This window comes from Podarcis melisellensis (genome assembly GCF_964234715.1).
Source record: "Podarcis melisellensis genome assembly, chromosome: 6".
In the NCBI taxonomy this organism is placed as follows: domain Eukaryota; kingdom Metazoa; phylum Chordata; class Lepidosauria; order Squamata; family Lacertidae; genus Podarcis; species Podarcis melisellensis.
The window spans coordinates 87,383,355-87,444,302 of record NC_138538.1 but is presented as its reverse complement, the minus strand read 5'-3'; the positions used below and the strand labels follow the sequence as shown (position 1 = coordinate 87,444,302).

The 60,948-nt window shown below is 45.8% G+C and overlaps 2 protein-coding genes and 1 long non-coding RNA gene across 5 annotated transcripts; 2 read left to right on the top strand and 1 right to left on the bottom strand.

The window, feature by feature from the left end:
- Positions 1-1,968: 1,968 nt before the first annotated feature.
- MGST3 (microsomal glutathione S-transferase 3) lies at positions 1,969-15,209 on the top strand. Of its 3 annotated transcripts, none has more exons than XM_081914962.1 (6): positions 1,969-2,101; positions 5,730-5,853; positions 9,306-9,379; positions 10,793-10,850; positions 12,824-12,896; positions 14,997-15,209. In XM_081914962.1, exons 2-6 carry the CDS (start codon positions 5,737-5,739, stop codon positions 15,104-15,106), a joined length of 432 nt encoding a protein of 143 aa, XP_081771088.1. In that variant the 5' UTR covers positions 1,969-2,101; positions 5,730-5,736; the 3' UTR covers positions 15,107-15,209. The 3 variants fall into 3 exon arrangements, with proteins under 3 accessions (XP_081771088.1, XP_081771086.1, XP_081771087.1); XM_081914960.1 differs by having other exon boundaries at positions 1,981-2,107; XM_081914961.1 differs by having other exon boundaries at positions 2,081-2,104.
- Positions 14,383-14,990, bottom strand: LOC309371905. Its single transcript, XR_014169338.1, has 2 exons — positions 14,509-14,990; positions 14,383-14,478 (listed from the first exon to the last, which is right to left on the bottom strand). It is a non-coding gene; the product is annotated as an uncharacterized lncRNA (long non-coding RNA).
- A 2,712-nt stretch (positions 15,210-17,921) lies between the features above and the next one.
- Positions 17,922-38,665, top strand: TEDC1 (tubulin epsilon and delta complex 1). Its single transcript, XM_081914917.1, has 8 exons — positions 17,922-18,086; positions 21,084-21,162; positions 21,771-21,973; positions 24,744-24,911; positions 25,271-25,369; positions 35,743-35,829; positions 37,571-37,774; positions 38,035-38,665. Exons 1-8 carry the CDS (start codon positions 17,961-17,963, stop codon positions 38,431-38,433), a joined length of 1,365 nt encoding a protein of 454 aa, XP_081771043.1. The 5' UTR covers positions 17,922-17,960; the 3' UTR covers positions 38,434-38,665.
- Positions 38,666-60,948: the final 22,283 nt, after the last annotated feature.

The window sequence follows — 60,948 nt, the reverse complement described above, 5'->3', positions numbered from 1 at the left end:
GAGGAAAAATGGTGGGCGCCAGGACAGCAAGCAGCTCCTGAAGCCAGCCAGAGCCAACTGCGCTACCAGGCTGGCTCTGGGCTGCTGAGGCTGCCGCTGCCACCTTTTCTGGGGACACATTTGCAAATCTGGGGACATTCCGGGGACTGAATTTGTCCGGGAACAAATTTGCAAATCCAGGGACATCTGGCAGCTCACTTTTTGGTATGAGACATTGGGCTGCCCTGAAGTGCAGGATACATAAGGGATGGGAGTGGCGCTGTGGTCTAAAACCACTGGGCCTCTGGGTTTTGCCAATCGGAAGGTTGGCAGTTTGAGTGACAGAGTTCGGAAGAACGCCGGTGGAAGTCCAAAGAAAAGGAAGAATGGATACAAAAACATATGGAATATGCAGAAATGGCAAAACTTACCGGAAGAATAAGAAATCAGGATAACAAACTTTTTATAAAAGAATGGAAATGGTTCCTTGAATATTTACAAAATGTAAACAGATAAGAACATTGGCAGGATTATTGTAATAACCTGCAGTTTCATAACAGTATCTATTTAAAGCAGATGAATGAGCAAATTATGTTAATTTGGATGTGCAAAAGAAGATACAGTCATACCTCATGTTACGTTTGCTTCAGGTTGGGCGTTTTCAGGTTGCGTCCCGTGGCGACCTGGAAGTAACGGAACAGGTTACTTCTGGGTTTTGCCACACGTGCAAAATGACGTCACACGCATGTGCAGAAGCAGCGAATCATGGCCCGCACATGCACAGATGCGGGTTGTGTTCTTTTCAGGTTGCGAACGGGCCTCCGGAACGGATCCTGTTCGCAACCAGAGGTACCACTGTAAATTTAAGGAACTGCAGAAAAAGAGGGAAGGAAGTTGAGTTTTAAATGTCAAAAGGATTGTATAGTTAGCATAGCTGTCAACCTTCCCTTTTTTTTGCAGGAAATTCCTTTATTCCAGCGCCGTTTCCCGCTGCTTCCCGCTGCTATCCCAGATTGTTAGATATCCCATAGACTGTCCCCGGGACAGGTGAGGCTGCTGATCCCTTATTTTTGAGGCTGCTGATCCTTTATTTTCAAAATCTGAAAGTTGACAGCTATGCAAGTTAGTGAACCGAAGATCATGGCCACTGGTCCCATCACCTCCTGGAAAATAGATGGGGAAGAAATGGAGGCAGTGAGAGATTTTACTTTCTTGGGCTTCATGATCACTGCAGATGGTGACAGCAGCCACAAATTTAAAAGACGCCTGCTTCTTGGGAGAAAAGCAATGACAAACGTAGACAGCATCTTAAAAATCAGAGACATCACCTTGTCAACAAAGGTCCGTATAGTAAAAGCTATGGTTTTCCCAGTAGTGATGTATGGAAGTGAGAGCTGGACCATCAAGAAGGCTGATTGCCGAAGAATTTATGCTTTTGAATCATGGTGCTGGAAAAGACTCTTGAGAGTCCCATGGACTGCAAGAAGATCAAATGTATCCATTCTTAAGGAAATCAGCCCTGAGTGCTCACTGGAAGGACAGATCCTGAAGCTGAGGCTCCAATACTTTGGCCAGCTCATGAGAAGAGAAGACTCCCTGGAAAAGACCCTGATGTTGGGAAAGATGGAGGGCACAAGGAGAAGGGGATGACAGAGGATGAGATGGCTGGACAGTGTTCCTGAAGCTACCAGCATGAGTCTGACCAAACTGCGGGAGGCAGTGGAAGACAGAAGTGCCTGGGGTGCTCTGGTCCAGGGGGTCACGAAGAGTCGGACACGACTAAACGACTACAACATAAACCTGGACAGCATAATTTTTTTTTAAAAAAAGGCTAACTAGGCAATGCTTTTTTAAAAAAACATTATTAAATTTTATTTATACTAGGCCTAACTAGACCTAACTAGGCAATGCTAATGTTCACACACAGAGAGAGACAGAGATGTACTCAAACTTTCCTTTCTCCATTGGAGAGGGCGCTCTTGCGCGCTCCGCGTTTCGGAGCAGCCGCGCCCTCGGGTGGATCCGCCCCGACGTGGGCCGGGCTTTCCGGGCAACCCTTCGCTCTTGGCCCGGGGCGGCGCTGCGTTTCTCCGCGTGCACTTGCTGGGCGGCAGCGGCGACGGTGGTGGTAAGTCCGGGTCGACGGGGCAGGCGGGCGGACGGGAGGACGAGGGTCTTCGGAGCCGGGCAGAGCTTCCCGCAGCCGTGCGCCCTGCTCGGCCCTTTCCCCGGCTCTTGGGGCCCGGTGTCCCCTGGCTCAGCTCGGGCTTCGCGGGCCAAATTCCTCCCGCCGGGGCGCTTTTGCCCTTCGCGGGCGGCTCCCTGTCCCGGCGGCGAAGCTGGCGGCTCCCGGATCCCGAGTGCGAATCCTGCCGGCTGCAAGCCGCTGCCATTCGGGCTGAGATTGTGGCGAGGCTTGACAGCGCGTCTGTGGAAACGGCAGGGCTTGTGATCAAATAGCATAGAGATCATAGGGGTGCAAGGGGGTCCTGGGCATCATCTAGTCCAGCCCCCCTGCAATGGCAGGAGTATGCAGCTGTCCCATGCGGGGATCGAACCTGCAACCTTGGCGTTCTCAGCGCCACGCTCTCACCAACTGAGCTCAACATGCCAGAAGATGGGGCTTTTGTCCAGGGCTGGCAGCCTTGCCCGGGGTGGGGGTGGGGGGTGTCCTTCAGCAGGGGGTGTCTTTACTTTCAGCCTTGTGGAATGAGCAAGGGCTGTTAGAGTTGTGCGTTGGCGGCAAGTCGGTTCCCTCTCATAATTTTGCCCCAAGCAACTGGTTTGCGATTTCCTAGTGCTCCGAAACCACATGCTAGGCTTTTCACACAAGCAGTTGACTCAGTGGAGGGGCTTTTTCCCCTTTGTGGCAAGCGGACACCTCTGGAATGAAGTGTGGGCTTGACCTGATATGTTGTTGTTGTTGCTGTTTAGTCGTGTCCACCTCTTCGTGACCCCCTGGACCAGAGCATGTCAGGCACTCCTGTCTTCCACTGCCTCCCGCAGTTTGGTCAAACTCATGCTGCTAGCTTCGAGAACACTGTCCCACCATCTCGTCCTCTGCCGTCCCCTTCTCCTTGTGCCCTCCATCTTTCCCAACATCAGGGTCTTTTCCAGGGAGTCTTCTCTTCTCATGAGGTGGCCAAAGTATTGGAGCCTCAGCTTCAGGATCTGTCCTTCCAGTGAGCACTCAGGGCTGATTTCCTTCAGAATGGATGACCTGATATATCTGGGGCAAATCACGCCGGCTGACACCTGCTCCGGAGGACTGAGCCTTGCAAGGGAGGTGGGCACGGCAGTTGTACAGTTTAACTTGCTGGGGGTGAAAGGACATCAGGTTGCAGATAAGCCGCCCCTGTGTGTTTGGACTTTGCACCTTAACGGCTCTTGGTGTTTCAACTTTACACAAGGTGAACTCCCTCGCTGTTGCTTTTTCTTCCAGACCAGGCCTTCAAGTCCCTGAGCCCTCAACTTTGCCCAGACTTGGCTGCCGCACGAAGTGCAATTTCCTTTGTCACTGAGACATAGTAGAGGAAAAATCCTGCGAAAAGCCAGCCTCTGGCCCAGAGCGCTTTATAGCTGCCTCCTGGCATCCTTTGATCTTTGTCTTCCTCCTTTCCAGTACTTCAAGCTTAGGCGGTTCCTCTGGGTTCATCGCTGGGGTTTTCAGCCTAGGATTTTTGCTATTGTGGGAGGGGGTGTTGCTTGCGAAAAACCTCCCTTGAGTGTATTGATTTCAACATCATAGGCAAGTTTGGCAGATACCCAGAGATCTGGGGTGGTTGGTTAAGACAGAGTGGAGTATCTGGCATGTTTGATGTAGGCATTTGGAGATAGAGAATGCCAGGGGGAAACATGCCAGTAGTTTGAAACAGTGCTTGCACCCTGGCGCATGGATGTGCTGCAAGAGCAGCTCTTCATTCCTTCGATCCTGCAAGGACTTGTTGCAAAGGCATCATCTGTCTGTCTGATCTGAACATGCGCAGACTGACACAATAATCTAGAGTCAGGGGCATTTGGGGGCACTATTAACAGCCACTAAAATCAGACATTGCCCTCATGGGGCTTGTTTATGGAGGAGAGATAAGATTGTTGGCCTCTGGAAAAATAGGGCTGGCTCTCATTTCTGACTCCTCAACAGTAATGTTGATGGCTCTAGCGATAATAGTAGAGAAATAAACATGTTTTTCATGGGGGTCAGAAAAATGGCCGACGGCAGAATCGATAAATCTCAGGAGGGAAGGAGCTCAGTGGCAGAGGCATCACCACAGAAAAGGCCCTGTTGTTACTTGCTGTTTCATTATATTTGCATTGCTTGTTGCGTTGCTTTGGTTATTCTTAAACTATAAGCCACATTTGTCATTTTACAGCTGAAAGAAGGAACTGAAATTACTACAAGAAAAAGGGGATAAAGACATAGGTATAGGCTATTGCCCAAAATGAAGTGAACTGCCTGGGGCTACAACCCTACACAGTGGTACCTCGGGTTACATACGCTTCAGGTTACAGACTCTACTAAGCCAGAAATATTACCTTGGGTTAAGAACTTTGCTTCAGGGTAAGAACAGAAATTGTGCAGCAGTGGCAGCGGGAGGTCCCATTAGCTAAAGTTAAGAACAGGTTTAGCTTCAGGTTAAGAACAGTTTCAGGTTAAGAACAGACCTCCAGAACGAATTAAGTACGTAACCAGAGGTACCACTGTAGTTACTTACTGAGGGAAAATTCCACTGAATTTTGCAGGTCTTACTTCCAAGCAAACATGGAAGTCAAGCAGTATAGGGAGAGCGAAAGAGCAGAATAAGCCCTGGGAGGAACATGCAGCTGATCTGCACCAAAACTTTGTGCATTTTAATTGAGGAGGAAACAGAGAATGTGGGCTGCAATGCAGACTGTGCTCTCCCCTCTCCAGAATATCAGCAAGGCTCGTCCCTTAACCCCACTCCGTCCCTTAACCCCTTTGGTGGTTGCACCAAATGCAAGTAAGACTGCCAGGTGAATGAATGCAACTCACCCCCATTCTGAAATTAAGATTGGAGGTCAGTGAATTCGGGAGGAAGACAGCAGAAATGCAGACTGAGTAGAAGTCAATTAAAGGCACAGATAGTTCTGTTTACAATACAGTGGTACCTCGGGTTAAGAACTTAGAATCATAGAATCATAGAGTTGGAAGAGACCACAAGGGCCATCGAGTCCAACCCCCTGCCAAGCAGGAAACTTACTTCATTCCAGAGGTCCGTTCTTAACCTGAAACTGTTCTTAACCTGAAGCACCACTTTAGCTAATGGGGCCTTCCGCTGCTGCTGCGCCGCCGGAGCACGATTTCTGTTCTCATCCTGAAGCAAAGTTCTTAACCCAAGGTACTATTTCTGGGTTAGCGGAGTCTGTAACTTGAAGTGTCTAACCTGAAGCATATGTAACCCGAAGTACCACTGTACATTTCAGTATGTTCTTCTGACCCCTTACACCCAGTGCCGATACATCAAGGGCTTTTGGCATCTTTTCTCTACCTGGAGTTAGGGTAGCAATGGAACTGGAAGCTGGCTTCTGCTGTGTTGTTGCTCTGCTCCTTTGTATTTCTCACGGATCCCTTTCCCATTGTGCTCAGGGCCAGGAGGCTTCTTGCTGTGACCTGTTGTCTGTCCCTTGCTACCAGAGTGATGGGTGCTTGCCCACTCTGTGTCTCTTGGCGGTGCGGGCGCGATTCTGATTCTTGGGCTTGAACTAACCTTCCCCTTTCCTCCTCTCCTCAGTGCCAAGATGGTGGTTCTCTCGAAGGAATACGGCTATGTGATTCTCACCGGTGCTGCCAGTTTCATCTTGGTAACACACCTTGCCATCAATGTGGGGAAAGCCCGCAAGAAATACAATGTTCAGGTGAGTTGCTGCATCACAACTCTGGGAAGACAAGAGTAAAGACGCAGCTTATCCAATATAATCTGATCATTCTGCTTATTTCCTGTGGGGTCTGTTCTTACTTTTTTCAAAGAACCATGTTTTTTCAGACCTCATGGCCAGTGGCATGGGATTTTTCCCCTTTGCTGGCTTGAAAGTGGGTGGGTTCCCCCCCCCCCTTTCCTTTGGTGCGCTCTTGAGTAAGCCATGTGGAAATGGAACAATGCAGGCAGCTATTGCTACTTTCTGCCAGGTGACATGCTGCCTTGGTGGAACCTCCATAGTCAAAGGCAGGGTACCGCTGAGATGGCTCTTCCCTTCATGTCCTGCTTGCAAACGCCCAAATAGCACTTGGATGGCCGTTGGTGGAAACGGCCTAGATAGACCTTGAATCTGTTCCAGTTCTAGTGTTTGCACACATTATGTAGGCAGGCCTTAAATCCCCTACGGAGAGCCTCAAGGTCCATGAATAGCGACACCCTAGAGGTCCCGGGCCCTAAGGAAGTCAGATTAGCCTCAACCAGAGCCAGGGCCTTTTCAGCTCTGGCTCCAGCCTGGTGAAATGCTCTGTCCCATGAGACCAGGGCCCTGCAGGATCTGATTTCTTCTTTCCACAGGGCCTGTAAGACAGAGTTGTTCTGCCTGGCCTTTGGCTTGGAGCCAATTTGATTCCCTCCCCCTCTTTCTTTTTCTTTTCCTTTCTCCTCCTGTGATGCAGCTACATTTTAATATTGTATTTTAATTTTGTTTTTAAGTTGTATTCATTTGACTTGTTTTTATTATTGGTTGTTAGGCGCCCTGAGCCCAGCCTTGGCTAGGGAGGGCGGGGTATAAATAAAAAAATATTATTATTATTATTATTATTATTAGGTGGCTCGGGGCATCCTTGACAATAGATTTGATCTTCACATCATAGCTCCCAACTCTCTCTGGTTTTTCAATCTGTGAGGACTTGGGCAAGGAATTTGGGAGTTGGCCTTTGCAAACGCCCACAGCTGGCAGCGCTGCACAGATGTTTCTAATCTGAAAGCTGCCGCAGGGGGAACGAGCTGTATCACCGCTCTTGCTAGTGTGATTCTCAGCTGCTAGCATCGCTTGGGGAGAAGATGAGCCGTTTTGCAGGGGTCTCCGAAACAGAGGAGTCTTGTTAGAGACCCTCCGCTCCAATTTGTGCACAGAAAAACCTTCCTCTCCTCTTCCTGGAAGGTTTTGGTGCCGCAGTTAGGAAGGAGGCCAGAGGGTGTGTCTGCTCTGCTCTGCGTTGGTGAGTCATAAGCCCCTCTGAAAACAACTGGAGCCGGGCTTTGTGAATGGTTTCTCGTGGCTCAGGGATGGGTGGGGGACTTCAGCCACAAGACTGGCAAGCCGTGTCCCTACCACTCCTCTTCCTTGACACTCTCACTTCTGTGTTAGTTAACTGCTGCAAAGAGCCTTTGAAATACACTTTGCAGGCAAACATAAAGGGAGAAGAAGCAACTTGGGAGGGGAGGGTTGCTGCTGTTGTGTTTGGGCTCTTATTCCCCCTTGTGGCGAGTGACCTGGCTTGTTTCACCTGCTTTGTTGTTGTTGTTTAGTCGTTTAGTCGTGTCCGACTCTTCGTGACCTCCTGGACCAGAGCACGCCAGGCACTCCTATCTTCCACTACCTCCCGCAGTTTGGTCAGACTCATGTTTGTAGCTTCGAGAACACTGTCCAACCATCTCATCCTCTGTCGTCCCCTTCTCCTTGTGCCCTCCATCTTTCCCAGCATCAGGGTCTTTTCCAGGGAGTCTTCAATTCTCATGAGGTGGCCAAAGTATTGGAGCCTCAGCTTCAGGATCTGTCCTTCCAGTGAGCACTCAGGGCTGATTTCCTTAAGAATGGAGAGGTTTGCTCTTCTTGCAGTCCATGGGACTCTCAAGAGTCTCCTCCAGCACCATAATTCAAAAGCATCAATTCTTCGGCGATCAGCCTTCTTTATGGTCCAGCTCTCACTTCCATATATCACTACTGGGAAAACCATGGCTTTAACTACACGGACCTTTGTTGGTAAGGTGATGTCTCTGCTTTTAATGATCCTGTCTACGTTTGCCATCGCCTTTCTCCCAAGGAGCAGGCATCTTTTAATTTCGTGACTTCTGTCACCATCTGCAGTGATCATGGAGCCCAAGAAAGTAAAATCTCTCACCGCCTCCATTTCTTCCCCTTCTATTTGCCAGGAGGTGATGGGACCAGTGGCCATGATCTTAGTTTTTTTGATGTTGAGCTTCAGACCATATTTTGCGCTCTCCTCTTTCACCCTCATTAAAAGGTTCTTTAATTCCTCCTCACTTTCTGCCATCAAGGTTGTGTCATCTGAGGTTGTTGATATTTCTTCTGACGATCTTAATTCCGGCTTGGGATTCATCCAGCCCAGGCTTTTGCATGATGCATTATGCATATAAGTTAAATAAGCAGGGGGACAATATACAGCCTTGCCGTACTCCTTTCCCAATTTTGAACCAATCAGTTGTTCCATATCCAGTTCTAACTGTAGCTTCTTGTCCAACTCACCTGCTACTGTTTGCTGAAGCCTTTGTTGACTTTTGCTTGAGATGCCATGGCTGCTTCTGGGTCTGGGGAAAAAGAGAGTTTCTTCCTCTGCTGCCATGGTGGGAAGGCTTCTAGCAAAAGGCAAGGGAAAGATGGCAGAAAGCAGCAGGAAAGTCTCGCACAGACACAAAGTTTTAATTCACCTACCTGACATGGTATGTCTATGAATGTGTTTCCGGCAAAGTGCAAAACAGAAGCCCAATCAGTCAGTAGCTACTATAGCTCCATTCTGTGTGTGCCCATTGGGTGTGGGAATAGAGTAACACATTGATCACTAGGTAGCACGTGGAACACTTAAACGGCTCAGGACCGCAATACCTCAAGGACTGCCTCTTTCCATATGAACCTACCCGGACCCTGAGATCATCTTCTGAGGCCCTCCTTCGTGTGCCTCCTCCTTGAGAGGCCCGAAGGGTGGCAACACGAAAACGGGGCCTTCTCTGCAGTGGCTCCCCGTCTGTGGAATGCTCTCCCCAGGGAGGTTCGCCTGACGCCTTCATTATACACCTTTAGGCGCCAGGCAGAAATGTTCCTTTTTCACCAGGCCTTTGGTTGATCTGATTGACATCCTGTGCCCTTTTAAAATGTGGGTTCCTTTTTTGTGGGGGGCTATTGGGTTGTTGTTTTTATTTTTATTATGTATTTTGTGGTTTTATATTTTGATTTTATTCTGTGAACCGCCCTGAGACCCCCAGGTATAGGGCGGTATATAAATTACAACAACAACACTTTTCTTCTCCAACTCCACAGTTGATGAGGTGTGGACATTTACTTTCTTTCTTTCTTTCTTTCTTTCTTTCTTTCTTTCTTTCTTTCTTTCTTTCTCTCTCTCTCCCCCTGCCCCCACTAACCTCCCTCAAAAGTACCCAAACATGTACAGCACAGACCCTGAAAATGGACATCTCTTCAACTGTATCCAGAGGGCACACCAGAACACGTGAGTAGCCCTTGGCACGAGGAGTTTAATTTTGGTTTCTTAAGTGTTTAATGCTTCGACTGGTGCAGCTGCTGCTGTTTTGGGAAACCATTCTCAGTTCAGCAGTCTCTGCCGTGCTGCCTGTAGCAGCCGTCATAAAAAACACTTGAGGGAATCCATATTCTAAACGCCTGTCCAACGCCCTGCGATGCAGGAATCTCAGCAAAAGCATCCCTGAGAGATGGCCATCCAGCCTCTGCTTAAAAACCTCCAAGGACGGAGAATCCAACACCTTCCAAGGGAGTCAAAAGGCCCTTACCACCAGATACTTCTTCCTGGTGTTTAGCTGGAATCTCCTTTCTTGTAACCTGAAGCCCTGGGTTCGAGTCCTGCCCTCCAGAGCAGGAGAAACAAGCCTGTTCCCTCCTCAGTGTGTCAGCCCTTGAGATTGACTTTTGGCTGTCGAGTGTCTTGCTACGGCCAGTGGCTTGTCAGCAAAAGGCTTGTCGGAAGCAGGTTGTTCAGAAGTCTGCGTTGCTGAAGCACAGAGCTCATGCAACAGCCAGGAAGGTGGGTTACGGAATCCCGGGGAAATTTCCAGCTTGTGGAAGCGAAATTTTGCTGACCTTTCCTGCCGAGAGAGAGCATGCGATTCCTGCATCAATATATGTTGGGAGTCCCTGTCTTTGGACCTTTGCACATCAACTGTGTACCTGCCTCGGCCTTCGTTTTCTCCCCTTTATATACCAATCCTTGATATTCTGCTGTGAACCTCCTCTTAACGTATTTTTCGCTCCATAAGACGCACCTAGTTTTTAGAGGAGGAAAACAAGAAAAATAATACTCTGAATGAAACAGTGGGTGTATAATTTTTGTGGTTTATGCTGTGGCAGCCTCCTTTATCGCTAGAGTCCCTTATCTCCCCTCCCGATCACTTGCTGCTCAGCAGATTTATTTCAACACCCCCTTCCCTCTTTCTAAAAAAAGAAGCATGATCTGCTTTTCGCCCCTGGGCATTTCGGCTCCAGGTACCACGCATTCACTCCATAAGACGCACAGTCATTTCCCCTTACTTTTTAGGAGGAAAAAAGTGCGTCTTATGGAGCGAAAAATACAGTAATTCATGTGTGCACATCCCAGAGGTTGAAATGGGGAAGATGCAATAAGGGATATACTGTGCAATAAGGGATACACTCCATGGTGCCCTGACAGAGCTGCAGAGGCCCGACGTTCCCGTAACAGGAAGGAATCATTGCAAGCGTGCAAATTATTCAGGGACAGCTGTGAAATCTGCTGCCTTTTTCCTTGCAGTCTCTTGTTGAGAATGATGGTCCTGGTCTCTGACACCAAGTGGCACGAATGAGGGAGCTCATTCCAGGCCATTTAAAAACAGATACAAAGCCACAACGCACACACCTGTCTCTGTTCTTGCAGGTTAGAAGTGTATTCCTCCTTCTTATTCTTTCTTGGAGTGAGCGGAATCTACTTCCCGGTAAGTACCAAGATGAGAGACTTTGGGGTTTGTTTTCCCCCAGCCTGCTCAGTGGGAGCAAAGCCCGAGAGTGACTGCGAAGCCCAAAGTACTTGATTCCATGCTATAGTTTCTCTGGAGAAGAGCTCAGGAACACCCACACAGCGTGGTGTGGTGGTTAAGAGCAGTGGACTTGTAATCTGGTGAACCGGGTTCGATTCCCCGCTCCTCCACATGCAACTGCCGGGTTACCTTGGGGTAGTCACACTTCTCTCTGAAGATTTTAATGTTTAATAGGTTATTGTATTTTAGTCTTCTATTGGAAGCCACCCAGAGTGGCTGGGGAAACCCAGCCAGATGGGTGGGGTATAAATAATAAATTATTATTATATTATTATCTCTCTGCCTCACTCACCTCACAGAGTGTTTGTTGTGGGGGAGGGAGGAAAAAGGAGATTGTTAGCTGCTTTAAGACTCCTTAGAGCAGTGTTTCCCAACCGGTGTTCCGCGGCACACGAGTGTGCCGTGAGACGTTGCCTCGTGTGCCGCGAGATGCCTGGAGGGAGGCGGGCGAGTCGGGCGGCGAGAGGCGGGGCGGCGGCGGCGAGGAGAGGCTGCGCCTCCTGCTGCTGCCTGGCGCTCCTCCTCGCAGCCGGCAGCGCTGCCTGGGCGCCTCCGCGCGACTCTGCCTCGCTGGGTTTGGTCTCCCAGCAGAGACGGGTCACACGCGCCCCTCCCTCCCTCCCTCAGCCTGCGCGGAGGGAGAGCCAGAGAGAGGCATCGCTCCTGTGCGGCGGGAGAGGGAGCAGCCGGAGCGATGCCCCAAACGAACGCATGGGACCGGAGGGGAAATCCTCTCCGAGGCGGATTGAGCGCAGCTGAGAGAAGCCTTTCGAGGAGCTGCCGTGTCCCCTGGAAACCCCCTTCCCAGCTCTGCCTCAGCCGCCGCCGCCTCAGTTGCCGCCGTCCCTCAGTCCCTCGCTCTGCTGCCTCCTCCCACCCCCAAAGCTTGGAGGTTCCCCAGCAAGGGGGAGGGAAAAAACTTTCACTTTTGTGCGTCCCTCCCGGCGTGACGCTGCGCGCTGACGTCATGGGGCGGGGCTTTAATGGTGGTGTGCCGCGAGATTTTTTTTCAGTAAACAGGTGTGCCGTTGCCCAAAAACGTTTGGGAAACACTGCCTTAGAGTAGTAATAAAGCAGGATATCAAATCCAAACTCTTCTTCTTCAAATCTGGTATGCCTCGAGGGGACAAATTCTACTTTGAATCTCAAAGTAAGAACAAAGGGCAGTCTTTACAAGAGGAAAACATATCTTACTGAATGTCTCCAACAAAATATTAAAATACAGGTATGTACAGTGGTGCCTTGCAAGATGAAAAGAATCCGTTCCGCGAGTCTCTTCGTCTTGCAGTTTTTTCGTCTTGCGAAGCAAGCCCATTAGCGGCTTAGCGCTATTAGCGGCTTAGCAGGCTTAGCGGATCAGCTGATAAGCGGCTTAGCAGCTTAGCTGTTAAGCGGCTTAGCGGATCAGCTGTTAAGCGGCTTAGCGGATCAGTTGTTAAGCGGCTTAGCGGATCAGCTGTTAAGCGGCTTAGCGGATCAGCTGTTTAGCGGCTTGGCGGATCAGCTGATAAGCGGCTTAGCGGCTTGGGGAAAGGGGGGGGAGGGAAAAAAACCCGCAGGAACTCGCAAGACATTTTCGTCTTGCGAAGCAAGCCCATAGGAAATTCGTTTTGTGAAGCACCTCCAAAACGGAAAACCCTTTCGTCTAGCGGGTTTTCCGTCTTGTGAGGCATTCGTCTTGCGGGGCACCACTGTATCAAACATTAAAAGCTTCCCTAAACAGGGCTGCCTTCAGATGTCTTCTAAAAGTCATATAGATGTTAAAACCAAACTGGGGACAAAATGGAAGCTGATGTCCCCTTCCCTATTGCACAGTCATATCAGCACCAATTCTCTTAGTGAGCAGTGACTATTTCTGCTTTTTTCCCCAGCGGGTCGCTACAGGACTCGGTGCATCTTGGATCATCGGAAGACTGCTTTATGCTTATGGCTACTACACAGGAGGTGGGTTTATGGGGCTGGTTAAACGCAATCCATTCGTCGCCTGCACAGCTGCTCCGATTGGGAGGTTTTCCTTGGATTCCCAATTGGATCTGTTGCCAAACTCTTCCATGCAGTGTGCAAGAGCTTGGAAACCAGAGCAAACAGTTGGTAATCAAGAGGAAGGGTTTATCTTATGCTTCTCCCCCCCCCCCCCCATAAGAGTAGAAAATAGTTTAGAATGAAAATAGTGGGATTTTATCCCATTATGCCATGGGTAGGCAAACTAAGGCCCAGGGGCCGGATCCGGCCCAATCGCCTTCCAAATCCAGCCCGCAGACTGTCCGGGAATCAGCGTGTTTTTACGTGAGTAGAATGTGCCCTTTTATTTAAAATGCATCTCTGGGTTATTTGTGGGGCATAGGAATTCGTTCATTTTTTTTCTTTCCAAAATATAGTCTGCCCCCCCCCAAAAGGAGTAGAGAAGCACACTGATAATTTCATTGCTTTTTTTTTTTTTTTTGCAAACCGCTTTGGGGTGGTGGTGGTGGTTGTTTTACAATCAAGCAGAATATAAATTTTGGGAAATAAATAAAATAAATATATTCACATATGGAACACTAGATGATGTACAAAGGGGGTCTCAGGGTTGCACACACACGCATCCCCCCCTCCAAACACACCCCGAAATCTCAAAACTACCGGACTTCTCCCTGCTTAGAATCAGCAAGGCTGCTGGTTTTTGTTATCAAATTTATTTATTTGCAGAATGCTTATAGACCACCATCTCATGCATAACATCAAGGCAGTGTGCAACAATATTTTACAAATACCGTATTTTTTGCTCTATAAGATGCACTTTTTCCCTCCTAAAAAGTAAGGAGAAATGTGTGTGCGTCTTATGGAGCGAATGCAGGCTGCGCAGCTATCCCAGAAGCCAGAACAGCAAGAAGGATTGCTGCTTTCACTGCGCAGCGATCCCTCTTGCTGTTCTGGCTTCTGAGATTCCGAATATTTTTTTCCTTGTTTTCGTCCTCCAAAAACTAGGTGCGTCTTGTGGTCTGGTGCATCTTATAGAGCAAAGAATACGGTACATTGTTGCTCTTGTCATCCATCTGTCTTGAGAGACAGTGGAGTGCACCTTCCAGGGTGAATTCAAACAGCTGGAGAATCACAGTGCCTGCTGTGGCTGCAGAAACTGGTAACTCGTAACTGCTGCCTCCTGCATTGTTTTTCCTGCGTTAGTAGTACCAAAGTGACCTCTCTGGGGTGCAAGCCTAGGCAATGTGCATGGAGGTCCTCTCTGAAAGGTGTGAGAAGGAGCAGTCTAGGAATGCAGAAATAGTAGTTCATGAACGTGTGTTCTGCTGACATTTGGCCGCCAAAGCCTCCTTAACTTTTTGTTTTGAAGTCTGTGTCTTGCCTTTGATAGGATATCTTGAAGGGGACAGTAAAACATTAAAACCTCATGTTTTAGAGCAGGCATAGGCAAACTCGGCCCTCCAGATGCTTTGAGACTACAATTCCCATCATCCCTGACCACTGGTCCTGTTGGCTAGGGATGATGGGAGTTGTAGTCCCAAAACATCTGGCGGGCCAAGTTTGCCTGTGCCTGTTTGCCTGTACAAAGGTTTACCTGTGCGAAGTTTGCCTGTACAAAACAACCACTGAGAAGTTTATCCTAGGTAGATTGCAGTACAGTGGACGCTCAGGTTGCGAATGTGATCCGTGCAGAATGCATGTTCGAACCTGCAGCATTCACAACCTGCGTCTGCGAATGCATGGGTTGCGATTTGGTGCTTCTGCGCATGCGCAAAGCGTGATTTAGCACCTCTGCACATGCTTGACCAGCAAAACCCGGAAGTAATCCGTTCTGGTACTTCTGGGTTTCGGCAGTCCGCAACCTGAAAAAACCCAATCTGAAGCGGCTGTAACCTGAGGTATGACTGTATACTGTGCACGCCAAATGCCCTTTCTCCATCCTGCACGCTTTGAAAGTTTTGGCGCTCTGGCTGGGTAGCTGAAAAGACAGGCTTCTTGCAACAAGTGAAGCTGGGATATCAGCTGCTCACCTTGCTTCTCATACCGAGAGTGAGTCGTGTGAACCTCACCTTTTCCTTACAGATCCCAAGAAACGAAACCGAGGAGTCCTCGGCTCTTTGGCGCTTCTCGGATTGGCAGGGACCACCGTTTACTCTGCTTTGGTGCATCTTGGCTGGGTGTGCGATCACTAGATGACACCTCCTCTATGGCTTCCTGGGAAGCCTTTAAATCTTTCAATAATGCAATTATATTTTAATTATAAAAAAATCAAATAAAAGCCAACATTAACCATAACTGCTCTCTTTCCCTTCGTTCTTGGTATGATCTGTTTATAAGCCTTATTCCTCTCCACACCAGACACTTTCCTGTGGCCAAGAGATCTAGCACTTCACAGGCAGCACATGGTAAAAACTGTGGTTATTTTTTAATTATTATTATTTATTGAATTAATATACCGCCCTATACCCAGAGTTCTCAGGGCGGTTCACAGATAAGATCACAATATATAAATTCAAAATAAAATCAATAACCCAATAACACCCTCCCAAAAAACCGATCCACATTTTAAAAGGGCATAGGATCAGGTCAACCAAAGGCCTGGTTAAAAAGGACTGCTTTTGCCTGGCACCTAAAGGTGTATAATGAAGGCGCCAGGCGAGCTTCCCTAGAGAGAGCATTCCACAGACAGGGAGCCACTGCAGAGCAGGCCCCGTTTTTGTGCTGCCACCCTCCGGACCTCTCGAGGAGGAGGCACACGAGTTTGTGGTGCTTGGCAGAGGGGTGTGGAAGACCTGCCAGGGTGACCATGCCCCGTGGAATTGTATGCTTAAGAACATAAGACAAGCAGATCTAGTCCAGCAATTCTGTTCTCAGAGTTGCCCACCTGATGCCTCTGAAAAGCCCACACGGAGCCCGTGACTGGATCAGCGCTCTCCCGCCAACTGGTTCTCGGACGTACGTTGCCTCGGCCATAGTTTTAGGTACTGCCGTGGCATCTGCCTACCTGAGTTTCCCCATAGCTGCTCTCACACAGCATAATCCAACTTGAAATTTTATGACGAATCTTGTAGAGCGATAAACATGGTTGCTGTTCTTCAGACATGTATCGGTGGACAGCAGACTCTGTCCATGTCTGCCCTGCCAAACCAAAATGCAGGCTGCCACTTGGAAAAGATGGCTCACCCACTGCCAGTTCATTTTTGCCCGCTGCTGGCATGAGACGGGGGGCAGAGGGCAGGAGACTGCTTCCAGTGTCCCTGTGAGGATCCCTTTCCTCCCCAAAGCTGGCCTTTGTCTCCTAAACTGGCCCAAGCTGGTGGTTCCTCTAGACCTGTCCTCCTTGCCATTTGTTTTTGGGGTTGCTGGATCTCCCGCATAGAAGCCACAGCATAGGAGCTAAAAGGGGGTGTCTGGGAGATAAAAGGTGCAGCTGCTTTAACAGGGATGGAGCCAGGTAGTGACAGATGGTTTGGGCGAGGATTGGAGCCTGGTTACATCTTGGAGTTTGCAGCCTGTTAGTTCTGCAGTAGGGAAACAACTAGTGTATTTTTCGCTCGATAAGGCGCACTTTTCCCCTCCTAAAAAGTAAGGAGAACTGTGTGCGCGTCTTATGGAGCAAATGCAGGCTGCGCAGCTTTTGCTGAAGCCAGGAGAGCAAGAGGGATCCGTGCGCACCGATCCCTCTTGCTCTCCTGGCTTCTGGGATAGCTGTGCAAAGCCTCCTGAGCGCAGCGGGAGCACTCACACTGTGCTCTGGAGGCTTGAGTGAATCATAGCTAAAGCCTAATTCAGATGGCACTCCCCTAAGTGCCAACTCACACCACAATGGGAAATATGTAAAATAAAAAATGGTGCGGATGCCACTGTCAACAGTCCAGTGTTTCCTGCTGTGTAATAAAAGGCACAGCCTCAATTCTATGCCTTCTTGTCGAGTAGGGCCTTTTTGTTTTTCACTGAGCTTACTCTGAAGTATGTGTAGACTATTCACAAACACACACACACACACACCGCCAAGCCTGAGCACGAGGAGGTTTTGGCCGGAGCAACCCAGATTTTGCAAAGCAAACCTGAGGCTCCAAAGTTACTGCCCCCCCCCAATGCACAATTCTGCACACCGGCTGTATGTGGTGAATGTCAGATCACTAGGTCTGGGAACAGGGAAGCAGGCAGAGGGCCTTCTCGGTAGTGGCACCCGCCCTGTGGAACGCCCTCCCACCAGATGTCAAAGTGATAAACAACTACCTGACATTCCAAAGACATCTGAAGGCAGCCCTGTTCAGGGAAGTTTTTAATATGTGACATTTTAGTGTATTTTTCATCTTTGTTGGAAGCCGCCCAGAGTGGCTGGGGAAACCCAGCTAGATGGGTGGAGTACAAATAAATTATTATTATTATTATTATTATTATTATTATTGGTACCAGTGATCAGAAAAACACTGAAATTCCATGTTCAGGGCCCTCAACACAACGGAGGGGAGGAACGCAAGCTCCAAAAGGAAGCTTGAAAGGTTTTTCTACCATATTTTACGGTATTTTCTGGGCGCGCAAAGCCTCCTGAGCGCAGCGAGAGCACTAAGCCAAAGACCACCCCATAAATCATCATATACTGTATACATATTTAGTAAATTTGTGTAGCGCCCTCCATCCGAAGAGCGCCCCCTGCAGGCCACTCTCCTGGTCTCTCCGCGGCCCTAGCGCTGGTTAGCGTCGGAGGGCCTCCGCCGCGCATGCGCGTGCTCCCTGCCATGCGCAGTGAGCTTCGAGGCGCGAAGACGAGAAGGGCGGGAGGGCAGGTGTCGGGAGAGGCCCTGTCGCGCATGCGCCCGCCGTGGGCGCTCGCGCTTCCTGTCATGCGCAGTGAGCTCCGCTCCTCGCTTTGAGTGACAGGCGCGAGGAGGAGGAGGAAGGGAAGAGGGTAAAGGGGCGCCGGGGAAGGAGTCGGGAGGGCTCTTGCCGCGCATGCGCCCGCGCCTCCTTGCTCATGCGCAGTGAGCTCCGCGCCTCGCTTTGAGCGAGAGGCGCGAAAGGGAAGCGGCGCTGAGGGCGATGGCTGCGCGGGCGGCGTCCGCGTCGCGTCTCCCGGCGGCCGTGGGGGCTCTCGGCGCCGCCTTGCCAGGGCCCCGCGTCCCCCCGGAGGCCTTCCGCCTCGCCAAGCTCGGCCGGCCCCATGCGGTGGGTGGACGGCGCGCGGGCGGCCTGTCTGTGAGGGCGGGCGGCCTGGCGGGGTCCCTCAGCCCCGCTCAGCCTCACGAGTTGGTTTGGCGAAACACCCCCAGAAATGCAGCAGGAACCTCGAAGAAGCGGTTGGCAGGGGGGAAATAGGAGAGAGGTTTTAAAAAACCGTAATATTAAAAAGTAGAAGTTACTTGAAAGTACCCAACAGGCCTAGGATTAAGTCAAGAGTTAGTAAATAAATGAGATCTAGAATGTCAATAAAAGTTAAGAAATTTGATTACAAATAGAATATTATTTTTGAATAATGATACTGGAAAACTTACATTCAGATACAAGGAAATTAGGATGGGAAGGATTAAAGGTAAAGGTACCCCTGCCCGTACGGGCCAGTCTTGACAGACTCTGGGGTTGTGCGCCCATCTCACTCAAGAGGCCAGGGGCCAGCGCTGTCTGGAGACACTTCCGGGTCACATGGCCAGTGTGACATCGCTGCTCTGGCGAGCCAGAGCCGCACACGGAAACGCCGTTTACCTTCCCGCTGGTAAGCGGTCCCTATTTATCTACTTGCACCCGGAGGTGCTTTCGAACTGCTAGGTTGGCAGGCGCTGGGACCGAGCAGCGGGAGCGCACCCCGCCGCAGGGATTCGAACCGCCGACCTTTCGATCGGCAAGTCCTAGGCGCTGAGGCTTTAACCCACAGCGCCACCTGCGTCTCCTTATGGGAAGGATTAGAGGAAGTCAAATAGCGTGTTTAAGAGATTGAGAGAGTTTAATTAATTATATTTTTTGTTTTTATTTGATTTACTAGTTTTATTTGCTTTTTTCTTTTTCTTTTCTTTTTTTCTTATTTGTTTTACAGTATGTGTTATATTTGTATGAAACTTAATAAAAATTATTGGGAAAAGGTTTTTAAAAAGGCATCGCCTCACAAAAAGTTTTAAGTTCCCCATGGCGTTTCCGAGCGCCCGGGGTCGTCCTTCCGTTTCCCATCAGGTGCCGAAGCGAGCGCGGCAGAAGGAAGGCGCCGGCCTGTTCTCAAGAGGCAGGGAGTTCCGCAGGGTGGGCGCCACCACGCTCCGTGGAGAAATAGGTGGGGGTTATTTCGAATCCCCACGACGGGGTGAGGTCCCGTTGCTTGATCCCTGCTCCTGCCAACCTAGCAGTTCGAAAGCACATCAAAGTGCAAGTAGATAAATAGGTACCACTCCAGCAGGAAGGTAAACGGCATTTCCGTGCGCTGCTCTGGTTCGCCAGAAGCGGCTTAGTCATGCTGGCCACATGACTCGGAAGCTGTACGTGCCTCCCTCGGCCAGTAAAGTGAGATGAGCCCTGCAACCCCAGAGTCAGCCACGACTGGACCTAATGGTCAGGGGTCCCATTACCTTATGTGGCACCTGTAGTCGGGTTGCTATTCCCCCGGTAGAAAGGGCCTGTCCGCGCCCCCCAAAGGCGATCTCATGGGCAAAGTGGACCTGAGTTCGTTAAGAGCCTCATATGCTCCTTCAACTCGAACCCCCCAGAAGATCGGCAGTTGGGCATTAATAGAATTAAAACTTTAATTTTTAAAAAAAACTATATATAAAACGTAGGTAACTTAAGCAAAAGCAGCACTGTGCAGCCCTTTAGATGTCAGTTCATAAACAGGAGGAGGGCCCAGCCCAAGTGTTTGCATAAAAGATATCCTCTCCTCCTCTTAGGATCCCCATTCTGCAAATCCACGAGGGGAAAGCTTTGCTCCTTTCATTTGTGGCTGAGCTAGATTTTGGGGTGGGGGTGGGGGGGAAGGCTTCCAGAGCTATTAAGGCCCATTGCTGTAAGGTTTGGCTTCAGTCCTAAGCACATTTATAAGGGAGTGAAGTCCCACTGAATTGGTCACAACTGCACAGTTTCTATAGCAGAGCTTTCCAAACTGTGTAGCAACACCTTAGTGTACTGGCTGCAGTGTGTAGGTGTGATGTGAGCGATCCCCACGCTCCTCCCAGGGTTGGAAAAGGGTTAGCGTTAATTTAACCGGTCTGTAAAACTGAATTACTGTGTCACAAAATGATGCAAAACTGAATTACTGTGTCGCAAAATGATGCATGTGTAAAAAGTGTGTAACCAACGTGAAAAGTTTGGGAAGCTCTGTTCTAGAGCCATCTGCATTTGCCTGGGCCCAAATGTTGTGATCCTTACATATGGTGAAAACAAAAAAAATTCCTTCCAGTAGCACCTTAAAGACCAACTAAGTTAGTTCTTGGTATGAGGTTTCGTGTGCATGCACACTTCTTCAGATACCATGCACACGAAAGCTCATACCAAGAACTAACTTAGTTGGTCTTTAAGGTGCTACTGGAAGGAATTTTTTTTGTTTTGACTATGGCAGACCAACACGGCTACCTATCTGTAACTTACATATGGTGGTTAGGTTTTTTGGGGGGTGGGGAGGTTAACATTGGGGTAGATGTGCAGCTCAGGCCTGCCTGGAGTGCTCCATTCTGTGACCTGGATGTGTTTCTTATCAGCTAAGGTTACTCTCTCATGAGAATTGCATTCTGTTGGTTTAATGTTTTATGAGTGGTTGGCATCGTTAAGGAAAGCAGCCTTGCTTCCTCCCTCTCACCGCCCCCAGTTTGTGGGGACAGCAGAGCAGAACCTGCATTCTTTAAGTTGCCTCTAGGTTTTGCAACTTGTAATCCCAATTTCTCTTGACACGTTCCTTTTTGAAAAAGGAAACCACCTAAAATTGAATAAAAGCACTGGGTGGTATTCAGCTTAACTTTTTACTTAGAGCAGACCTATGGAAATTAATGAATAAGTTAACGCCATTGCTTTCAGTGGGTTTAAAACTTAAGTTGAATACCACCCACTGTGGTATTCTCTGCTCCCCTCTGAACCATCAGAGGGAAGCTTGGGTTTGGGTTTTTGTGTGTGTTTTGCGGAAGGAGGAACCCAATTGAATTGCATTGTAAACAATACAGCAAATGTTTTAGTGCTGTTGTCTTTCTTAAACAGACTGTAGTATTCTGGAAACTACTGTACTCTCTTCTGAAGCAATTCCAAGGTGGAGGATGGATGGAGCCTGCTGACACAGGTAGCAAATTACTATTAATCTGGGAACATACTAATTTTTTGGCAAAAATTAGTGATAAGTATATGCATAATACAGAGCTTTTTATTTGTTTAATAGATATTTCCATTAAAAAAACAACAAAGTAGAACCACCACATTAGGAAAGAGCCACAATTAGTAAAACAGGAGAGTAGCTTTAACCAAGTCTGCAATCTCCTCAGCTGTTGCAATGCCTTGGGAAATTAAAGGCTTCTGGCCTGGCACCAAAAGGGCATTCACATGATCAACAGAAACTCCCTCGGAGAGAGTATTCCATGCTTTGAAAGCAACCAGTGAACTTGCTGTAGGAAGTTAGAGGGGAAGGTTGCATTGCTGTTATTTGCATAGCCCACCTGCAGTGTGAATTTGTTCTGGAGCTTTGTTCCCCCAGGACACAGTTGATTTTAAAATTGTGGAAAGTGACAACTGCTGCCTTATCTAACTTCCCTGTATAGGGAAGCTTTTTAATCCGCAATGCTTTTTTATAATGTTTTCATGTATGTTGGAAGGCGCCCAGAGTGGCTGGGGCAACCAATTATTAAATGGGCAGGGTACTACTATTAATAATCATCATCATCACCTGCTTCCTAGGTTCCCAAGTCAGATTCGTCAGGAGTGTAGTGTTGAGCCTTGGCTACAGAAGACCAGAATTTTATCAGCTTCCCTCTGATGGTTCAGAGGGAAGCAGAGAACTACTATTGGTATTTTCCTGGCTTCTATGCAGAATCAGCTTAATGGAGCAGTTACTAGCCCTAAATAGAGTGAAACTTTGGGATGAAGCAACTGTTTGCATGGTGAGTAATTTTTTTGTTAGGAATTGTCAGGTATCCTTTTCTTTACTAGGAACAAGATATTGGAAGGTGGGGCTGGACTTGAATGTGTATTGCAGTTTTGTTGCTGTTGCTTGTTTCGTGAAAATGGCAGCGCTAGATTAAGAGAAGACTTACATAGTTGATGTGGTTCCCATTGCATTTTGAGGAATACAGTGGTACCTCGGGATGCGAACGGGATCCATTCCGGAGCCCCTTTAGCATCTCGAACAGAACGTAAGATGCGACAGTGCGTCTGCATGTGTGCAGGTCATGTACCGTAGCTTCCATGCATGCGTGTGATGTCATTTTGACCGTCTGCGCATGCGCAAGCGGTGAAACTCGGAAGTAACACGCTCCGTGCGCCGCGGAGCGCAGCCCAAAAGCACTCAATCTGAAGCATATTTATCCCGAAGTATGACTCTATCTTTAATTCCTGGTTTCAGGAATAATCTGATGTATACCTTGTTGTATACATTACATTTTAGTCTGCTTAGGTGAGCTGAATTATGAAAATGGTCTTGATCCATTTTTAACAAGAAGCATTAAGTATCAAAACTTTCCTGAAAGACATCAGGAAACATTAGTTGTGCACCACAGTTGTTCTTTTCATTGTTTCATTTTCTGCAACTGTTGTCAATCTTTTCCTTGCATGCAATGTCAGTCCAGTAGCGCCTTCTGTGATTTTGGGGTCACGTTGTAGTGGAGGAGCTGACAGGTATGTGTTTGTGATCTGTCTTACTTCTGTAATTTATCAAACTTTGGATTATTGGTAGGATAGATTTGCCAACAGATCGCGAGAGTAATGTTAAAGGAAACAGTTGTATTCATTGTGAACTGATACTGAATAAGTTAACTTATGCAAAAATCTAGTTTTATTAATAATTAGTATCCCACTATTTTTTAGAAACTTTATTCAGGACAGTCTGCCACTTAAAAATAAAAATAAAAATAAAGTAGAAGCAGTTAAAAACATTACAGAAGAAACATATTTAATTTCAAAGTCTACATGGACTTTGTGGGAGCTGGGGCCAGGCACATTTCCGTTTGCCATGGGGAAGCAGGTCTGAAGAGGGGAGGCCGAGGACCAGATCCAGAGGTTTGGGGGACAGAGGTTCCCTACCATTGTTTTAGAGGAAGCCCTCATGAGGCCGTTGGGGGGGGGGACCATAAAACTGTAAAAATTAGACACCAGAGACCAAAGCTGGAGCTTGTTGAATAGTAATGCCTGGTTTTAAATATACTACTGCTGTAGCAGCCTCGGAATTGAGTCATTAATATATCTCTTGGTTGCCTGCAAAATGGGTTTCTTGAACTTTGCACCTTGTTCCACAACCCACTTCTGTAAGTGCTGCTTAAATTGCCAATAGGTGGCAGCACCGTTACAGTGGAAAGTCTTTTCAATAGGAAAATTGTTCCATTGAGCAATGTTTTACACTTGTAGCAATGCAGAGGCATCTTGCACTTGCTTTTCCTTGCAGAACACATTTCCCCAGCTTGCTGGTTATGTTAAAAATGATTGAAATATAAATATTTGATGCTCCCCAAGATAGTGTAATTGTGCCACAAGTATGACTCCAGTGGGGCTTTTTGAGAGTTTGCAACATCATACAGAATCTACAGGCAATGTGTTCTGCAACACAATAGGGTTTGGAGTAGCTAAGAGAACAAGGGCACAGGTCCTTCCTCAGTTTTACTGGCTCATTGCACCCTCAAGAATTCAGAATGATTTTTAAAAGGTTTGCAAAAGATTTATTAGCTTTTGTGCCAGCCTTGTTCATGTGATGTGCTGGTGGGTGATTCAGCTGGCTCCCCCCCCCCCCCGCTCCTCGTCTCCCATCTCTGCCTGAGTCCAATAACTTAGTTGTCCTGGTTGTGGACTTTATGGGGAGGACATTCTTATTTCCCGCTTCTTTAAATGGATTCAAAATGCTCCCTAGCAATATGGCTGCTGTGAGAATTGCTTTGCTTTGTTGCAATCACTATTCTCTGCCTTTTCTTCTGAGGTTTAGAAAGTCCTCTGAATCTCCTGAATCTTTTGTTTTTTTATTTACTGAAAACATTTTACTCCACTCTTGAGCAGAAAAAGGCTCCCACTTGCAATGATCAAGAATAATAATTCATTTTCATTTCATTGGTTTCTTTCTTATATCCTGATTGTTTTTCCTGAGGGACGCCTAAAGCGGCTCACAGAAAACAGCAACTTGATTAACACAAAATATCAGAATGAAAGTCAGTATAGCAGAAAAACATATTTGCCATTATAAAGCATTATCGGTTGTGTGAAAGCATGAACTTACTTTCAATAAATCTATTAAATCCATAAGAATTAATTCTGCATCTGTGTACAATGATGAGAGCTGCCTTGCATTCGTGGGGCTGCCTCGACCACCTTAGCACAAGCAGGCAGGCGCTAGAGGAGTGGCAGATTTGCCCTGTGCCTCCTGGGGCTGGGTCTCCTTCCTCTTGGCACCGGGTGCTAGAGGAGGCGGTGGCTTTGCCCACCCAGCCTCGACAGGAAGAAGCAGAAGCTGTGCGTGGTGATGCTAATCGTCTCTGTGGCTGTGTGCATGCATGTGAAAGCATTCATGTGAAAGTAGGTGGGGGGGCCGCACCAACTGCTGGTTTGCACCCCCCCAGAAGAGTTGCAGTGGCAGACTGGCTCTTTGATCCCAAAAGCTTAGCCATTCCTAGTCTAAAGATAAACGTATGGGGGAAAGTATGTTTTTCAAGATTTTGTTCCTTCCAATTTTAGTGTGATACCCCTTTGAAAAGCCTGCAGGGTGGAGAAAGCCTGGCTCCAAAATCTCATATGAAAGACCAAAGGGATGTCCGATATCTGCAGTGGTTAAATGGCCGTCTGCAGTTCCAGTGGCGAAAATGCCACACTGAACAGCAAGAACAATGCAAGCTCCTGAATAAGGTAATGATTTGGGTTGTAGATATTTGATCTTTCTGCATTAAGGTTAAAGTAAAACTAGTTTTGGGTTGTAGATGTAAACCATCTAACATTATTTTGCTGCAGACTACACTTCGCCGAAAAAAATGACAGCAAGCTGCCTTATTCAAATCCTGAAAATTTTTCTTTCTTTCTAATTTTGAAGACTATGGAGATCAAAACAGAATGAAAATTCATTCATAGTTTTCTTTAGAAATTGACATGCGTGCTCGTAATCTGTTAGCATCAAGTGTACCAATAGTATTAATGTATTGATTATGTAATAGGTGGTGTGTGCATGTATACAGATAGATATAATTTCTAAACCCACATCTCTGTTCCAGGTACATTCATACACGATTGGTTCTCATACTGATCCTATTATTGGCCATTTCTCCATCACAGAAGCAGATGTTGTAAGGCAACCAGAGAATTACAAACAGGTAATCCTTTTGTGGCATAGTGCTATGTTAGAAACTATGGAGAATTCTCTGAATCAATATGTATGCCAGAATTGGAGGACTAGATTTTCAGCCCTCAAGCCATAATCCACCAGAAATGGAAGACTTCCTAGCTCTGTGATTCCCCAAGTGGACTGGCTGGTCTCTTGATGTGCTGGGTGCCTAGATGCAGGCTGATGCCATTGGACTGTGCCAGCACCTTGAGGCCTTCGCAAGAGAATTGTTACAAGTGCTTGTAATCCACCCTTCACTCAAAGGTCCCAGAGTGGGGAATACATCTCTGTTAAAACCAAAAGTTGATAATATAAGCTAAAAAACCCACATCCGTATCATTAACAGTAAGCTTTAACAGTAACAGTTCGCAGTAAAATCCCAGTAAGAAAGCTGAAAAGCAGCAAAAATGAGGCAGAAGCACTCTCAGTCCCCAGTGCACCCTAGGCCTCCCCCAAAGCCTAGACAAAGAGGTATGCCTTCATCTGTCTCCAAAAGGAGAGCAGTGCCAAGCATAATGCACCTTAAAGAGGAGGTCATTGCATAAGCATGGAGACACCACAGAGAGAATCTTCCCATAGACACACACACACTGTGGACCTCACTTGACAGGGGAGCATGGAGAGCCAATTTGTGTGTTGTGTAGGTTGCATGCATTCCAAAGAGCATAGCACTCACATATGCCTAGATTCATAGGAAATTCCATTCTCTATAGTATGTACACTTAGAAAGGTCAGATTCCAGCCTCTAACTTCCATGAGGCACAGGAAATAGAGCTTTGGGCTCCTCCCCTTCATGCTAATAGATTCCAGTATCTTTTTCCATAGAATCCTTTCGATCAGCTAGCGAGGATCTACATCTATTTTGCTTCTAATTGGTGGTATTAAGCATTTGTTGGCTTTGACTTTCCTTTATCTTTGTCCCTATACCTGTCCCAAGGTTTTAAGTCCTTTTTTGCTGATTGTCGTCTACTCAGGCCTTGGTGCCAGGATTTTGTTACGTTTTGGACTTCATAGCTTAATTTTTACTGCTCTTTGGACACAAAACAAGGAAAACGAAAACACCAGTGAGTGCTATCTACTACCTGAGGGTGGCTCTACGTTGGCTTGACAGTAGAGAAATATCCAAGTGTTTGGTGCTAAGGAGGAAAAAAAACATTTAAATAATTCACATACAGACATGTTTTTGAGAATCATCCAGCTAAAGCCTAAGTGGCCTTTTGCAAATTCAAACCATGCCACTCTTGCATAAGTTGCTTTGTTTATTTAAAGGATTTTGCTTCAATTTTCAGCTTACAAAGACCAGAGGAAAAGGCAATCTTTGCCCTCTGGCTTACAGTCTAACAGGAAAGGGGATGAGAATGGAATAGGTAAAAAGCAAAGTCAGGCACCAGTTCCAGCGCCGAGGGCCTTCTGGCGGTTCCCTCATTGCGAGAAGTGAGGCTACAGGGAACCAGACAGAGGGCCTTCTCGGTAGTGGCGCCCGCCCTGTGGAACGCCCTCCCATCAGATGTCAAAGAGATAAAGAATTATCTGACATTCAGAAGACATCTTAAGGCAGCCCTGTTTAGGGAAGTTTTTAATATGTAATGCTGTACTGTTTTTAACACTGATTGGGAGCCGCCCAGAGTGGCTGGGGAAACTCAGCCAGATGGGCGGGGTATAAATAATAAATTATTATATTATTATTATAGTTCTTAGTTACAAGGTTCTGCAGGCCATGCAGCACAGTTGGGGGGGGGGTGCTGCTGCTTCCTTTCCTTCTAGGAGCCTCAGTTGTGGCAGTCGGTAGCTGCAGGGAGCAGGGATCTCACCTGAAAGCCAGGTGAGATGCAGACATGATGGAAGGTACCTGGCGGCAGCTGCTACTGCTTTTCCTCTTCGGTGTCTGCATAGCTTGGCATAATAGGGAGACGGACTTTTCTCAAAACTGTATCACACTTCAGTTATAGTTTCTTTGAATAATTATACCACAGTTGAATGAAAAAGACAGCATATTAGTATAAAAGGTAAAGGTACCCCTGACCGTTAGGTCCATTTACGGATAACTTGGGGGTTGCGCACTCATCTCGCTCTATAGGCTGAGGGAGCCGGTGTTTGTCCGCAAACAGTTTTTCTGGGTCATGTGGCCAGCATGACTAAGCTGCTTCTGGCGAACCAGAGCATGGAAACGTCGTTTACCTTCCCGCCGGAGCAGTACCTATTTATCTACTTGCACTTTGACGTGCTTTCAAACTGCTAGGTTGGCATATTAGTATATCTTACCTCAAATAGCCCCTTTGCTTTTTGATGGTGATGATGATACAAACTACTTTGTGTTCTAGCTTCCCCTCAAAGGATAGACCTATTCAGTGTTTGTGTCTGCCGCTAGCCATCCTAAAAGTGTTAGCCTGCTTTTAGTGAAGCATATAATTCATTTTCATTGAGAACTATCATAAAGTGAGCAATCTGGTTCTGACAGATAAGGTGTATTTTTTTTGGGGGGGGGAGAGGAATGACAGGACGTTTCCAATTAAAATACAGCTATTTCACCAGCTGTCAGACTTCAGCACCTGCTTTTAAATGTAAAGAAATTGCCTTTCAAAGTTTCTCTTCAGCATAGTTTTATCTGTGGATATTTCCAGTCACTATTTTTGTATTTAATTTAAAACTATCATCCATCCATATTCCAAAGGCTCAGAATGACTTGCAACACTTTTAGTACTAACATAAACTGTTCAAACAGATTTGTATAATATATCAGAATGATGGTCACATCTTGAAATAACAAGTAATCTGGGTTGCCAATCTGAGAGTGTTCCAGGTAATCAGCTACTATGTAGAGATAGATCATAGATGTGCAAGCAGGTTGCCCTGAAATTCAAGTTCTTCTTCTCTGCAGTGTAGTTTGTGTGATCACTGAAGGCAGCCCTTTGCTTCCCTTCATGGTGCTCTCTGGCAGGTCACTGCTGCCTCTCCTGTTCTGTTTGTTGTTCTTTAGTCCCTCGACGTGTCACTGCTCCTTTTCTTACCTGCTTCAGGTTTGCAAGGCAGTCACAATGGACAAAAATGCAAGCCTAAGCCAGGAGTGTCCTCAGGGAAGATGAATGTGCTTCATGCTTGACCTCTTGACAGGGTAGATGGCAGTTTCCTGGGATTGCCATTCAGTAGGTAATGAGACAAATGGGAAAACTGTCTGGCTTGCTGAGCAAATGATGAACATTGTGGTGACACTTTTGCCACGTGGCCAGTTGCAATACGCATTCATTCTCCTGAGATCACCGTGTGCAAATCATCCTATTCTGATGGTACTGTATTGCAATATTTTGTAATGTAATACATTTATTATGCTGTATAAATATTTGTAATAAGCTCCTATAGTGGTTTACAATTAAGATAACAAAACAACAACAAATACTGTATATAATATGAGCTGAAAGCAACAATGCAGCAATCAAAACAAACAAGGCTGAGCCGTTGTTAATTCTCAAAGGCCAACTGAAGCAACAACATTTTTACTTGTCTGCAAAAAAAGGTTGTTCCCTACAAATGAAATTCCATTTATTTAAAGCATTTTTACCATCCTCTTCAAACTAAAAAAAGGCCCCCAGAAGTACTATTAATAGAGATACAGTGGTACCTCGGGTTAAGTACTTAATTCGTTCCGGAAGTCCGTTCTTAACCTGAAACTATTCTTAACCTGAAGCACCACTTTAGCTAATGGGGCCTCCTGCTATTGCTGTGCCGCCAGAGCACGATTTCTGTTCTCATTCTGATGCGAAGTTCTTAACCTGAAGCACTATTTCTGGGTTAGAGGAGTCTGTAACCTGAAGCGTATGTAACCTGAAGTGTATGTAACCCGAGGTACCACTGTACTAGTAGTAAAACCATCTCTCCCCTCTGGCTCAGAGACTGAAACAAAAAAAGACTCAGAAGGTAAAGGGATTGGATATGCTTTCAAGAAATAGCCTGTCATCCTGAGCTTCCTTGAAGTGACTGTGGTTTAGGGTGTGGCCTTGCTTGAATCTGCCAGTAATCTCATTGCACATGCTGCAGCAGTAAAGGTTCAGGGGAGTCCAAGTGACACACCTGCATGCCAGGGCAGAGGATCCTGCTGTTCTTCCTCACATTGGTTCCAATTGCCTCTGGGAGGGGAAAGGCTCAGTCCACCAAAATGGATTGGCCTGTAGAAAAAGTGTTGTGCTTGCCTTTCCCATTGCCCCTGCTAATTATCTTTGGCAGGGCCTCATCTGCTGCTGCCCCAAGTTTGGTAGCCACTGAGACACCTGCATAAGCAGGCTGAAATATACCATATCTCCACCACTGGCAGAATATGGCATCATCCTGGCTACAAGAGACAATGCTGTAATTTCTCTACTGGCAAATACAGATGATAGATAGATAGATGGATGGATGGATGGAAAAATAGATGATAGATAGCACTGCTTAGATATCAAGGAATACATTAATCTGCCCTTCACATTAGAACAAGTGTGATATTTGAGATCCGGAGTACTGAAGCTCTGCTTGTGGAGGTGAATGCATCTGAGGTCCCCTGCAACATATTTCTTCAGGTATTATTTTTTTAGCTAGGCAATTAGTGCCCCACTGGGAAGCCCTGGCAGCGTTCCAGTAATGTTTAATAATGTTCAAGCTGGTCATTTCTACTTGGCGGCATTATTGCCTTGAGCTAAAATTTTCCCTTGGCCGTAATCTGTCACCTGTATGTGCCCTCAGTTGAAAATTTTCCACACCAGAAAGAGAATTAATAGAGCTGCAGTGCTATAGTTGCTGTCACCGTTTTAAAGGGAAGCTTCAGAAAAGAGTCATTGCTTGCCACGTTTTATTGGCTAAGCACGTGGAGTTATTGCTTCTTGAAAAATGATACTCTGGCTTATCAAGGCCTTTATAAATTACTGGACTTTGTAGCAAGCATACTTTTTTCTGATGGTTACTGTATATGGTGCCGCTCTCCCCCCCCCCCCCAAAATGGAAGTCTGTGGCTACCCTTTCCAGAGATTTAACCTGTCCTGGGGCTTGATGGTTAAGGGCAGGTACTAAATTGAAATAATTATAATATGCTCCACTCTGAGAACACTTTGGTGGACATGAAAATGTGTTTCTGTGCAAAATTTTCTGTCTACTCTTGATTATTCTAGTTGGAAAGAAGCAGAACACTTTGCATAGCTTTAACCTATAAACTTGCCTCTATAATAAACTTGCTTATTATAATTATTTATAATTGAAATAATTATAATATGCTCCACTCTGAGAACACTTTGGTGGACATGAAAAGGTGTTTCTGTGCATAGCTTTAACCTATAAACTTGCCCCCCCCCCCCCAGTACCTTCAGTATCTCTGTCTTTCCTTTGTCCCTGCATGATCTCCCAACGCTGACCTTGTAGCAGGTGGAACAACAAGATTGTAAAACAGTTAACCTATTAAAAAAAGATGTCAAGGATTAATCACTTGATATATCAAGCACAGATTTAAAATGTGGGTGTTAATGGAAGGTAACTGATGCAAGCATTCAAAGAATTTCTGGTTGTCATATTCGTTCCTTTCTTAGGAGAACTGGAAAAGCAATATACAATATTGACAAACTCGAGTGATCGTTCAAACAAATTAGGAAGGATGTGTGGTCTTCTCCTCTATAGCTGTTGAGTTTTCCTAATCATTATTTGTTCAATTTTCTCACCCTGGCCCCAATCCCCGGACTTGATGCAGATTTCGTCTAGTCTTGCTACAGAGTTTTTTCTTAATAGATTCAGCAGCATTCTAACGAATGCATTAAAGCCAAAAATATTCAGATTCTGAATGGTCTGTGAGGCAAACTAGCAAAACCAGGCAAGTCCATAGCTAACATCTGTGGGGAGTCAAAAGAGGGAGAAACAAACTGCAGCCGGGCGCTGGAGGCAGTGGGACTCAGAAGTGACAGCAGTTTCGCCAGCGATATATTGCTGAGTGAAACCACCATCATGGTCTGCCTCTCATACCGGCAGAGGGGGAAACAATTGGAGAGGCACTGGTACAGCTTGTTCCTCCCACCAATGCCCCAGGTCCCTCTGGCTTGCATGAGAGCAGGAGGGGCATGGGGATTGCTCAGCTGGGGGGAAAGAGCCTTTTTGCGCCCTGGCTGGCCTTCTTGCTCACGAGGAGGCAAACACACAGCCAGCCAGGCAGAGGGAGCCTCTCCCATCTTCCTGGCTGGCTGCTTGGCTGGGAGCAAGCGGGATGGGCAGCTGGTCATTTTCCTCCAGAGCGATCCACCGGGAGGAAAGAGATTGGATTGCACCTCCCAGCTGAACAGTCCTGATGCTTCTCGGGCTCATGTTCAAGCTGGAGAAGGATGGGGCTGCTCAGCTGGAAAGTGTGAAGCTGCTTTCTCCCTGGTGTGATGAGGCACTGGGGTGAAACTGCCTCAGCGATTTCACCTCCACGCCTAGCAGTGCTGTGGTGGGAAGCAGTGTTTTGAACATCACAGTAGATCACCAGATCACAATGATTGCCTGGCGATATATTGCGATGTGAACCTAGGGTGAACCTAGACAGGATCTTAAAAAGCAGAGACATCACCTTGCCAACAAAGGTCCGTATAGTAAAAGCTATGGTTTTCCCAGTAGTGATGTATGGAAGTGAGAGCTGGACCATAAAGAAGGCTGATCGCCGAAGAATAGATGCTTTTGAATTATGGTGCTGAAGAAGACTCTTGAGAGTCCCACAGACTGCAAGAAAATCAACCCTCTCCATTCTGAAGGAAATCAGCCCTGAGTGCTCACTGGAAGGACAGATCCTGAAGCTGAGACTCCAATACTTTGGCCACCTCATGAGAAGTGAAGACTCCCTGGAAAAGACCCTGATGTTGGGAAAGATGGAGAGCACAAGGAGAAGGGGATGACAGAGGACGAGATGGTTGGACAGTGTTCACGAAGCTACCAGCATGAGTTTGACCAAACAGCAGGAGGCAGTTCAAGACAGGAGTGCCTGGCGTGCTCTGGTCCATGAGGTCATGAAGAGTCGGACACGACTAAACAACTACATATCGCGATGTTGAAAACCTGACATCGCCTGGCCCTAGTGTGAGGGACACCTCATGAAGAAGTGCCCAATATTTCTTCTTCTGTGTAAAATTGCTGGTTACTAAATCTGAGTAAGGCAGTATACCTCATTATAATAGTAAAGTATGCCTCTTTTATAGTGCAGATCTATTAGTAAATACCCTATTTCAGGTTTTGGCAATTCATAGTTCAGCATAATTTTATTTGCGTTCTGGTCTATTTTGAAAAGTTTGTTGAACGTTAACTAAAATCCTTTTTTTCTTCATTGTAATGCACTGAACTAATGTAATACATTGAGGCTGCATGCTAAATATTATATTTGTAGTCTTTGGAATTTTTATTTTGCATTTATATATTGCTTTACACTGTTCACACTTAAACTACGACAGTCATTCTTACAACAGCCTTTTAAGGTATGTATTTTTTAATCACTATGATGCCTGTGGGTGGTTGAGGCAGAGAAATATGGGCTAGCCTCAGACCACAAGTACATTTGTGGCTGAGATAAGATTTGAAATGAACTCTGTCGCCACAATAATATGGAGGGAGAGTGAGGAACAGGAATTCGGGGGCAGCTGGGAAACCTCAGATGTACAGCCCTACAGAGACTCCTTTCTAGCTCTAGAAACCTACATCAGCAGTTTGCTTTTGTCGACAGATGGCTGCCAGAAGGCATCCTTGCCATTTTGCTTTGATGACTCCAACATAGTATATTTTGATTTCAGTAAAGCCTTTGACAAGGTTCCTCATAATATTCTTTTTGGCAAGCTGCTAATATGTGGGCTAGACAATACTGTCATTAGCTGGATTTGTAGCTGGTTGATCAATCATACCAAAAAAAGTGCCAAGCAACAGTTCCTCATCAAACCTGGCCAGGAGTGGCTTGTGGGAACTACACGGCTCAACTTCTTTGTAAATGATTTGGACAAAGGAATAAACCATCATATTTTTTGCAGATGGCATCAAGCTGGGTGGGTTAGCTTGTGAATCAGAAGACAGGAACTGAATCCAGTATGGTCTTGAGAGGGTGGAGAACTGGGCCAAACAAAATTAATTCTCTCAGAGATATATAAACCTTTAGGCAGAAAGAATCAGATGCACAACTGGCTCGACAACGATAGAACATAAACTAACCAGATCTGTGATGCAGCAAAAAAAAGGCTAATGCAGTTCTCTGCTGCGTCCACAGAAATGCAACGTCCAGATCACAAGAAGCCCAATTGTTCTGTTGGGCTTGGTCAGACCTTACTTGGAGTACTGTGTCCATTTCTGAGAACCACAGTTTAAGAACATTGGCAAATACCCAGTGGAGGGTGGCAGATGGCGCGTGGCATGAAGTCCAAGTGCTAGGAGGAAAGGATAAAGGAGTTGAGCAGTTTTGTCATGTGTGGCTCCAGACAGTAGGGCCCAAAAGCAGCGGCTTCCAGTTACAAAACAGGATTTCATTTAAACAGCAGGATGAGCTTCCTTCGCGTATGAGTTGTTTGACAGCAGAAAAGACTGCCTTGGAAACGGGTAGGCTCTCTTTTGTTAGCCATTTTTAAGCAGAGGGCAGGATGGTTTCATCCTAGGGATGCTGTAGATGTAGATTTCTTGCATTTGCAGGACTGGGTGGCCTTAGAAGCCCCTTCCAGCTTTATTCTTACTTGCCTTGGAATGCAACTTTACTTTCAACAAAGCTAGGACTGTCACTGACTTTGGTTTTATCTTGGATACAATGAGGCCCAGCGTGCTTCGGAATAAGAGCTGAGATTGCCAATGAAAATTGAAATGAAACAGATGACTAGGAGGGCAGTGGAGGGGCTGGGTGCAGCCGCAAAATGAGGATGGCATGTGTTGCTTTGAGAAGATTCCCCAAGAGCTGCTCCTCCAACTTTCCCCCATGTTGCAGCTGATCATTTGACAGTGGGATAAGGCATTTCATTGTTAGTTGTATATATTATATATGGACCCTCCAGATACAAACTTAAATTGTCCCAGGGGTCCATACTTACCTGAAAAGTCCATATCCAGAGGTGCCGCTTCTGCATGCAGCGTGATAGAGCGCTTCTGCACATGTGTACATGGCAAAACCCGGAAGTATACATTTCCTGGTTTGCCACGTTCGTAACTTGAAATTATGTTACCCAAAGGTAACGCAACCCAAGGTACCACTGTATCTGTATTGTTCAGCTAGATATGTGAAGTCCCGGGGAGAAAAAACTGGTGGGTTTCTCCCCCTCCCCCCAAAGACTTCTTTCCTTTTTTCCAACAGCAAAGGAAATTTTGGAGGACACTGAAAAGGACACTCCTGTGAAATATGCTCCCTTTGGAAGGAATGAAATGCTTTTGGAGACATTCAAAATGTCTAGTGTGAATTTTTTTATGGAAGGCAGCTTTCAGCATTAGAGAATGGTAATTCCTGTGTGTTCTGTGGATCAGGGCTGGCTAACCTTTCTGGCGCAGGTGCCAACACTCTGGGGCTGCATCCCAGCCATGGGTATCGCTGAAAATACACAAATGCACTTGCTGACTGACACAGAGATGCAGCTGCCATGCAGACCAACCGAGGTAGGGTGAGTTCTCCCCACTCCTCAAACACCAGGGGAAGGTATGATTTGCATCCCTCTGCCTGCTCCGCTGCTATGTCGTCTTCTTTCCCTTTCTGCTGCAGCTGCTGACATCAGTGGGGGCTTGAGTGAGAACAGGACGTTGGGCTGGATTGGCCATTGGCTCTTACCTTCCTCCACCTCTGCATTAGGCGGATGTGATCTACCCCCCCCCCCCAAATATACGTGAAGAATTGTAAAGTGCTACATAAATGCAAGGGACGCTGGTGGCGCTGTGGGTTAAACCACAGAGTCTAGGACTTGCCGATCAGAAGGTTGGTGGTTCGAATCCCCGCGACGGGGTGAGCTCCCGTTGCTCGGTCCCTGCTCCTGCCAACCTAGCAGTTCGAAAGCACGTCAAAGTGCAAGTAGATAAATAGGTACCACTCCGGTGGGAAGGTAAACGGCATTTCTGTGCGCTGCTCTGGTTCGCCAGAAGCGGCTTAGTCATGCTGGCCACATGACCCGGAAGCTGTGCGCCGGCTTCCTCGGCCAGTAAAGCGAGATGAAGTGCCGCAATCCCAGAATTGGCCACAACTGGACCTAATGGTCAGGGGTCCCTTTACATAAATGCAAAACATTGATATTGATGGGAAGCAATGGCTTCAAAACCTTGGTGGTTGGTGTGCAGAATTTGGATCAATCTGTTACAGAATCCTATCTGATCTGTGCTGAGTGGCTGTATTACTTTCAGCCTCCTAGTAATAGTGAAAAACTTCCCCCCCCCCTTTTCGTTCAGTTGTTGCAGTTGGTTGAATCGGATAGCTCTCGACTGGAAGCCTTTCTCAAGTGGAAGCTGCTGGAACCAGTTTACTGGCATTGGATGGTATGATTAAGTACTTGAGGGACAAGTTGTGTATTGTTTTTCTGGGAGTGGGGAAAATGTTACACATTCCTGGCCTTTTGTTTCAGCTGATCATAGCCAGCAAGAGTTCCTGCTTAAAAGGTGGAGAAGATTATCATTATGAATAAAAACCTCATTAAAAGCTAGGCAATGTACAATGCTTGCTTTAGATCTAAGACACTATTTGTGGTGGGAGCTTATGTTGAGGCCTATGACAGTACATGGGCTGCCCTCTTTGCTGATGAGAATGCCAAAGCAGTAATGTAAACTTGGTTCTCGTAAGTCTTGCTCCACTCCAAAACATTCTCTGGCTCATTCGGCACCATGCCTGCTCTCCTTCCCAGCTATGATAAACATAACTCTCAAATTAGGAGATCTTGCTTCAAACCACATGTATTCCATATTTTTTGTGGACTTACGAGTATCAGTGAAAGAGCTTCCTAAGAACTTCCTGTGCTGCTTAATTTTATCTCAATTGCAATGCTGGACTTCGGCTGACAGGAGCAAAGCGCCATGCCATACATCTGCAGTAATTGTAAATGAAAGAAATGTCTGTTCTTCTCCTTTTGTACTTTTTAAAATATGACAGTATAAACGTTGCTGTAAACAAAATGCCTTCATTACAAACTGCAGGGCACTAAATTTTGTGAGCCACTAGAATTGCAGTCAGGTAGCATTGTGGAATTGCAGATTTCCCTGGACAGTGTTGAATGATTTTAAGAATCAATAAAATCCTCTTTGCATCTGATGAAGGCTTCAAGAGCAAGTACATATATAATATAACCATTTGGCACATTTACAGCTGTGGAAAATATTCCTTAAAGACAATGAGTTGACAGAATGAGTATTTGGATTCTGTTCCCATGTAGCAAAGAGGTTAGGAATCTTTCTGTAAAGTAGTTCAAAACCCACGAATGCATTTGCACTGACTTGCATAGGAGCCAATAACACTTTTGCACACCAACTTGATCACTGGTGAAATTGTGCAACGTTTCCAGAAATTCAGATGCAACAACAGCAAATAGCTCTTGGATTTGGAAAGCATTTTGAAGTCTTAAAGAGGGTGGTTTGTTTTGTTTTGTTTTTTAAAGGGACTAGCTCTACATAGAGGCAAGCACCCACTTTCTAGATTCCAGACCTGGAGCTCTTCCAGCTGTGCTCGAATCTTTTAAATATTTGCAGTAAATTCAGCTAGACAAGTTCTATAGCAAGCAGCTGTTTTTGCAATATGTTAATCAGCAATATAATCCCTTAATTCAGAAATGGTGTAATATTCTAAGGTTTTTCTCCCTCTTTTTAAATTTAGCAAGGTTAGGAATTTTAATTTTGGGCAATTCTTTTTAAAGTGATGTGTCTGTGTTTCCTTCCAACACAGCCATTAACAAAAGGCTCAGAAGGTGGTGTGGTTTTATTGGTTGTGACAGAGATTTAAGAAGTCTTGCATCTGCTTTTCTTGCAAAGTCTCTCCCGACACTCAGTTTTTTGCTCTTATGAGGTACCAGTTTCCATTTGCAAGTGCCTAAAATCCTTTTGCTATGAATAAGCAACTTTTCTGTATTCTCTGAGAATAGAATTATGTTGCTCAAGAACTGCATACCTTTTCACAAACAGAGGTTGGCTATAAAGTTAACCTGGCTTGTTTATCTGTTGCACCAGTCTCTAGACAAATGTGGCAAGAAGTTCCTCATTAAGAAAAATTAATACAACTCCTTCCACCTTCCAGGAGACCCTTTTCAGTCCTGAAACAGAAGATGCAAAACCCCACAACACGTTTAACAAGGACACTATTTTGCCAAGTGCTGATCTGTATTGTTATGGCATTAAGAGAACAATTCAAGAACTGGACAGATACAGGAAAGATCTGTTGACTCTATATGATGGGCTGGGTGAGCTTATAGCCTACAGGAAGCTGAGCTGCTGTGGAACGGTAAGGGTTGATTTGGGGGCCTGTTAGAAATCTAGACAGATTGATTTCATAAAACTAGACTGATTGATTTCAGAACACTGTATTTATGTTTTTGGCCTGTTAATAGAAATCGCAACAAGATGCCTGGGGTCCTGTTTATAAAGACAACAAGGTTTCATTGAGCTCTGTTAATTAACTAAGACTGACAAAATAAAACTCTATTCTCTCATTGCTCTTTTAGAGCACATATTATCAGCTGAGTTGTCCTTTCCTCTTCACAGGTCCGAACAAGAGAGCAGGAGCAGCTAGGAGAGAGCGAGTTTTGCACGGCTGTCAAAAAAACACAAGACGTCGTGGAGCTGAAGCTGTCTGATCTGAAATGCCACAGTAGTGGCAATAGAATCGGCGCGATGCATGGACCATACAGACTTGTATTTAAAGGCAAGTGTTTAAAGACCAGCAAAACGGTCAGGTCAGCAAAGCCCCAGAAATCCATCGCAGAAGGTGCAACAGCAGCAGATGTGATCAGGGATCTGAGAAAAAAAGAAGCAAGGCTGAAGGCAGAGCTGAAGTGGAGACAGGAAGAAGGCAGGCAGAAGGTTTATGAAGCTGCCCAAGGACTTGGCCAGGTGCTTTGCATCCCACCCATGAAAAGAGCACAAACCAGAGATGCCGACTGAACGTAGAAGTTGGTGCTGTTCATTAGCTTTGAAGGGACAGTCTTGGGCCTTCCATGAGGCTGTTGTCCATGCCTGCTCCCATCTTCGAGGAGCAACTATGTTGTCTATGATTACTGTGATTTTTTGCATCTTGGGTTTTGCTGTAGAATGAGTGTGTGTGTGTGTGTGTGTGTGCGTGTGTGTGCGTGTTAGAGAGAGAGAGAGAGAATAAAATTGATATTACATTTTAAAATATAGATATATGTGGTTTTTCAAATTACAGTTTTACAATCGCATATCCAGCATAAATACAAGATTCCAAAGAATCTCCTGGACTTCCCTCATCCCCTTTGTGGATCTTCTTGTTAGTCATTTCCTCCTACATCTTTTATAATAATCCAAATCTTTTACAGCTCCATTATATCCAAAATTCACCATTAAACTACAAGTGTTATTCCAACCCTACTAACGATTTTAACTGCTTACAATGGTTTTTAGTATACATTTTCCCCATTCTTTATTTAAATGTTGGTCTTCCTGATTTCTGATTCTTCCGGTCATTTTTGCCATTTCGGCATAATCCATCAATTTAATCTTAAGCAGAAAATTAATATTACATTTAATTAACTACTTAATTGATATAATGACTGAATTAATGTTAGCAGCAGTCTGCAGGCAGGAGTTACAAGACTCCCTCCCCAATCCCTTTACTTTCTCGTGTGTGTATCTGTCATTCAGTTCTCGGTTTCAGTGGAGATAAAGCAGTCCTCAACCAGGCAGAGAGCACTAAATTGCCATGCTAAATATACAGACAAGAGGTGTTAGTTGTAAAAAAAGGGGGGGTACCATAAGCAGCTTTGCTTAAACTAATGTAAAGTTTTGTTGTCGTTTAGTCATGTCTGACTCTGTGTGACCCCATGGACCAGAGTACACCAGGCGCTCCTGTCTTTCACTGCCTCTCGCAGTTTGGTCAAACTCATGCTGGTAGCTTCGAGAACACTGTCCAGCCATCTTGTCCTTTGTCATCCCCTTCTCCTTGTGCCCTCCATCTTTTCCAACATGAGGGTCTTTTCCAGGGAAACTCCTCTTCTCATGAGGTGGCCAAAGTATTGGATCCTCAGCTTCAGGATCTGTCCTTCCAGTGAGCACTCAGGGCTGATTTCCTTAAGAATGAATAGGTTTGATCTTCTTGCAGGCCATGGGACTCTCAAGAGTCTCCTCCAGCACCATAATTCAACAGCATCAATTCTTCGGTGATCAGCCTTCTTTATGGTCCAGCTCTCACTTCCATACATCACTACTGGGAAAATCATATCTTTAACTATATGGACCTTTATTGGCAAGGTGATGTCTCTGCTTTTTAAGATACTAATGTAAAGTACCCTTTGTGAAATATGTTTAAAGGGTGTCACAAAATACATCTTTTTTATCCCTGTATTAGACAAAAGCTGGGCTTTCTTTCAGCTCTATCCTCTAGACCACAGTAGCACCTAAGAAACAGCATCCCTGAAGCCCTTTGGAAGGGGCCACCCATGAAGATGGGAAGTACTGACTACAATGAGCATGGCTGTGATCCATTGGTTTCAGTGGATCTATTCTGAGTATGACTTGGTTGGATGCATCCGTTGCTTTTAAGTTCAGGAAGAAGACCTTTATCCAACTGTGGAAGTGGCATGTCAGCCAGCAGAGTGTGATCGTGTTTAACATCATATAAATAGGCTGTTTTATTTGCGTTGGTTCTGTGGGTGTCCTCAAGATAGCACTTTCCTTGCAGTAGCACTGAATGTTGGGGAAATGTACACTGATATCTTTTTCTACTGGGAAGATGGAATTCATTCTCTTAGTAGTGTATCCAATATTGTGAATGCTCTGCAAAACATGGTCCCAAACCGTTCTGTGCGCACACACACCCATACACACCAGTAATGAGATATTATGCTACTGTTTGTAGCCTGGAGCAGTTGCAAATATAACATTAAAATGAAAGCTCCTTAAAAACAAAAGAAGCTTAAAATGCCTTAGAAGTGAACAGAAATAACAGATACAGTGGTACCTTGGTTCTCAAACTTAATCTGTTGCAGAAGTCCCTTTGACTCCAGAAACATTTGAAAGTCAAGGTGTGGCTTCCGATTGGCGCCAGCGCCCCAGAAATAGCTGACAGCCACATCAGATGTTCGGCTTCCGAAAAAAAGTTCTAAAACCAGAACACTTCCGGGTTTTCAGCGTTCAGGAGCCGATTTGTTTATCCTTAAGCCATTCAAGAACCAAGGTTCCACTGTACTTGTATTTAAGATGATAAGATAAGATAAGATAAATTTATTGTCATTGTCCGTATATACACAGTATACACAACAACGAAAATCAAACACCCAAAGACCGGGTTCACATACACATTTGCACGTATCTCCAACACTCTCATCCTATTCAAACATAATCTATAAAACATAACATAATCCAGAATATAACATAACCTATTAAAGGCATAACATAACCTAAAACCTATCTCATTCCTTCCTACTCCCTGCTTGCTATTTCTTGCAACTGGCCCTGAGATCATTATTTAGTGCAATCAGAGCTCTTGGATAGAAACTATTCAGAAGGCGTGTGGTTCGTGTTTTCATTGTCCTATATCTTCTGCCCGAAGGCAACAGTTCAAAGAAGTTGTGAGCAGGATGGGTGGGATCTCTCAGGATATTGTGTGACTTCTTGAAGCTGCGAGACGTGAAGATCTCATCCAGGGTTGGTAGTTGGAGCCCAATAACATTCTGGGCAATTTTAATTATTCTCTGTAAAGCTTTTTTATCCATTTCAGAGCTGCTCCCATACCACGATAATATACTATAGGTTAAGACACTCTCGATGGTACTGTGATAATAGGACAGAAGTAGGTGCTGAGATAGATTCAGTCCCCTGAGCATTCTCAGGAAATACAGCCTCCCCTGCACCTTCCTCGCAACCATATTAATATTCGCAGACCATGAGAGGTCCTCAGAGATATAAATGCCCAGATATTTAAAACTACCAACCCTCTCCACCTCCTCGCCATTTATGTGCAATGGTAAAAATACACTTTTCTTTCTCCTAAAGTCAATTATGAGTTCTTTGGTTTTTTTGGTGTTAAGCATAAGATTGTTTTCTTTACACCATTGAATTAACCCCTGTACTTCTTTCCTATAAGCAGTCTCATCGTTCTCACTAATGAGCCCCACCACTGTTGTATCATCCGCAAATTTGATGATTGTGTTGGACTTATACAGTGGGGTGCAATCAAATGTGTACAGGGAATAGAGAAAGGGACTTAGCACACATCCCTGAGGGGCTCCTGTGCTTAATACTAGAGTAGAAGAATAGTAAGGTCCCATTCTCACTGTCTGCGGCCTATCAGTCAGGAAATTCCTTACCCACAGACAGATCTTCTGATGTATACCCAAATTGGTCATTTTAAGGATTTGCAAAATGTGTTGCTTCAATATCCTGTTAATGTATCATGAATGCCACACCAGAAAGCGCCAGCCTCGTGGGATGAGGGTAAACATCTTAAGCACTCCAGAATCATCCATAAGACTGCACAAATCATGCTTGCCACTTCGCTTTGTACCAAGAATCAAGCAGATGGTTCTATATTATCCTTGCAGCTCACAATAAGAATGAGGGGGAACAATGTCTACATCTGGACTCGGCAAAATTTATGGGACAGTCTTTTGTCATCAGCATTCAGGGCCCATGTGGTGAAATCCAGCCCCTGCTGAGTGATCACTGAATCTCTAGTGTCTGCAATGAGACCGCCACCTCCATTTCTGGAAGAAGAAGAAGATATATGTGATGTAATGTGATATAAATACCCTGCAAAAAACTTAATTAGTTTGAGTGGTGCTGTCTTGCCCTACTAAGGACTTCTGAACTTTCACCTGTATGGGAATTCCCCATCTCCTGGGACTGGTGAAATAGAAGAGCTCCACGACTGCCTCCCTTGGTTGAAGCTGACATAATTATTTGATTGTTTTAATGTTACAGAAAGATCTAGGTGCGAGGCTGCTCAGTCACCCAGCTCGTCGGGCAGAGCCCGTGGGTCCCTGCGAAATAAAGGAAGGAGTCCAGCCACTAGCCGGAGCAAATAGCTGTAGACCAAAGTTTATTGCGCAACAGGTTCAAAGAGGAATTTTGACCTCCGAGTATGGGGTGAAAAGGACTTCTAAAAGTTTCTATCTTATCCCAGCACACAGTTCATTAAGCATCATCACTACATCATTCCTACATCAGAAAAGAGGAGGGTTATACATGATTAACATAGGAGGAATGTGTTGGGGCAAAAGGCGGATACAGGATATGTATTGGGAAGTACATTCTAAGCACCTACTACAAAGGGACAATAGAACTTTGGTTTTGCATAGTCTGCCACCTGGGCAAGTCTGGAGGACTGCCTTTGCCCAGCGATTGGCACCTATGAGTACCTTCCTGTGAGTACGTGACCTCCATGGCAGGGACCGAGTGGTTTCCAAGTCCTTGGCCAATGAAGCAAATTGGCGGTGGAATGAAGGAAACTAGCAAAGGAACTGATTTTTCATTATTTTTAAAGCTAGGTAACTTCCCTGAGCTGTCAAGTCGAAAGGATACCTTTATGCATAATATTTGTAACATTTAACAACTTTAAAGATGTGCCCCCCCCCCATAATTTCCGTAAGACGTTTTTATAGCCTACCTTTTAGAATAAAAACCCTCAAGGTATCTTACAAAACCAGCAGTAAGTGCAGATAGATTTATAAAAATAAGTTGCTAAGTTCAAAATGGTGGGTGGAATAAGACATGCTTTGGAATCTGATGTCCTCCACCCTAGTGCGAAAGAAAGAAAGAAAAATCTGATACTTTCTGTCTAAAAGGTGCTGTGAAGGGTCAAGCTGCACGTCTAACAACTGTTCACTCGCAAAAAGCAGTTCAGGGGGTGTTCTGTGTAGATTGGAACTGGTGTGAGGAGAAGGGGGGTTAATCCTTTCCTTCCTGAGCTGTATTCCCCCCCCCCCCAAAAAAAAATCACACTACTGTTAGCATCCAAAGATGCTGTATCCAGCAAATAGCACCTTGGAGGCAAATTATGATGACAGGATGGTTTTCAGTGGGAAAATAGCGCAGAGATGAAAAAAGTTAAATCTGCCTGTCCCTGTTGCCTTGGTCCCTATCCAGGCAGGGATACTCTCCCTCCTGCTCCCAGACACACATTTATCCAATTTATGCCATCCCTTTAAAAGCTGCTTCCCAAGGCAAAAAAGTGGGAGACCATCTAAACCCTGGGTGCTTTTGGCACTGTCAGTCTCTTCTTTCAACACAGGGGTTCCGCCCTGTGGGACGCCCTCCCATCAAATGTCAAGCAGATAAAACAACAATCTGACTTTTCAAAGACATCTGGAGGCAGCCCTGTTCGGGGAAGTTTTTAATGGCTGATGTTTTAGTGTGGTTTTAATATTCTGTCGGGAGCTACCCAGAGTGGCTGGGGCAGCCGAGTCAGATGGATGCCAAATAAATAATAAAATTATTGTGGTTGCTGTTACAGGCAAAGTAAAGTCATCTGCCTGCCGTTTGGCATTTTAAACATTTAAACAACCCAGCTCCCAGAAGTATGCCTCCAAAATAATGCCGCCATCTAAGTAGTGTACAACTGCTGGTATTTGGGGCAGAGAGAGAACTTTATGTTCCAATGACGTCCTGGTTTTTACTTTAAAGAGTAATGCACCCGTTTACGTTTGACAGTTCCCTGGCAAGCAATCGGCAGAGGCATCTGAACCTCGCCACCCTCAGCTTGGCAATTGGAACGTGGTGAGCCTGCCTTAGCCTGCATGTTACAGCCTTTGGTTTCCTTCCTTGGAGCTTCCAGTGGGTGAATTGTAGCTCTTTCTACATCCCCCCCCCCCCCAAGCCACTACCAGCTGCGGAACCGAACGATAAGGTCAAACTATAATAATAAAAGGGACACGGGTGGCGCTGTGGGTTAAGCCACAGAGCCTAGGACTTGCCGATCAGAAGGTCGGCGGTTCAAATCCCCGCGACGGAGCGAGCTCCCGTTACTTGGTCCCGGCTCCTGCCAACCAAGCAGTTCGAAAGCACGTCAAAGTGCAAGTTGATAAATAGGTACCAGCGGGAAGGTAAACGGCGTTTCCTTGTGCTGCTCTGGTTCGCCAGAAGTGGCTTAGTCATGCTGGCCACATGACCCGGAACCTGTACGCCGGCTCCCTCGGCCAATAAAACGAGATGAGCGCCGCAACCCCAGAGTCGGCCATGACTAGACCTAATGGTCAGGGGTCCCTTTACCTTTACCTATAATAATAATATTTTTTATTTTAAAAAAATTATTGAACAATTTTAACAAACAAATTATCAATCAATATAACCAATTACGTCTCCCCTTTTATTCCCTCCCATTCCTCCCTTTCCCACCCTCCAGAGACTTCCCTCCGCTCCCCTCTCTGATTTGTTTGCACATATTATTCTCTGCATGTTATATATGTTATACCTTATCTATCCTATGTTCTACTAATAAATGTGTGAATGTTTATTAAATAATAATAATAATAATAATTTAAAAAACCTGGGCAAAACCCACCTCAGGGCGTCTAACATCGAATATAAATACAGTAAAAACAAAAAAACCCCAAACAGTTGATTAAAACATAAGTTACAATACAGCTTAAAATGCAGCCTCGTTTTAGTGGTAGCCTATAGATCAAAGCCGTAAGGGGAGAAAACGTCAAATTTATATACAAAATCCCATATGAGGGGTTCCATCAAAAAATAAATGGGGGGCGGGGTAGACTGAGTGCAACCCAAAGGCCAGGCAGAACAGCTCCATCTTGTAGGCCCTGCAGAAAGATGTCAAATCAGATAAGAAGATGAGAAGTCAGCACTGGAGCTTGCAGTTAGGAGCCAGCGTAGAAATAATAAGCAGCTTAGCAGGGAGGAAGAATATCCTATATTTGTGTTCAGTGTTTTGTTTTCAAGAAATTTGACAAGAACAGATACAGAACTCATGCTGCCTTTTCTATCATGGCACTCAAGCGGCAGCCTTGCCCAACCTGCTGACCATTTGATGTTTTAGACTGCCTGTGCTGACTGGGTTATAGTCCAGGTGTTATAGTCCTAACCATCCCTAATGGGATGTGGTGGCACTGTGGTCTAAGCCACTGAGCCTCTTGGGTTTGCCGATCAGAAGGTTGGCGGTTCGAATCCCTGCAACGGGGTGATCTCCCTGTCCCAGCTCCTGCGAACCTAGCAGTTCAAAAGCATGCCAACGCAAGTAGATAAATAGGTACCACTGTGGCGGGAAGGTAAACCATTTCTGTGTGCTCTAGTTTCCGTCACAGTATCCCATTGCACCAGATGCGGTTTAGCCAAGCTGGCCACATGACCCATAAAACTGGACAAACGCCAGCTCCCTCAGCCTGAAAGCAAGATGAGCAGGGCAACCCCATAGTCACCTTTGACTGGACTTAACCATCCAGGGGTCCTTTGCCTTTTAGTCCTAAGCAGGATGCCCAGTTGGGGAAGTTGCCCATGAAGAAAGCAATTTGTTACCAGGCAGAACAGGTAACAACAAGGCAAGACTTGGAACAAGCCTGCCAGCTGATTCTTGCCTCACAGGTACGTGTGGAGCCTCAGATCTGAACCTCCTTGAGAGAGTCTTTAAACCTCTTTTGTTCACCACCATCATTACACTTTCCATTTTTAAGTTTGGAATGGAGTAGTTGTTTTGGAAGACTATAATCAGGCATCCACACAACATGACCTCAACTTTGTTGGACTGAGATATCCAGTGGTACCTCGGGTTAAGTACTTAACTCGGTCTGGAGGTCTGTTCTTAACCTGAAACTGTTCTTAACCTGAAGCACCACTTTAGCTAATGGGGCCTCCTGCTGCCGCCGCGCCGCCAGAGCCTGATTTCTGTTCTCATCCTGAAGCAAAGTTCTTAAGCTAAAGCACTATATCTGGGTTAGCGGAGTCTGTAACCTGAAGCTTATGTAACCTGAAGTGAATGTAACCTGAGGTACCACTGCATTTGTTGCTAGAGAAAGCAATTAACGTATTTTTCGCTCTATAAGACGCACCAGCCCACAAGTTTTTGGAGGAGGAAAACAAGAAAAAAAAAATTCTGAATCTCAGAAGCCAGAACAGCAAGAGGGATCGCTACGCAGTGAAAGCAGCAATCCCTCTTGCTGTTCCGGCTTCTGGGATAGCTGCGCAGCCTGCATTCGCTCCATAAGACGCACACACATTTCCCCTTACTTTTTAGGAGGGAAAAAGTGAGTCTTATAGAGCAAAAAAAACGGTATTTAAAATCCAGTTCCTCACAAAGGAACATCTAAAATCTTGCAAGCCTCCCCCTGTCCTTTCTACCTCCCTTTTCTTCCTGTTGCCCCTTTCTTTGCTGGTCAGTGTGGCCCCCAGTGACCTGCGCAGACCATCCAAGTGGCAGGGCAGGGGAGCAGGTGCTGGCAGCAGCCTCAACAGCACCAATGCCCCAGTAGATGCAGAGCCAGTCCACCCCTTCGACAATAAATACTGAAAAGTGTGAAATGAGATTTTTTTAAAATAAAAAAAATCCAGCTGCTTTTTATTTGTTGGATATAATAGTCTATTTTGGGCTTCTTGGGCATTTAGCCTGCCATTTAAAACCCAGAACAATTAGTCATTTATAAATGGCTGTAGCACATCTGCAACGTTATAGCCATCGCCATGGCAACAGCCTGCAGAAGCCGAGGAGAGGAAGTGCAGAGAGGAAAATGAGAGTCCTGAGCTTTTGAGCATCCCCAGAATGGGCTAGTAGATTGCGAGGCTGCCACACCCGCAAGAGTAGGCACATCCTCTGTTTGATAGTCATTTAGCCCTTTGAGTTCCAAACTGCTCTGCAGTCCTTATTTACCCGGACAGTGTCCCTGCTTGAAATTCGCTCTCACTTTGCAGCTGGAGAAGAGAGGATGAGAGCAGCTACTCCGTTAAGGCCGCACGGAATCTCTGTTCGTGCAACAGATCCAAGGATACGTGAGACCATGGATACGTGGGGCAGGGGCCAGCAGGCAGAATCCTGCTTCCAAAAGTTCGTGCCCACAAATACATTGTTGTTGTTGTTGTTTAGTCGTGTCCGACTCATTGTGACCCCATGGACCAGAGCTCGCCAGGCACTCCTGTCTTCCACTGCCTCCTGCAGTTTGGTCAAACTCATGCTGGTGCTTTAAGAACAATACCCAACCATCTTGTCCTCTGTTTTCCCCTTCTCCTTGTGCCCTCCATCTTTCCCAACATCAGGGTCTTTTCCAGGGAGTCTTCTCTTCTCATGAGGTGGCCAAAGTATTGGAGCCTCAGCTTCAGGATCTGTCCTTCCAGTGAGCACTCAGGGCTGATTTCCTTCAGAATGGAGAGGTTTGATCTTCTTCCAGTCCATGGGACTCTCAAGAGTCTCCTCCAGCACCATAATTCGAAAGCATCAATTCTTTGGTGACCAGCCTTCTTTGTGGTGCAGCTCTCACTTCCATACATCATTACTGGGAAAACCAGTAACTATACGGCTTTAACTATACGGACCTTTGTATATGAGTGGAATTAGAAGCTGCAGCAAGCATAGTGGGAACCTGAATCTAAAACCCAGGATCAGCTCGAGGGAATGTCACTGCTCTGAACCACCTGTCTTAGAGTGCCTCTTAGCCGTGGTGTAAAAATTGGGATTTGGCTTTTGCTGCCCAACTCCCCATGGGGCTCTGAGTCCCCTAAGTCCATGATCGGTCAGAGAAGAATGGATGGAGGCAGGATCCAGTGGAAAGCAAGGCAGATCTTTATTTTTTTGTTGCAGCAGAGTTCCCACTCCTCCTTGCAAGGAGGGAGAGACCCCGAACAAAAGTGTGCAGGAACCTTTAAAGACTTTGGACATTGCCCAACCCCCTTAACCAAGGTAAGGTAAAGGGACCCCTGACCGTTAGGTCCAGTCATGTCCGACTCTGGGGTTGTGGCGCTCATCTCGCTTTATTGGCTGAGGGAGCCGGCGTATAGCTTCCGGGTCATGTGGCCAGCATGACTAAGCTGCTTCCTGCGAGCCAGAGCAGCGCACGGAAATGCTGTTTACCTTCCCGCCGGAGCGGTACCTATTTATCTACTTGCACTTTGACGTGCTTTTGAACTGCTAGGTTGGCAGGAGCAGGGACCAAGCAACGGGACCTCACTCCGTCGCTGGGATTCGAACCGTCAACCTTCTGATCAGCAAGTCCTAGGCTCTGTTGTTTAACCCACAGCGCCACCCGTGTCCTCCCTTAGCCAAAGGCCACCCCCAAATCATCATACATACATTATTGGAGGCAGGTCTACAGCAGAAATCCTGTTTGTTAGGATACCTGATCATGGTCGTTGATTCCATTACCTGGGCAGCCTGGCCATTCTTTGGTGATGGTTAATACTTTAGTTCCGGAATCCAGGTCACAGGCTTACCCTATTGATACACAAATATGCCGTTAAAACAGGATTTGTAAGCAAAAATACAATGGGAAGGCAGAGGAATATTTGAGGTCATTGGGAGAGTCAAAATGGCTTCAGGATTGCTCTCCTGTACAATTTCAGACACATGGTTTATATATTTAGATATGTGTGCATTTATGAATATTCTATATTTGAGACCTTAAAATTCTTCTAACAGCCGTTCCCAGCTAGCCTCACCATCTCTGCCCAGTGTTAAGATTCCCAGTGCTAAGTAAAGTCAGCTCACTTTTGAGTCTGAAGGGAGCAAAGGCAAGTCTTTTTCTAAAATGCAGAGCAAGTAAAGCGAATCGCGCAAGATACATCCGAGGGGACCATGTGCTGGAAAAGAATTCACCAGATGGTGAGTGTCTGAAAAGGGGTTAAGTTATCACCTGAGGGAGGCCAGTGGGGACGAGTGTTCTGTGCTCCGCGAATAAAAGAGGCCTCCTGCTTCACACAGTTGCCTTCCACTGGCCTGCCCCCCCCCCCCCCCGCCGCCGCCTTACTTGGCAAATTTGCCAAGTTGCAAACACTTTGGAAAGGGCTCAAATCTCCCCTCAACCAATTAAGAAAAGCCTTTGGGTTGGTCTGTACAGGGACGCGGGGGGCGCTGTGGGTTAAACCACAGAGCCTAGGACTTGCCAATCAAAAGGTCGGCGGTTTGAATCCCCGCAATGGGGTGAGCTCCCGTTGCTCTGTCCCTGCTCCTGCCAACCTAGCAGTTCGAAAGCACATCCAAGTGCAAGAAGATAAATAGGTATCGCTCCAGCGGGAAGGTAAATGGCGTTTCCGTGCGCTGCTCTGGTTCACTAGAAGCGCCTTACTCATGCTGGCCATATGACCCGGAAGCTGTACGCTGGCTCTCTCGGCCAATAAAGCGAGATGAGCGCCACAACCCCAGAGTCAGCCACAACTGGACCTAATGGTCAGGGGTCCCTTTACCTGGTCTGTAGAAGAACCAATAGAGTCAATCCTGGCAGTATTGCAACAGAGAATTGTTGTTGTTTTTTGTTTTTTTGGTGAGGTAGCAGGTCTTAAGATTCAAAAAGATAAAACCAAACTCTTGCTTAAAAATATGAATGATGAGAGTAAGAACAAATCACAAGATGTATCTGGATTAAAGATCGAAAGAAAGGTTAAGTATTTAGGTGTATGGGTAAAAACAAACAATATAAATTTGTATAAAGATAATTATTTAAAAACCTGGGAAGATATTAAAAGAAATTTGCAAATTTGGAACAGAACAAATCTTTAACTACAAGGCAAAGTGTCAACTATAAACATGAATGTATTACCTAGGATGTTATTTCTGTTTCATTTGATTCCGGTGGTTGGCAAGACAGATTGTTTCAATGCATGGCAAAAAGATATTTGTAAATATATTTGGTAAGGGGGGGGGGAACCAAGAATAAAATACAAAATATTGATAGATGCAAAAGAGAGAGAATGTTTTTCCCTCCCAGATATGAGACCATACTGTAGGATGTGAAACACAAGAGCAGTCAAGTACAACATGCCTAGAGTGAACATGTTTACACATGAGGAGGAATGTTTGTCCAGTCAGCAGGTAAACTTCCCATTTCCTTCTGGACTGGGACAGACTTCCTCTGCATGTGACCAGAGGTGGGTGTGGCCTCACCTGTGCAGGTAAGGACAAAAGCACAGGGCAGGGCAGCCATCTCTCTCTCTTTCACCACATGCATCGAAGAAACAACATCTACTGAGCCAAAGATGCAGTCTTGGCTTCCAGCCAAGAGAGGACAAAGGGACTGTCTTCTTATGAGATAGATTCCAAGTGTATGTTACTTCATTAAGCTAAGTCTGCCTTCTGGAATCTGATTGTGAACAGAATGTGAGTAAACTCTTTTTATACTTTTGTAAAAGACTGTGTCGTCTTTTATATTTTATGAGGGAATAAGGCGGAAATACCAGAACAGTTATTATAGAGGCTTTAGCGAGCCTGAGCAAACACATCTGTTGCAAAGTTTAAAATAAGGGGAATGTTACTCTGCTGAAATTGTGGAACTTGTTAACACAAGTTGGATAAGGATATAATCAGACAATATATCCTCTCCTGCATCCCTGAACATTCCCATACATACTACGAAGCATCTTGTCTTTGTTGGCTGAAGGAATGGATGGCATTAGAGAATACACATATTCTAGACTTCGAAGGTCATGGTAATATTTTCGGTTGGCATGATTATTTATGGTATGAAAAGGTGAAAGTATACCAAGGATTTGCAAATCATATAATTAGGGAAAAAATGTATAGATTACAGGATGAATACAAAAATCTATTAGAGGTAAAAACACCACTTTGGCTCTCACCGTTGGAAGCTATAGTGGTAAAGATGTTGGCTGTGAGATTTCTCTTTCTTTGGCAATGTGTCCACAGTTCTTCCTTTTCTAAGGTTGAAACTGGTTAGAATAGAAATCTTACCCCAACTGGTCCTTACTGAGGCTGAATAGTCTTTGTTTAAAATGGGAGAAGCAGCTCATCTTTTCTGTCCTAAATGGGATGTCTCCGACATTCTGCATCTGGCTTAAGCAAATAACATAATGCTAAGTGAAGATTTAGTTAAGCTGCCTTATATTCATTTTGCTTTGCTTTCTGTCATTCTACAGTATTTTTAAAAGTTGATACGCATTATTTAAATTCCTTTTCATTCATTCGTTTTGCTGAGCTTTTCTGCGCGACTCCTGTCATTCATTCCCTTACTCACTTCTGGCATTTATGAATCATTCCTCCCCAACACAGAGTAGCAAACAAAATTCATAGAACGTTAATGTGTAAAATTAACCCTTTAAAAACCCCAAAATTGAAAAGCCAGCTGGAGTTACAATTACAAAATATGCCAGTCAAAAGGAAACAGGTTTTGAAGAGCTTGCTGACAGAATGACGACAAAGATGGTGTCCTAAGTGCTGGCACTGCGGTCAAGAGTTAGGGGTATATGCACATATGTGGCGGGAGTGTATTTGTGTAAAGGAATATTGGCAAAAGGTTATAAAGGTTATTTCTGATGTATTTCAGGTTGAGATAGAAGGCAATAGAGAAAGGCTTATCTCAGAAAGGCAATAGAGAAAGGCTTATACTGGGGAATAGTAAAATAGAAAGAAAAGAGCAAGATTGGTATAAAATTATGATCTTAGCTGCTATGCTTGTTATTGCATCAGGATGGAAAGAAAAGGAAAAATGGATATATACAATCTGATATATTTGAACAGGTAATGATGGAAGATACATGGGAAAACAAATGTCAAAAGATTTTGAATAAATGGAGAAGCTATAGGAATTGGATAGCACGGGGGGGGCGGGAGCCAACCCAAGCATCCAAATTAGAATGAATAATCTGTGCACATGGTTAAAATTTTGAAGAGAGAACAATTTTGGGTTAAAGGGGAGGGAGAAAGGGGGGGGAATTAGGATAAATGAGTAGGGACAAAAGAATATACTGTTATGCATAACTAATAGGAGGAGGATCTTGATGTATGTTATAGTTAGATTTTCGACTGAATGGTTTTTTTGTAAGTTATTCAACGTCCCTGGAGGAAAGTGTGATTATAAAGAATAATAATAATTAATAAAACAAAAAACAAAGATGGAGCCAAGTGACTTTCTGAGCGTGCATTGCCTAAAGTGAGCCCCACAACTGATATACGCCCCTCTTTAATTTTTGTCAGGAGGGCATCTTTTGCTAACCTAAGAAAACAGGGAGGAACAAATGACTCCAAATCCTACAGGGAGCGTGGAGGTCAGATGGAGAACAGACTATTGCAAAAGAGGCAGGACCTGAAGTTCTTCTGAATTTAATTTGCACAAAATAAATACCGTATTTTTCTCTCTATAGGACGCACCCGACCATAGGACACACCTTGTTTTAGAGGGGGAGAACAATAAAAAAAATATTCTCCCCCTCTCTGCTCAGCGCCCCTTCAGTGAAGCAGCAGGAGAAACGGAGCCCCTTCCATTTCTCCTCCCGCTTCGCTGAAGGGGCGCTGCGCAGCTCTCCCTCTCTGCTGAAGCCAGGAAGCGCTCCCTCTGCGCTTCGGAGGCTTCACATTGCTATCACTGAAGCCAAGGAGCCTGCATTCGCTCCATAGGATGCACACACATTTCCCCTTAATTTTTGGAGGGGAAAAAGTGCGTCCTATAGAGCGAAAAATACGGTATTTTGCAGAGCTGGCATAATGGGAAACGGATCTCCGTATTGTGTTGGTTTTGATAAGCTATGGTTAACCAGCCTGCTCTGGTCCACCTTGCTGCTCAGACCTGCTGCTTCTGAGCCTGTTGGGGAAGATTTCATACTCGGGGGGGGGGTGTCATGGGCTTCAAGCATAATCTTTTGCTGGCTGGTACCAGTTTATATTTAGATTTAAACCTATTGGCTTGCATACAGACAAGGTAAAGGTACCATTTTAAGCTAAATTGGCAAGAAGGTATCTCAGTGATCAGAGAGAGTTGCAAGGGGGGAAAAGAAAGAAGAAAGAAATTAAGTAGATTGATTTTCAGTGAAGAGCCTTTCATAAACACAAATCAAGAAGCCCACACTGGGATGAAGGTGGTCTCCTGTTAGGTTCAGATCTGAGGCTCCACATGTACCTGTGAGGCAAGAATCAGCAGGCAGGGTTGTTCCAAGTCTTGCCTTGTTGTTACCTGTTCCGCCTGGTAACGAATTGCTTTCTTCTTGGGAAACTTCCCTAACTAGGCATCCTGCTTAGGACTAAGAGTTAAAGGACCCCTGGACGGTTAAGTCTTGTCAAAGGTGACTATGGGGTTGCGGCGCTCATCTCGCTTTCAGGCTGAGGGAGCCGGTGTTTGTCCACAGACAGCTTTCCAGGCCATGTGGCCAGCAGGACTAAACTGCTTCTGGCACAACGGGACACTGTGATGGAAGCCAGAGCACACAGAAACAACATTTACCTTCCCACCGCAGCGGTACCTATTTATCTACTTGCACTGGTGTGCTTTCGAACTAGGTTGGCAGGAGCTGGGACTAAACAACGGGAGTTCACTCCATCACGGGATTTGAACCACTGAACTTCTGATTGGCAAGCCCAAGAGGCTCAGTGGTTTAGACCACAGCGCCACCAGCGTCCCTTGCATACCAAGGTACGTGAACTGAAGTTCATGGGAGGAAAGTTTCCCTCCCTAGTGCCTGAGCCTGCCTGAAAATCCTCTACAGGGAGTTGAGGACCCTCTGGAAGAGTTTGGGGTGGGTGGGGGGGGCTGCTGGAGGTCAAGTGGTCCTTGGCTGAATTTTGACCAGTGTGCCACATTGTTCAGGATGATTCCTGACCCTTTGGGGCAAGGGATGGGAAACACCCTTCCATTCATTTAGCTTTGGATTCAAGCATGGTAAATGGAAATAATAATAATGTTATTACAGTGGTACTTGAGGTTACCTACGCTTCAGGTTACATATGCTTCAGGTTACAGACTCCGCTAACCCAGAAATAGTGCTTCAGGTTAAGAACTTTGCTTCAGGACGAGAACAGAAATCAGGCTCTGGTGGCGCGGCAGCAGCAGGAGGCCCCATTAGCTAAAGTGGTGCTTCAGGTTAAGAACAGTTTCAGGTTAAGTACGGACCTCCGGAACGAATTAAGTACTTAACCTGAGGTACCTGATGTTATTGAAACAAAGAATATAAAATAAACAAAAATAACAAACACTAATAAATATGAAAAAATAATAATTTCAAAATCCGACCAGCGTAAAATCAAGCTAGCCGCAGAAAATAAGAAGCATGGAAAGAGTACACACAAGGAAAGGCAAAACTGAGTACATGACAGGGCAGTGCAGTTCAAAATGCCTGTAAAGTGGGGGCTAATGGGGCTCTGGAGAGAGCAAGGGTCAGAATAACGGGAAAGGGCTTGTTCTGTGTCCCAGCCAGCCTCGCTTCTGGTGATTAGTGGGACCCAAAGCAGTGGGTGGGCAGCAGGTTAAGTGGGGAAAGAGTGTCTTAATCTCCATTTTACAAGAATTTGCCTTGTGGAGAATGGAGATGAAGCTGTCAGGGTGTCCTGGGACTCTCTGATAGATGATGACAAGCCTAGCCATGAGCGCCGGACTCGGAAGACATTGCTGGGCTCGGAAGATGTGAAACTCCCTGTGCCCAAAGTAGCTGCGCCAATCCATCTTGAACCTGACCTCCGCATGCCTCTCCTTGCTTATAGCGTGCAAAACACTGACCCACCTGACTGCTGTGTGCTGCATTGCAGAGTGACCGTGGCTGTGAACTCCTCCTGTTCAATTCTGCTATTCAACAGGGATTACAGAATGACCGCTCACCACATTAAATGGGGGACGCCCTTTGCGTGGTCGTGCGCAGCCCCCGGGACCCTATGCGGCACCATTAGCACAGGCTTGGCTTCACCTTCCCTAGGTGGGATACCTGGAGGTCTCCGCCTACCTCAGCCAGTTGCCCAATCCCGCCTGGGGAGGCGTTGCCAAGGTGACCAGGCCAGGTAGGGGGAGGGACCACCTGCCCACACAATAGGGGGAGGATCTTACCTGGGAATCGTCAGTTGGCTCCAGAGCTTCTACAGTTAAGACTTCTTTTCCAGGTTAACCTTTTCTCCACAGGTACGCAGGCGCTGCTATGTCAAGGTCGCTGTTGAAGGGCCGGAAAGGAATTCTCCTGCATTGGCAGGTTTGTCTTTCCCGTAGCAAAACGTCACAACTTTGGCGGTATAAGGCCTTGGGCGGAATCCTTTAGTCTGTCTTCCCTAAATGGAGGTGGGCGTGTAGCGGTGACCCACGCCCCCTCCTCTTTGTGGCGGTGATACCAGGGTTCCCCGTTAAAGGGGTTGTTTTGAGGGGAGGCTTGGCCGTACACCAAGAGGTTGTCATTGCTCTCCCCTGCGACGACGGCGTAACCGGGACAGGCTCTCTCTGCTTGAACAGACGTTCTCCAGGGCCAGCTCAGTCCCCACATATTCTGGATAACCCTGATGTTCCCCAGATCCCCGGCGGGGGACTGGGAGGGATAAACGTTCAATGCCTGAGCCAAGGTCTACCCACATCTGAAACATAATAAAGTTGTGGACAAATTTAATCCCATAGCACATTGTCTTGAGTCATTAGTCCACACGGGGGCTGCCCAGGGCTTGGGGGACTCTGCCTGTCCACGTAATATGGTTTGGGTGGTGGTTGGTGTCAGCCAGGAGGTGGAACTGGTGGTCAACAGAAGAGGTTTAAAGACTGTCTCAAGGCAAATCTAAAAAAATGTAGTATAAACACTGACAACTGGCCTGCGAGCACTCCATTTGGAGAACAGCCCTTACCAAAGGTGTCATGGACTTTGAAGACGCTTGAACTCAAGATGAAATGGAGAAACGCACCAAGAGGAAGGCACACTTGGCAAATCAACAGCGTGATCACCTCTCGCCTGGAAACCAATGTCCCCACTGTGGAAGGACGTGTGGATTCAGAAGTGACCTCCACAGTCACTTACGGACTCATTGTTAAAGTTATGTTTATGGAAGACAATCTTACTTGGCTACGAGTGATCGTGAAAGAAGGAGGAGGAGGAGGAGGAACTAGTGAAGCAGAGGATCTATTACAAAACCTCACAGTTGTTATTCTAGTATTTATTTACTGCACCAGTTCCAAAATTTGGAGCAGATTTACACCAAGACCAAGCGAAACATTGAAGGTGGTGAGGAGAGTACTAAATCAATATAAATAATGGGAAAGGTAAGGAATGGGATAGGAGGCTGTATTTAGATTAATGTGCAGCCTTGTAGGTAATTATACCTTCTAGCTGTTGTGCATCTTTAGGAAATGCGTGCCAGGAAACAAAGTTTTTCCATTAAAGTTCAAGTGACTGCACTTATTCGGATTCAATAGGCAAAAAATATAGGGGCCCATCAAAATGAAAACGAAGGCAGCACACTGGCCGTGAGACGAAGGCCTGATTCATTGATGTCATCTTGTGGAAATTTTTGTTTCTGGCTTGACCCCTGTACTTACTTAACTAGGACTTAACTTCTGAGTATAGGATTGCACTATGCTCACTTAAAAAAAATAAATGGCAACATTACAAAAATGCATTTAAATTATCAAAATCTAGTAAAGCACACACAATATATACAGCACTGATCCATTTGAATAAGTCAATAAGCACATCTAAAGATACTGACCTATTTCCTTTATTATTTCAACCTTTATTGATGCAGTTGAACATATTTCTAAGGAAATTAACAGCCCAGCCCTATACGTGTCTCCTCAGAAGGAAGTTTCATTGAGTTCAATAGGGCTTGCTCCCAGGTAAGTGAGTAAAAGCTTGCCACATTCTTTGATAGGTTGTAAGTGAACACTGTGGCGTTAAACCACAGAGCCTAGGACTTGCCGATCAGAAGGTCGGCGGTTCGAATCCTCGCAACAGGGTGAGCTCCCGTTGCTCGGTCCCTGCTCCTGCCAACCTAGCAGTTTGAAAGCACATCAAAGTGCAAGTAGATAAATAGGTACCGCTCCAGCGGGAAGGTAAACGGCGTTTCCATGCGCTGCTCTGGTTCACCAGAAGTGGCTTAGTCATGCTGGCCAATAAAGCGAGATGAGCGCCGCAACCCCAGAGTCGGTCATGACTGGACCTAATGGTTAGGGGTCCCTTTACCCTTTACTTTTAAGCGAACATAAATAGCACAAATGTGTTTGTATTATTGTTTTTGCATATTTGAGTATTAGTGTTTTGCTCAACTCTGCCTCCCTCCCCACTTGCCCAGTTGTTGTTTCCACCAAGTCAGAATAGAAAACCCCAGGGCTCATTTGGGGTTACTCTATTCTGAACGCTTAGGACACATACTGAGAACTGGTATTTACTAAAAAAGGGTTGTATGGTAATTGTCAAGAGGTTCTCAACTCAGCTGCAGGCACCCATCACTAAAATAATCAATGCAATCAGTGCACATGATCCGTCTCTGTGATAAGGAGAGGATGTTCACTACATGTCTTTAGAAAACTAGTCTAAGAAAGGCCTATAATGGTGCCCATGCCCCAAGCAATCCCAGACAAGAGACCTACTTTAAGACAATGGTCCAGCTGGAGAAGACTTCTCTGTTGGTAAACGGTTCTCTCCCTGCAGTCTTAAGAGCAACTTCCAGGAATGGATCAGTCTTTTCCTGATGGCTTCATTATTTTTGTAAGCGAAGAAGCCTTCAGACCATCAAGGTTTGGAAGAATTGGCTAAGTCCTTTGTTGGTTATACTCAGCATAGCTGCCTGGGAATTCCATCACCTCCTGACTGCAGTTCCTTAAAAAAATTAAAAATAATATATATATTTGCTTTTTAATTATATTTTGCCGTCAACACTCATGCATCAAGTAGAAAAGAAATAATATAGATATATGGCACAAAAAAGGACAACAACAACAACAACAACAACAACAACAACAACAGATCTATATTGCTCCAAATTATTTAAATCCTATATATCTTAACTTTTAAGTTTCCATGGTTTCCTATCTACTTTCCTTTAAACTGTGTTTTCTTAATCTACTAAATTGTTTTCGTTACCGTACATATTCTCACATTACAACATCCACTGCTGAGTATTTTTTTCCAAGCTGTTATGCTTATTTTCTTGTTATAATATTTTCCCATATAATCTGTATGTAATGTCCAATCCTCTTTCAGCCTCTTGTCATCTTTATTTATTAATCTATTTGTCATACTGGGTAGTTCTATATATTCTAATTATATTTTGAGATGTCATTCTTCTCCTGGTGAGACTGTATCTGTTCCCCATTTTTGTGCAATTAGGACATATACATCCATAAGGGAAATTGTTTTTTGGGGGGCAGATTTCTGTCATTATTATTCCCAGAAGAAAAGCTTCTGGATTTTGGGGAATGAGGAAGTTCCTAGCTCAACCCATAAAGGTAAAGGTAAAGGTACCCCTGCCCGTACGGGCCAGTCTTGCCAGACTCGGGTTGTGCGCTCATCTCACTCTATAGGCCGGGAGCCAGCGCTGTCCGCAGACACCTCCGGGTCACGTGGCCAGCGTGACAAGCTGCATCTGGCGAGCCAGCGCAGCACACGGAACGCCGTTTACCTTCCCGCTGGTAAGCGGTCCCTATTTATCTACTTGCACCCGGGGGTGCTTTCGAACTACTAGGTTGGCAGGCGCTGGGACCGAATGACGAGAGCGCACCCCGCCACGGGGATTCGAACCGCCGACCATGCAATCGGCAAATCCTAGGCGCTGAGGTTTTACCCACAGCGCCACCCGCGTGCTCAACCCATTCTCACATTAACCCATGCTTTCCCCTTTTTTGGAAAATGCTCCTGGTTTCCAGAACATGGCTTCAAGCTGTGTGTTCCATGTTGAAGGTCCAAAGAACAGCCTTGCATCATACATGTGCTGGGCCTGGGGGTAACCCATGAAACGCGGTCCAGGATTGGTCCAGAATCCAAAGGTTCCACTGGGAGTCAGTCCGACAGGGCCATGGCAGGACACGAGGCAGGAAACCAGGCAAGGACAGATACAGGATCTCAGGCAAGATCTAGCATACAGCAACATTGCTCCCGCAACCTGGGGCGGGGTCCGACAGCCTTTTATCTTTGTTGGGGTAGTGGCCGGTCCTGATCCCCCAGCAACTCACCTCCCTGTTTCACCCGAAGGCGAGCACTCCTCCTGCGAGTACTCAGGTCTCTCCTTCTCTCAGACCTTAGTCTCTGCAGCTCGGGAGACCTCAGTGGGTTACTAGACCCAGGGGCCGCCTCAGCCTCCCCTGACCCAACCGGTAGTGGAACAGCTGTAAGTGATGGCCCAGCTGAAGGCAACAAGGTAATCCCCGGATCTGGAGCCAGGGCAGGCTCAAGCCCCTGACTCAGCCCAGCTGGTGTTTGTTGCAGGGGAACCTGTGCAGACTGGGACTCTTCAGGATCAAGCCCTAGACTCACACAGAGTCAATTAAGGTTTGGCAGAGAGCCAGAAGGCAATCTGAAGGAGTAAGTCTGCCTGGTGATAACAAAGACATGGAGGCCGCTCCCTGATTGGTCAAGCTCTTTCAAGGGAGTGATAATTAATGGCCTGCTAACTGGTAGTTCAGTGTTTGAGTTCAGAGTTCTGCGTCAGTGTGGGAGTTGAGAGTTGTGTCAGAGAGAACTAGCAAAAGATCCATGTTCTGTTCCTGGAAATAGTCCACTGTATATAATAAACACCTAACTACAAGTTCCTGGTTCCTGCTTCGTCTATCCTATCTGCAGCCAAGTTGCCAATTGCTTCCGTGGATTCTGCGTTTACTCTGCTAGGTCTGGCTAAGGTCCTGCAACTAGTCAGAAAGTTGTGAAACACCAAATAGGTTTTGCCAGTACAGACTTGGTTCAGATGATGGATCCAGTGCAGATGATCCAGTGCAGACTGAGTCTTCTCTGGTTCTGAGTCCGAGCCCGAATCCCAGGCCATCACAGTACAGGGGGGAAACCACAAAGAGCCCTGTGTTTCCACTGTGGTTTAACAGCATCCTTTTCTGTGATGTTTGAAAAGGATTCACATAGCTCAGGAAGGATATGGCGAGTGCTTCTTACCACATGTTTTCAGACACTTCAAACCCTCCAGAAAAGACAGCCAACCCACAGTGGCAACCTGGCAATTGAGCTTTTAGCATGACAGGCAAAGCGATGCTTTGATGGTCACAGGAATACCCAGTCCAGGAGGTGATTTGTTTCCCACATACCCTGTGGAAAGGAGAATTAAACAATGAAAAATTGATTTTCCAATTACTATCAATTATCTTTCTCACTAGAATATTAAATTACCTCGAGGCCTTGGGGACCGATGTGGAATTCAGAAAGATCCCCACTTTATATGGGCAGACAATTAATTCCGAAATTCATTATGGCCCTTGTAGTAAATGAGAGTGCATGAAACCAGTAAACATCTTTAATTAGGGGACCTGTGTTTGCTCTCAGGAGCTTCGGATACTCAAGGCACTGTTGACACTGGGTGGGCTTTCATGCCGGATAGCCTGACAAATTTAATTACTTCTTTATTACTTGGGGAAATTGACAGGAAACTAGAATGAGGCAGGATGCTCCACAATG

Excerpts from the sequence above, each read along its gene's own strand:
- TEDC1 (XM_081914917.1), top strand. The coding sequence starts at position 17,961 with ATGGCTGCGCGGGCGGCGTCCGCGTCGCGTCTCCCGGCGGCCGTGGGG. Across the intron at positions 18,087-21,083 it reads AGCTCGGCCGGCCCCATGCG|ACTGTAGTATTCTGGAAACT; the intron begins GTGGGTGGACGG and ends TTTCTTAAACAG. Across the intron at positions 37,775-38,034 it reads AGCTGAGCTGCTGTGGAACG|GTCCGAACAAGAGAGCAGGA; the intron begins GTAAGGGTTGAT and ends TCCTCTTCACAG.
- MGST3 (XM_081914962.1), top strand. The coding sequence starts at position 5,737 with ATGGTGGTTCTCTCGAAGGAATACGGCTATGTGATTCTCACCGGTGCT. Across the intron at positions 9,380-10,792 it reads CAGAGGGCACACCAGAACAC|GTTAGAAGTGTATTCCTCCT; the intron begins GTGAGTAGCCCT and ends CTGTTCTTGCAG. Across the intron at positions 12,897-14,996 it reads TTATGGCTACTACACAGGAG|ATCCCAAGAAACGAAACCGA; the intron begins GTGGGTTTATGG and ends TTTTCCTTACAG.